Genomic DNA, 54,099 nt, shown 5'->3' with positions numbered 1-54,099 from the left:
ATTATAAATTGATAATCAATTATCTTGAGTATAAAATGAGGTTTTCTGATTCAAAATAAATTTTAACGCAACCTAAGGCAAACAATACATAGAATCAAATATAAACCACATCTTGTACATAAATCTACTAAATTATAAAATCTTTAATATAAAAACAAGTCTTGATGAAGACTTTCCTGCAATAAGAGCACTTGAGACTTGACTTTGAGACATCATCAAAATTTCTACTCTTTAGCTTTATGCTAACAATGTCCCCCTTTTTGATGATGATCAAAAATATTTTAAGTTAAAGCTTTTTGTAACTTGTACTGATCTGTAACTCATACATAACTTAAAGAAGAGGGATTAGTAGACAAAAGATAAATATAACTAAGCCTTTAAAAATATTTCTCTCCCTTTTTGATCATTATTAAAAAGACATTGTGTATGATATAAAAAAAATTTCTCCCCCTAAATATAAGAACTCCCCTTGAATATAAGTCATAAACAAATAAATAACAATTATCATAATTTTTATTAAAGAGAAACAAGAGGCATAATTCAAAACATAGAAAATAAAATAAATTTAGAAATCATAATAAATAAATAAAAACAAGATAAAGAAATATTCCTCTTTATTGAGTAACTTAAACAGAATTAAATTGCATTTGATTCTTTAAGGAAGAAAGAGAAGTAGTTAAAAAAAAATTATCAAAATTTTCTTTTCAAGTTAAAAACTCCCCCTTAATTTGACAAATCATACTTTACCAAGTTTTGGTGCACACCCAAAAACTTCTTCCTTAATTTTGAAATAACTTGCAAAATAGAAAAAATAATATTTTGGTACCCAAAAATACTTATTTGGGTCCTTTAAGGTTAGAGACAGATTATTTTATAATTGGAATCCATGTATATATTCCATTTGGAACACCATAATGTTTTATTCTACATTTATTTGATGTATGACCATTTTTCATGCAATAAAAACAAGTAACATCATTTGGGTTCCTATAATTTCTATTTTTATAATTATAATCATACTAATTTTGATTATGTTTTGGAACATACTTGATTTTAGTTTTATAATTATAATCATTATAATTATATTTAGGAACATTTTCAATTTTATTACCATAATAATAATCGTAGCAATTATAATTATATTTAGGAACATTTTTATCAACCGATTTAACATTTGAATTATTTTTACTACTTTCGGCCTGAATTGTTTCTTGTAATTTATTCATATTTATGCTAGATATACATTCATCATTACTAACAAATTTTCTTTTTTCTAAATAGGAAATTTTATTTTTTAAATCTTTATTTTCTTCAAAAATATTTTCAAAATTTAATTTTAATTTTTTATTTTCTTCAAAAATATTTTCGAAATTTAATTTTAAATCTTTGAAATTCTTTTTCAATTTCTTATGAGCTTTATCTAATTTTTCAGATTCTACTATTAAAGCAGCATAAGTTTCATGCAATTCATCTTCACTATATTGACTATAATTATCAAAATTGCTAGATGTACCTACTTGGCTTCAAGGAGTGTCGTCGTCCACCATTAAACAGATGTTTGCTTCTTCATCAGAATTGCTTAAGTCAGAAATTGTTTCGTTGCCATCCTCCCATGCAATGTAGGCCTTTTTTTCTTGAAGAACTTTTTTTCTTTTATTTCTTCATCCTTCTTTTGATTTGGGCAGTCAGCTTTTAAGTGCCCCCTTTCTCCGCAACCATAACATCTATAGTTTGAGGAAGATCCTTGATTTTCTCTAGTATTTGAATCTTCCTTTGTCTTTTGATTTCATGAACCTGTTAAGGCTTTTTATCATGAGTCTCAAATTTTCTTCATCTTCTGAGTCTTCATCTTATATTTTGTTCTTGCTCCTTTCTACCTCAGATTTTAAGGCTAGAGTCCTTTTTTTCTTAGTTTTTGCTTCTTCTTCATCATTTTTGAGCGGTCTTACAAACAGAGATCTTGTAAAACTCGTCAACGGTTAAAGTAGAAGAAATAATGTTTCGAGCTTTCACATCATTTTGAAACCTTTTCTTTTCTTCAGCAGTCCACTGAACACGAGGCTTTGGTTCCTGCATATTGTCAGTAGGAATAGACAGACCAAACGCAATAACGTCCCAAATAATCAATAGACTCAATAAATATTTGCATTCTAACCTTCCAGAATGCAAAATTTTCACCTATGAATAAAGGTGGTCTATTGATAGAAGCACCCTCTACAAAAGTTTGATATGATCCTACCATTTGAATAACTGTCAAATCGATCTCTGATGCCAATTGTCAGAGCGACTGCAGCGGAATGGTTAGTGTGGAATAACAAACCAAGAGGGTTTTTAATACGAACGTGTGCCTTTTAATTTCTACTCAATTAAACTTACCAAGCAAATAAAAATAACAAATAAAGAGAGTAAGCTTGAGAGAAATTTGCACTGATGATTTTATCCTGGTTCGGATCTTACCAATCCTACATCTAGTCGCTTATCTCAAATCTAAGATAAACAGTTCACTACTCACAAAACAATTACAAATTACAATCACAAAGAAACAATTTGTAAAAGTTTAGAAACCACCTCTCCTCTTGTTACCCCAAGAGATGAACGTCACTTCCCCTATAACCCACAAGGGATGAACACCTCCTCTGAATGCTTCACGAAGGATGATAGGCTTTTAACTCAGCAACAACAACAACACTCAATCACACTCCCTGTGAAAGTTATCGTTCTATGCCAACACACCAAGTTCTCAAAGCCACAGCACAAGGGTTCAACAAACCCTATAACACTTATCACCACACACTGCAAATAAGATTTTTCAAAATACACTTATTTCGTATTTTGTATTTCATATTTTAGAATGAGAGTCTCAATCTAATTTATAGAGATGTCATTCAAGGATATCTCCAAAAATCCGTTGTCAACTAATTAACATGTGATAATCAATTATCCAATTATGGTAATTAATTATGCATTTAATGAATGCACAACGGTAAAAAAAAACTTGTTTAAAAATTCTCATAATTGCTCATTATAATCAATTGTGACAAGTCATAATTGATTATTGATAATCGATTATTATAAATTGAATATCAATTATCTTGAGTATAAAATGAGGTTTTCTGATTCAAAAACTTTTAACGCAACCTAAGGCAAACAATACTTAGAATCAAATATAAACCACATCCTATACATAAATCTACTAAATTATAAAAGCTTTAATATAAAAACAAGTCTTCATGAAGATCTTCCTGCAATAAGAGCACTTGAGACTTGACTTTGAGACATCATCAAAATTTATTCTCTTTAGCTTTATGCTAACAATGTTGTCTTTTGTGTAAGGAAGAAACATAATAGATCACATTGTTATGTTGTTGGTTGTGTATTCGCATTGTCTGTATATTTGTATTTTTCTTATAGAATTGAATATAGTATAGTTTTGTTAGTTTTACTTATTTTAAACTTAATTTTCTATGTAATATAGATTTAGGCAATGAAGCATGTTTTATTTGGTTAGAAGATGTTGACTAAAAGGAAAACATGTTTTTTTAAAATTCTTCAATGGGTTAATGTTAAAATTGGTGAAGTAGAAGTTCAAAATGCTTTCGTCATTAATGAAATGAGATAAAAATTGATTATATTAATTACATTTTATGTTTTTTTTTTCATTTGAATACGATGTTTGTGCTTATTTTGCTTTATAAAGGTCATTACTGAGGTGTTTGTATCAAATGAAGAGATGTGTACTGACATTGTTAAAGTAGCCTTTGATGGTCATCATAACGGTAGAGTGAAGAAGAACTTCCAAAGACAATGTTTGTTTGATCTTGTTGCAGAAAAGTAAGCTTTGGTTGCTGTGGGTGTTGAGCAAAAGGATTCCCTTGCGAAGCTTGAGAAAGTGGTAAAGAAGCTAAAAATGTTTATTGCACTGAAGAACCAACAAAAGGTTGATGATACCTATACTCCATTTCAGAAATCTAGTATGTGATGATGTTGGTAAAAGTTATGATCAAAGAGGTGCTGACAATTTAGTTGAAGAAGACATAGACTAATAGAAATCTAACTTGTACTCACCTTTAAAAGGTCAACCTAGGAAACATGTAAAAAGTGTTAGTTTTAGAACTCCTTGGACAAGATTATCAAGAAAAAATCATAGGCCCGTTAAATAATTAATAAATTTTTTTGTCTTGAAAGATATGCTTTAGTTGATATGTAATTTAGGAAGCTTGTTTCTCATTTTGAATAACCTTAAGTTGTTGAATGTTCGATGAATAAAGGTTTAATTCATGGTCCATTGATGTTTGTTAGTGACCTCTTTGAATTTATTTGGTTATATTTGGCATGTTGCTTTTGATGCACCATGATTGGTGTTCCCATGATGAAAAATTCATTCATTTTGGTTATTTAATTTTAATGAAATTCATTTTAGTTATTTAATTGACACCCAACCAAAATATATTTATAATATGATTATGTCAAATGCTTTTTTCCTCAAAGCTGATAGTCTATAAAATATTACGATTTCTTACTCTCCTTTTTGGTCATTGTGGTGCTAATAGTCCTCATATTAATATTGGCCCTATTGTCAAACGAGAGTTACTCCTTCCACTACCACATGTTGCTCCTTGTATCTTTTCATCTTTTCTTATTTTTAAAACTGACCTTATCTAAATATTTATTTTTTACTTTTACTTATTTTAATCTAAAACCCTAATCTAATCCCAGTCCTTTTCACTTTTTCACTATCACAGGCGCACATCCTCAAAAACTTTATTTTTTTCCTTTCACTCTCTTCTTCCTTTCCTCCTGTTACTTCTCTTATTTGTGATTTCTGTTTCCTCCTCCATTTCCATTGCTTCCATTGTTACTATGTTGGTTCCATTCTAAGGTGGTTGGTTCGTAAAGAAGAGTATGGTTCATGGTTGATTTTGTCCCAAGAAACACTTGGATTCAAGTTGGTTTCCTTTTCGTTTTGGTATTGCTTTCATTGTCACTTAGTTGCCTCTGTTTGGTATTGTTTATGTGCTTTGTAACATAATGTCACATGAATGATTATACTCTTGTGTTAAAATGCTAGTATCTACACATTGTTGTTTGAAAAATATAGAAGCCAGCACAAAGGCCTGAACGAATATGGAAGATCCGTTGAACCTTCAACAAATCTTGATTTCTATCAACGACATTTGGCTTCTTTTATTTTTATTTTTTTGGTTTTAGTTTATAAATTTAATTTTTGTTTAAATTTTTATTTGTGATATATACTTTTAAATTTTGGATTATTTATTAATTTAATTATAATTATTTAATTTGTTTAAAATTTGTTGTGTATAAAAGAAAATCGTTGAAAAACCAAACAAATATGAAAGATCTGTTATACCTTCAACAAATCTTGATTTCCGTTGACAGATGTCAAGATCTATTTAAGACTAAACGAATGTTAAACCTTTCAACGATTTCTTATTTTTTTAGTTTATTAATTTATTTGATTTCTAGTTTTCTTTAGGATAAAATGGAAATAGAGAGATTCTAGTTTTCTGTAGGACAAAATGGAAATAGAGAGATGCAAGGAACATGTGGTGGTTAGGGAAGTAACCCTCTTGTCAAGCTGCAAATCTGGGCTCCTCTTGCTGACACGAGCTAAAAGAAATAAATCAAATAAACTACTCACATGACGTAATAAAACCATCATGTTTGAAAAATCACTGCTCCTTTTCTCATCCTAAGAGGGAATTTCGTCGTACCTGTTTCATGTTTTAGGCAAAAGGATTAAAAATGCATGCCATTCTCCACTAGTTCTTATACAATATATCTCTGCATTTGGCATTTATAATATGCTCAAATAACACTACTTTTTTGGCAGTACGGTATACTCTTTTTTACAGAATACCAAATCCATTATAGGAAGTTCCATTTTGATAACGATGCTACATTGGAAGGTGCACCAAAAAAATTGCACCCTAGCAAGGATTTAAAAAAAATCAAATTACAAGGAAATTACAGTAGAGACAAAACCACTATATCAAGTTATCTATAAAAGCTGAAGCCTGGATAATCCTATAGAGCTCCCTCAAATTAGCAAGTACATGGCGCGGTCCCAAACTCTTTGCACCAATGAAATTCAAAAGCTGTTCTAAATCCTACAATCAAAAAAGCTCGAGGGAAGGGAGCTGTAAGTCAAGGTTAATTTGGAAGTATGTCACTACAATACGTATCGAATCTCGTTCAGACAACCACACCTCAAGAGAAATTTAACAAGAGAAAAGAAAAGGCAGTAATTAAACGCGAGACATTAAATATATTCAGCATATTTAAGATATAATCCAGATGCAAACCTACCTGCCAACACGCAGGGTTCTGCAGTTAAAAATTAAATGTAAAATGTCCTAAGGTACATTTTATGCTATTTTTCAGAGCATGTAAAGCATCTTTTTGTTTTTGGTTCGAGGAAGTTAGAGGAAAAACTCATTACTTCAGAAAGAAACGTTAAAACTAAAGCGTCTTAAGTAAAAGCATAACTCAAAAACAAAACTCTTAATCTTTCATGCCGTGAAATGAACACAGCATTTTGACTCTTCTAAAGTGAATACGCATAAAGTAATTTCAGTCACCGAAAAAAAAATGGGCTGATGTTCTAACACATTCATGATTGGTAATGAAAGTGTACGTAATATTGATAGTAGATATTCTTAGCTATAACTGAGATTGCAACATTTCTCTCTAAAATAAGAAGCTCACTTTAGAAGAACAAAACATGTGTTAACATACAGTAGACTTCACTTTCATAGTCCAAATAATTTCTTAATCAACCAGCATGTACATGTTCAAGAAAAGTTCCAAAAAACGCAATATTGGCTAGAAAGCTATTTCAGTGAAACAGATGGGAACTCCATTGCTAACCATGCAAAACACGGATGCTACAGACTAGAAATAGAATCATCAAGGAATAAGAAAAGTCAAAGACCAAAACAAATAAATCAGACAAATGATAAAGGAGCAGAAAGTCTCTTAAAAATGCACTTAACTGGACCCAGATTAAGAATTACTGCAAGCAAATAGAAATATATACCTTATTTAGTAAGAATACAGCGTAAGCTGCTCTTGTTGTGTCTTGACCTTCTAAAAAAAGGGGGAATTCCACATGCTTGGCATTTGTGTTTGCATTTGGTAAAGCTTCAGATGTTAGCTCTGTTGAAGGTGCATTGTCAATGATATACGAATGAGAAGCACACAACCGTAAAGGATATCGCAAAGGAACTTGCAAGTAAGAGGCTATAAGTGAAACAGCCTGCGAGAAAGTCAGTCTAGTAAAGTACATTTCAATAACAGAAATTATTCAAAGAGAGGAGACATTTCAATAACAGAAATTATTCAAAGAGAGGAGACATTTCAATAACTACTAGGTCAACAATCATTATTGACTTGAGCTAGCATATGAAATGTTATAACTGGAAACACATTATGTGATGGGACCCTAAGGCTATATGAAAGGAGGAAGAGAATTATAAAAAAGACATGATGGTTAGGATGAGGGAAAGTTAGTTAGGTTGTTGGGGTAGGTATGTTCGGGTTAAGGTGTTATCTATAAAAGGGGGAGAGTGTCTCAAGGGGGACACGTTTATGTTTGTAGTATTTGACAGGAATAGTACATCCTGTGTGAAGGAAGAATTGCTTCCTTGGTGGCCATTGCACATTGTCTTTTGTTCCCAGAAATCAGTTTTTGTGAGTTTTGTGAGTGTTGTGTGCTAACCAAAGGTATCTTGGGTTTCTTGCTTCCAAGAAACCTATCATTATGCAATGGAAAAACAAAATATGTATGACAATTTAGAAACTATACACGACAAATTTTGTAAATGCAGACCATGTCATGACAAAGCATACGATAGAATAGCACATTCAGTTGAGACAAAAAAGGGCAAGTAGGTTCTAATACTTACATGTGCAACATATCCTAGGGCAGTAGTAGACACCTGAATTTCCTTTTTATCAGTGAAAAAGCTCATTTTCCTAAAAGATCGCACATTCAAATGTAGGCCACGAATCGTTAAGGATCCTTCATTAACTGGTTTAAGTCCAGCAGAAGTTCCTGAGTAATGAAATAAATGAAAATATGAATAAAACCAGAAAAGGTATCACTTACAATTGCAGTTAATATTAGCAAAACAGTTGTGATAATTTAACTTAAGATAATGATAATCTCAAGTTAATATCCAATGAATAGCTAGGTATTCTAGTGCATCTATGTCACATTATAAAATATAGCATGAACCCTAACAGTATGAAGAAAAGTAATATGAAAAACCAAAAATAATTAACTGGATGGATGCTCAAAAGGTTTGTATTTCCCCCCGAGACCTGTCAATTTAATCGTTACAGATTCAATGTGAAACTTCAAAGAAAAATAAAAACACATGACAGCTAAACAGACCTAATGATTCAACCTTGCACATTAGACTTCCATATAGAACAACAATGAAGTGGTTCACAAGTTATATCACATATATCATGATAAAAGAATACTAACTGGTTCAACGAAAACAGGATGAAACTTTTTTTGCAAGGGAAGAAAAATCAGAAGATAGAAAATGAAGAGAAAAATGTTTTCTTCCTATTGTTTGATTCAAGAGAAAAAGGAAAAAATAGCATATTTTCCTTCCTCTAGTTCCATTGTTTGCAGAGAATATTAGAAAGAAAGAAAATGTATTGGTAAAAGATGTATATATCCTTTCCAACAGCAAATTTATTTCTCCGAGAAACTATTTATCCTGTATAATTCTTTTTTCTAGCTCTTTTCCTTTTGGAGTCAGGATCTTCCTCCTATGCTCCTAAGCATCCTATCTTCCCCTTCCATTGCCTTATCTTGTACCTAGCCAGTTCATCTTCCTTTCACAAATTTCCCTTAACAATTTCCTTCATTTGTGGTGTTTCTAGTGAGATTTTGAAGTGAAGTCGTCCTTAACAATTCCCTTAACTTCCCTCATATGTTTCTCATATTTATATTGATAGGATTCTGATACAATGTGTATAGGGAAGCTCAAAGATCAATCATAGATACTTAGGTACGGAGCTAGGTACGACTAATAAGTATTGGGTTTTCCCAATACAACTACTTCCTAACTATACTTAATGCGTACTCTAACAATATTCCTATTGGTTGGCATTTGCTGCATATTTCCTTATCAATTGCTTCATTTTGATCTGAGACAAACTAATATGTTAGACATTCCATATCGACTAGAGATATAACCAAATTATAGTATATAAATGGATGTGAACATCATATTTGAGATTGATTTTGTAAAGTTGAATTAGACATAAACTTCACTTTCTTAGATGATATTAGAGCCTATCCTAACACTTGAAGTTGAGAGAAAAAGAAAAATCTTATATTTTTGATTAAACAAAAGTGATACACTTAACTACTGTTTTTATAGAAGCAGTAGTTCTGAAAGATAAAAAGGCGGGAAGCCCCTAACAAAACCCTAACATAAGAATTAATAATAAAATAATGACATTATACTTCAACACTCTCCCTCAGGCTGGAGCATATAGATCATATGCACCAAGCTTGGAACATATAAATTGAATTCTAGGCCCCCTTAGAGATTTGGTCATCTGTGAGTTGTTCATTAGAGTTGACAAACTCAGTAACAAGATCCTTTGACAATAACTTCTCTCTGATAAAATGACAATCAATCTCTAGGTGTTTTGTTCTTTCATGAAACACTGGATTGGAGGCAATGTGAAGGGCGGCTTGATTGTCACAGTACAACTTCATCTGCTCCTTTTCATAAAATTTCAACTCTTGAAGGAGTTGTCTAATCCACACAAGTTCACATGTAGTTAGAGCCATAGATCGATACTCAGCTTCAGCACTAGATCGAGCAACAACATTTTGTTTCTTACTTTTCCAAGATACAAGGTTCCCTCCAAGTAAAACACAATATCCTGAGGTAGATCTTCTGTCAATTGGACAACCAGCCCAATCTGCAGCACAATATCCCTCAACACGAGTGCTTCCCTTGTCCTCATACAATAATCCGTGTCCTGGGTTCCTTTTACATATCTGAGAATGCGAATCATTGTATTCCAATGATCAACATGTGGATTTTGCATAAATTGACTCACAACTCCCACCGGATAAGAAAGATCAGGTCTTGTTATGGTAAGATAGATGAGTTTTCCAACAAGCCTTCTATATCTCTCTGGGTCTGAGAAAAGTTCACCTTGGTCTTTCATTAACTTTTGATTTGAGTCCATAGGACTATCAATGGGCTTACAATTTGTCAGGCCTGTTTCCTCCAAAATATCAAGAGCATATTTTCTTTGTGAAATGATGACACCTTCCTTTGATTGTGCCACTTCAATACCAAGGAAATATTTTAGCCAACCCAGATCTTTGGTTTGAAAGTGGTTGACCAAATGATTCTTTAATTGAGCAATTCCAGTGACGTCATTTCCTGTAATGACAATATCATCAACATAGACCATAAGATAAACACATTCATCAGGAGAAGAGTGACTATAAAATACTGAATGATCCGCCTCACATCGTTTCAATCCAAAATTCTGCACAACCCGACTAAATTTACCAAACCAAGCTCGAGGTGATTGCTTCAAACCATAAAGAGAACGATGTAATTTACAAACTAACCCAAACTCCCCTGAGCAACAAACCCAGGAGGTTGCTCCATGTATATCTCTTCTTCTAAATCACCATGAAGAAAGGCATTTTTAATGTCCAACTAGTAAAGGGACCAATGACGAATGGCAGCCATAGCAAGCAAAATACGAACAGTACTGGTTTTAGCCACAGGAGAAAAGGTATCACAATAGTCGAGGCCATAGACTTGAGTATATCCCTTAGCTACCAGACGAGCGTTGAGACGATCAATTGCACCAGTAGGACCAACCTTAATAGCATAGATCCATCTACAACCAACAGGCTTCTTACCAAGAGGAAGAGGAACAAGGTCCCAAGTGCCATTGTGTTGAAGTGCCTGCATTTCATCAATCATGGCTTGTCGCCATCCAGGATGACCAAGTGCCTCATGAACATTATTAGGAACCTTAATGGAAGATAAGGAAGAAACAAAGGAGAAATATGGAGGAGACAAATGATGATAACTTAAAAAATTATAAACAGGATAAGGATTACGAGTAGAGCGAATACCTTTTCGAAGGACAATAGGCCAATTATTATCTGAGTCAAGAAAGGGTGAAGAGGATGAAGGATCCATGGTTTGGGAATCTGATGAAGGAGGATCCGAGTCTCGAGGATCTTCAGTGTTTGGAGTTTGAGATTGTGTCCGACGTTGATATGTGAGAAGAGGTGGAGGAACAATGTCATTTGCATTTTGAGTTTGAGGTAAAGAAGCAGGAGTAACCAAGGGATCACATGATGGTAGAGGAAACATTTGTTGAACAAATGAGCGATCCTCCATGGAGGACAAGAAAAAAGGTTTATCTTCAAAGAATGTGACATCAACAGACATATAATATCTCTTGGTTGAGGGAGAATAACATTTATACCCTTTCTGAAGGCGAGAGTATCCCAAAAAGACACACTTAATAGCTTTTGCAGAGAGTTTATCAAGACCCGGAGAAACATTATGAACAAAACAAGTACACGCAAATATACGAGGAGAGACATGGTAAAGAGGGTCATTTGGAAAAATGATAGAGTGAGGGACTTTATTCTCAAGAGAGGAAGAAAGCATCCTATTGATTAGAAAATAGGCAGTAAGAGCTGCATCACCCCAATGATGAACAGGAACATTAGTATTCAACATCAAGGAGCGTGCAGTTTCAATGAGATGCCTATTCTTTCTCTCTGCAATGCCATTTTGTTGTGGAGTGTGGGGACATGTTGACTGGTGTAAAATTCCTTGGGAAGATAAGAATGAAGAAAATGTTGCAGAAAAGTATTCCTTAGCATTATCACTTCTGAGGATTTTAATTGTCTTCCCAAATTGGTTCTTAATTTCATTAAAAAAAGACACAAATATTGCCAAAAGTTCAGATCTCTCTTTCATTAAATAAACCCAAGTACATCGAGAAAATTCATCAATGAAGGTTACAAAATAATTAAAATCAAAAGAAGTAACACGACTCGGTCCCCAAATATCAGAGTGAATAGTTGAAAAGGCAAAATTACATCGCGTCTCAGACTTTCTAGGATAGGAAGATCTAGCATGTTTTCCTAACTGGCAAGACTCACAATCTAAGACTTGAATGTGTTTGAGACTTGGAACCATCATCTTCAACTTGGATAAGCTTGGGTGACCCAACCAATCATGCAAAAGTTTTGGGGATGAAGTTGCAAAACAGGAAACTGAGGAGTTAGGTTTTAAGAAATAAAGTCCTCGTGACTCATCTCCTTCTCCAATCAGGCGACCCATACCATGTTCCTGTATAACAAAGGAATTAGCAGAAAAGGTTACAGAACAATTTAAAGAACGAGTCAATCGACTTAAAGAGATTAAATTGTAAGGACAATGAGGAATATACAAAACAGAATTCAATTTTAGTGAAGGAGATAGGGAAAATTTGCCAATCCCCTGAGATGCAACTTTGGATCCATTGGCAACAGTAATGAAATGAGGAGTTTTCGAAGAGGACATGGAAGAAAATGAAGGGATGTTACCAGAGATATGATCTGAGGCACCTGAGTCAAGAATCCATGGACTATGACCTTCCACAGATTGAGAGATGCAAGAAGTAGAAACATTTGGCATTGAGGAGGATTGGCCAAAATTAGAAGATTTTTCAGACTTGTACCTCAAAAACTCTTGGTACTCTTCATCAGAAATTCTAGATTCTGAATTATCAGATTTAGACACATGAGCAGCTTTGTCTGGAAAGCCATGCAAGGAATAACATTTATCTTGGGTATGACCCATTCTCTTACAATGAGCATTGAGGACGTCCACTTCGACCACCATGTCCTCCTTGATTGCTCCTACCTCCTCCTCTTCCTCGCGGTGTCACCATTGCTGATGTTTCAATAGCATCACTTAAATTCTCTTCCTTTACCAATGTAGGTACCCAAAGGAGTCGAGTAACTAAGCCATCCATCGACGGGATTTGATTACCAGCTAAAACTTGATCACGTACATGATCAAAATTAGAGTGTAAACTTTTCAAAATTAGGACCATGTAAAACTTGTCAAGCTTTTTGTTGAGATTTTCTAATGAATCAGCCATTTTAAACTTAGAGAAGAAAAGGGACTTAGGGTTCCAAAAACGTGAGGGAGAAAACCCTAGGTATGAGCCCAAGCCAACAAAACGGAGAAACAGGAACCAAAACACACTCAAGAAGCTTCGGCGAGACGATCTGCAGTGACGCGGTGAAACTCCGACACCGGGAAGGTGGCACGTGCAGAACACGCGGCCGAGACTGGCCGAGAAGAAGCGGCACGTGACGGCTGGTGCGGAGGCTTCGGAGGACGGGACCACTAGGGTTGGGTTGCGCTTCTCAAGGCGCACCTAACCCTTGACTTTGCCGGAGCAAACGACGTTCGGCGGCGGCGGCGACGGCGACGGCGGACTGGCCAGAAAGAAGCGCTGCGTGGCGGCTGGTGCGGAGGCTTCAGAGGACGGGACCACCAGGGTTGGGTTACGCTTCTCAAGGCGCACCTAACCCTTGACTTCGCTGGAGAAAGCGATGTTGGGCGACGGACGGCGGCGAACAGCTTGACAGAGAGATGTTGTCGTCGATGATAGATGAAGAAGACAGAGAGTTGGCTCTGATACCAACTTGAAGTTGAGAGAAAAAGAAATATCTTATATTTTTTATTAAACAAAAGTGATACACTTAACTACTATTTTTATAGAAGCAGTAGTAGTTCTGAAAGATAAAAAGGCGGGAAGCCCCTAACAAAACCCTAACATAAGAATTAATAATAAAATAATGACATTATACTTCAACACTAACTAAGTTTGTTAGGCCTATCATTGCACTCACTAACAGATCACACATATAAACATTTATTCACATGCTTGAGACGTCTAGCGTGAAGGATTGTGTTAAAATCTTACATCAACCATAAATAGGACCAAATTAGAGTATATAATTGGGTGTAAATCTTGCCATGCAAACCAACTTTATAGGGTTGAGTTAAACCCAAATCCACTTACAAAGACAAACACATCAGGCAAGCAAAGTACAGAATCAGAGACATCCTTTCACATAATAACAGAACTTATGGAAGAACTTTATCTAACCAATAAGAAAATAAGGATTAGCGATTGAACCATCCAACACCTTGTGTTTCAATAGTTATTTAAATTACAAGTTTCTTACTTTTTATGAACTTAGACAGTTTTTTTTCACTCCATAAGCAGTATGTACATAGAGAAAAAAAAAAGACTATTGAGAACCCTTACCTGCCAGGTTACTCGAAGGATATGCCTCAAGCTCTTGCTTTTGTGCTGGTCCAATCAAGATCTTCACAGGATAGAGCATTGAAATTTGAGATGTCATATGTTGTTGCCTCCTCCGCAGCACCTTTTGCATTTTTCTCATATGAACATAACCATTTTCTTCAGAAAGTAATCTGCTTGATTCCTAGAATAAAAGCATCATTAGTATTCAATAATAACACCAATAAGATGTGAACACTAATAAATTCCTTTCCCTTAAAACAAGAAATAATGTTGTTTTTTAGTTCAAATAAAAAAATTCATCAATGTCATTTGTGACGAGTAATAGAAAAGAATGCTTTTATAGCACATTTGAAAGAAAACAGGGAATTAATAATTTTCAAGAACAGGTACAAAAGAAACTGAGAAAGGTATAATCTATTCAACTGAATATAAACTTAGTCAAAGGCAAACAATAATAATCCAGCAAATTTCAATTTCTAACACATGCTTCAACACCAATAAATAAATCATCTTTACAATCAAATCATTCCCGTTGAACTTAATGCCCAAAAATCTAATATTCATCAAAACAAGGGATGGGAATAAATTAAAAATTAAAAAAGATGTCCAAACATGCCACTTAGTAGAAAATTTAAAATCTAATACAAGAAAATTTACAGAAAACTTATGTATCGGATCAAGAAGAGGAAGAATAATGGAGGGGAGAGTAAATACTCTAGAGAGATGGGCCAGCAGAAAGGCTATGACAGAAGTGAGGGATATTATGCAAGAAATGAGGGAGATCTTCCAAGAAATGAAAGAAATGCTGTAGAAATCCAAGAATCACAGAAAGGGCTCAGAAGGAAGTGAGAAATCTGTTAACGGAGGGAGAAAGGGAAGGAGAGAGGATGTTCATCAAGATGTCATGAAAGGAAAGAAAGAGATAAAGACAGGTATGGATGCTGAGAAAGAAAGTCTGCAAGACATCAAGAAAGGCAAGAAGTTCTCTGAAGGAGAATACTTGGCCAATGATGAAGAGAAGAAGGAAGAAAGATATTTACATAGTAGACCTGATGAGGAGGAAGAAGAATTGTAGAGGCACGGGTTTAAAACAGTGGAGTTGCCCAAATTTAAAGGGTATGACGCCTCAAGGTTGGTGTCACAAGCAAATCAAACACTAGAAGATCAATTGTTGGGATATTGCTTTGCAGGACTGCAATCTATCATTCAAAATGGGATTCCACAACAAGATCCAAAGACTGGATTAAAGATATGGAACTTGCTCTAGATGTGGGAGAACGGTCAGTAAGGAAGAATCACACCCTCCTTAGTGAAGAAAAAACAAAAAAAAGAAGTGAGATTTGTAACAGAAACAAAAATTATGATGGAGGATGAAGGGGATGTATCAAGAAAGAGAGTGAGGATTATGGGCTGTGATGGTCAACTTCGTGATAACCCAATTATAGAGTTAACCCAGAAGCGAGTTGGAGGTGGAGATGCAGCCAAGCAACATTTTTTCCAAAAATCAGATTTACGTAATAGCAATAAGAATTTATTGTTGAACTTAATGGGTTTAGAATCTGAATAATGATAAGAACATGAATGACATCGGAATTTTGGGATTCCAACTTAATGGGTTTAGAATCTGGTATACAAAGACCACTCTCATATCGACCACCACCCAAACCTACAGACCTGAATTTGCAGGCAGTAGCCGGCAGTAGTTAGTGGGTTCCCTTCCTATGATAAGACAATATCACAATGCCATGGGTTCAAAGGATAGATAACATGTTGATGAAAATGAGCCATGGGATCAAGCTTCACTATTCCAACCTTGAGGACAAGGTTGTTATTGCAGCTACATGTAATGAAAGGATATGGAAGGTTTATGGTAGAAGGAAAAATAAAAGGAAGTGGTGGAAAAGGTTATTAGAGAATATAAGAACAAAGGAAGCAGTGAATAAAGGAAGGAATGGAAAAATAAGTGAACACACTGCTATCAGTTGGGAGTTGGTCTATATAATTGGACCAAACAGTTCCTTGGAGGGGAGGATGATAATTTTGTAGATTGAGCTTTAGCTCTTTCTGAAGGGGAAAGAAACCCTTGGAGGAGAGAGTGCTCTCCTATTTTGTGTTCTTTTCAGTCTTTTCAATAAAAAAAAATTAATGTTAGGATATTTACCCTATTTATCATCATTATATTGTGTGAAGGGTTACCCTATTTACTATGATTATATTGTGTCTAGGGTTACCCTATTTATCATATACTCTTGTATCAATTTATTCTTATAAATAGAAGATTATGAGAGAGATCAAGCCCTTAAGAATTATTTTACAGTTTCAATCTAAAGTATTACCTTTCTCTCTTATCAATTCTGGGTTCCTAACAGTGTCATATAGATATTCTACTATGAAGAGTGCAGGAATAAAAACAGAAAATGAGCAAGAACATGTTATTCCAATGATGATCACTAGGAACATGAAGAGAAGATGTTTTTGCTCACATAACTAATTCATTAGTTTCTTTATTTTTGCATTCTTTTTCCTTTGTAAGAGCATTTCATTCTTTTGTAATTAGCAAAGGAATTTAAGGATGGTTTATCCTACAAAATAAACCATGCCTAACTCTTGTAAAAACACTTTTTGATACATTGAAATCTGATAGCAAATTTTCAGCACATGTGTGGTGAAGAAGCATCAGTCTTATTTTGGTTCCTATGAGTCAAGTGGTGATTAAACAAATGGGTGACAACTCCAGTAAAAGCTCTGGCAATGGCCCCAGCACAACTCCATTGAAATTTTAGGCAGTAATTTGTCAGGCCTCGTTAAATACACCCAAACCCCACCTGTTTAATCTCATTTAATGCACCCAAAACCCTGCTCAGATGCATTAAAAATGCACTCAAACTCTGACGCACAAAATTTCCAAGTGTCAAAATGGAACATTCGGAAGTCAGTAAGTGGAGTGCAGGTGTCAACAGAAGAGCGCACGACCGTTTGACGTGGGGCAAACAAAATTGATTTCTGAAAAACCTGCCACACTCTTCTGCACGCACCGTCTTCCTCCCAAACTCTGAATATCCATTTTCTCCTCCTTCTCTCTAGAAAACTCTTCTTTCTCTCTACTGAAACTCATCCTTTCTCTTCTCCGTTCATCATTCAGAAACCATAGAAGTACTCCCCGCGTCGTGAGCTTCTTGCTGGACCGAACAGTTTCGGAGTCTGAAGCTGGTAAGTTCTCGACCTTAGCCGTTCGTTTTTGGGTTCATGCAAAACCAAGATTTGGTTGCATGCAGGGGTACAATCTAAATTCTCCTGTATTTTTATGGTTAGACTTAGTTGGAGGAATTAAGAAAATCGTTGAGGGTAGAAAGCTGTAGTTGGACGAATCAAAGTCATACTCTTAGGACGTTCACCACTGATCCAGGTAAGGGAAGCTTATTCAATTTAATTCGTATGTTCGTATTGTACTGTATGAACGTTCTGTGTGTTGCCTGAAGTATGATATGCATTATTTGATTTTTGGTATATGATTATGATTCTGAGTTGATATATGAGAAGTATGAAATGTACTATGATATGAGTATTTGAAAGTATGAAAGTTTATGCTGAGAAATGAGTTTAATGTAAATGAAACTTTGAATATGAATTTCCTATGATAATGAACGTTCGTCATTGAACGGTCCTTGACCGTTCGGTGTTGTTACTAAACTTCTTTGAAATTGAATTCTTTCATTTGGAAAGAATTCTAGTTGAGGACGAACGCCCTCTTGCATTAAGTGCTACGTTTGAGCGTTCGGCCAAAACGTAGATACCCTGAGTGTTGTGTGAGGAATTGAGAAACTTGTAAACATAACTGGATATTTAGTCATTCTGAATACTATCTTCACTATCCTATTACTCTTATTACTTTTTATATTATGAGTTCAAATCAGCGATGGGTCTCGACCCAAAGCGTACGTTATGAGCGGCGCTCGGTCTTATACCGAACGCTCGTCCTTGTCTTTAATTACCAAACGGGTGGAAATAGCGTTCGTCCAAAATTTCAGTAAATACGTATTACCGCGTTCGGTCATTGACTGGCAGTCGGTCTCTCTAATTGAATTGTTCTCGGTATAGTTATTTACTCGTCTTGTGGTGTCTTTATCCATTTGGATTCGGCCTAGAGCCTTTGTACTTAACTTATTCTGAGTATTGATCGGATCGTTCTAGAGTCAGTTCATTCAACTGATTCGAGTGGTAATGACGTTCGTCATCTGATATGTGTCGGTTTTATTCTGTTCTGAAACGAGGGTTTCTCGGTCTCAGTTTTAACGTTCGTCATCGTTATGAAGAGGGCTGAACGCTCGTTATTTTAAGTAATTGGAACGGATGATGAAAATGATATTAAAGTGAAATATTATAAAGAATGAATAGTATATGAGGTGAAATAATGGTTGTGGATTTTGAACGAGCGTTCCAAGGAGGAACGACTCTTGGATGAAAGTTGGAATTTGTAAAGTATGAATGTGGACAAAGCTTAGCTGGCGATTCATCCTGATGTTCCGTGAGTGCTCGTCCTCAAGTAGAGGGGAGTATGTCATGTGTGGGAACGGCAGGAGGTCTTAGTCCATAAATGTAATTTGGATGGAACGGACTAACCTCGGGTGGCAGCTGATGAGAATTTCAGCTACACCACCTGGGTGCACGAACGTCGTAGCTACACAGAATTCATACGGTCCGGACAGTCAGTCTAGTATCAGGAATTAATTGAGTTAAAGAATCGATTGAATTATATGTTGTGAATTATTGGATATGTTTGATGTGCCATGAAATGCATGTTGTTACTTGAATTAAATTCAATAAGCTTACCCTTCGTTTTTCCTTGTGTTGTCTCGTCCTTGTACGTCCGTCTTGTCATTGCAATGATCATCCGTGTGGATGTGAGCAGATGGAGAGGCGTTGCTTGAGGAGACGCTTGAAGAAGGAATCTTAGAGGAAGAAAATCTCGTCGATGTTGAAGTGAAGGCCGAACAGTAGTACGTTCGGTTATCTGTTTAGTTTAGTTAAATTAGAGTGCTGTATTAGAACGACCCCTCCCCCTTTTGTTTAATTTTGACCGTTCGGTATTTCTATTTTGTAAATCGTTCGGTCAGGTATGCTTAGATTGAACATCTTTATTTGTATTAGCTTAGGTAAGGCCGTTCGGCCACGAGCGTGCTTTATTTCTTTAAGTGTAAGACTGATTTGATATATTAATATATGTGAATATTCTATTTTATATGGTTTATTACTGTATTTATGGGATGTTACATAATTCCAGCAACAGATTTATGGCAACTTTGGCAACAAATTTTAGGCAGTAATTCCAGTAACAATTCTATTGGTCTATGTGGATGATATCATTGTTGTTGGAAATGATGAAAAGGAGAAACAAAGATTGAGCAATGTTTACCAAAGAGATTGAAAGCAAGTGATAGGATATAAGATAGGGGTGAAAGAACTGAACGGGGGAATAGTGGAGAAGGCGGGCAAGGGGCCTATAAATATAAACCTTTGGTAAGTCTGTGGAGTAGGGAGTGATATTCTTTCGTATATACAGGTCTTTAACCTAGTGAGGGGGGTTAGGCTCTCGTTAGATGGAGGGAGGTTATGCTCCCAGATACTGATTGTACGATACTTTTGGTGATGAGAATACAAATAATTCATTCTTTTCTATGTGTTTCCTGGCTATGATTGTGTGAGTGAGTTGCCGTCGTTAGGTTTCAAAACAGGAACCTAACAAATTGGTCCGACCTGCCGGATCAAGACGCCGCTGGAATCGTGTGGGGGTGAAGGAAATTGTGGTTGATAGAATGAAGGTGCAGACAGGAGCGCTGCGACCAGATTATGCAGCAATATGCCAAGATTATAAAGCAATACGCCAAGATTATAAAGCAATATGCCAAGATTTGCAAGAAATCATAAGGCAGTTGGGTGGTCGAGGCCACAACTAGGACGGCCAACATTGGGACTGGCAAGAGGAAGGGGAGAGAGGGGATGAACACCATGAAGTGCAACCCAGCGGGAAGAAAAGGGTAGAACTGCCCACTTTCGAAGGGTTTGATCCGTTAGGGTGGGTCTTTGAGGCAGAGCAGTTCTTCGAGTTGCAAGGTGTGGCAGAGGAGGAAAGGGTGCGCCTAGCGGACATCAGTATGGAGGGGAGCACTGGCTACTGGTTCAGAGCCTGGAAGGAGAAAGCCAACAATCGTTCTTGGGAAGGCCTGAAGGAGGCAGTGGTGGTGCGATTTGGAGAACGTAACGAGGGCACCATCTTTGAAAGGGTGGCAGCCAATAAGTAGTCGGGAACTGCGGAAGAATACGTCCCAGCATCGAATGTGGGAGAAATGCCAGAACCGAGCGGGAGAGGACTTCAGGCTGGGAACCTGAGAGGATTTCAGGAACCGAAAGGTCAAGTATTGCCAGAACCGAACGGAAGAGTACGGAAGGAACCGAACAGTGTAGGAGGGATGGATCAGTGGGAGAGAAGCATGATGAAAGAAGGAATGAAGGCCTCAAAGGGAAGAAGGGATGGAAGAATCAATGCCCGGGAGGTAGAGAATGGGAGTAGGGTAGAAGACGAGTCATTTGGGGGACGAACACGTGGTACGGTTGTCGAGCAGTTCGAGACAGAATTAGACCGGAAGCAGACGGAGTTGTCCACTCTCTCGGCTGGAGGCCCTGTTCAGCCAAAAGCGACGAAGCTGCCCGGGTCGATAGGGGACCGAACAGTTTTGACCAATATAGGACAAAACCGATCGGTATTCACCAATATAGGACAAAACCGAACGGTATTGACTAGTATAGGTCAAAACCGAACCGTATTGAGGGTGATAGGAAGGAAAGAGGAAGAATGGATGATAGTGGGGGAGGAGTTGCCACCACCTAAGCCTCCAAACCTGAAGTTGCAAGTAGTAGTCAGTGGGTTCTCTCCCTATGATAAGACCACATCACAATGCAATGGGCTCAAGTTTCATTGTTCCAACCTTGAGGACAAGGTTGTTTTGCAGCGGTGTGTAATGATAGGATATAAGATAGGGGTGAAAGAACCGAACGGGGGAATAGTGGAGAATGCGGGCAAGGGGCCTATAAATGTAAACCTTTGGTAAGTCTGTGGAGTAGGGAGTGATATTCTTTCATATATACAGGTCTTGAACCTAGTGAGGGGGTTAGGCTCTCGTTAGATGGAGGGAGGTTATGCTCCCAGATACTAATTGTACGATACTTTTGGTGATGAGAATACAAATAATTCATTCTTTTCTAAGTGTTTCCTGGCTGTGATTGTGTGAGTGAGTTGCCATCGTTAGGTTTCGAAACAGGAACCTAACAGCAAGCCTTTAGAAATGTTAAAACATTTTTGAGCAATTGAAGTAGCCAATTCCAAGAAAGGGATCGTCATATAGTAGCAAAAATACATTACTGAGCTGCTACAAGAAATGGGTAAAACAGCCTAAAAACCAACAAGTACACCTGTTAATCTAAATACAAAGATGGGAAGTGCAGAGGATGATGTTGTTGTGAATAAAGAAATGCACCAGAAACTTGTGCAAATACTTACTTATCTGTCTCACACTAGACCAGATATTGCTTTTGTTGTGAGTTTAGTAAGTCAATTTATGTATCAACCAAAAGAAGGACATTTGCATGTTGCTCTTAGAATTGTCCAATATTTAAAAGGGACACGAAGAAGAGGAATTTTGTTCAAAAGAAACAAAAATGCTAGTCTTGAGATATATCGATGCTGATTATGCAGGTTTAGTTATCGATAGAATGTCAACTACTAGATATTGCGCTTTCCCTGGTGGAAACCAGGTAACTTGGAAGAGTAAGAAACAAAGTGTGGTAGCTAGATCTAGTGTTGAAGGATAATTTTGAGCAATGACTCAAGGAATATGTGAATTGTTATTTGTTAGGTTCCTAATTTGGGAACCTAATCAAGAACTCTCTTTCTCACCAAAGGACACAAGAAAGATAGGAAAAACTGAATATTATTCACAGAAAGAATGTTTTGTACAACTGAATACAGAGGCTTAACCCTCTTCACAGGTCAATACCTGTGAACAAAGATCTCTCCAAAAGTCCCTTCTAACTATCCAAACAATCTATTTATACAGTTCCTCTACCTTCTATCCTAATCCCATTTCCCATTATATCCTTATATCCCCAAATATCCTATATCCTAACATTACACCCCGCTGCAGAACAACCTTGTCCTCAAGGTTGGAAACGAAAAACTTGATCTCCTGGCTCCTCTTTATAATCTTGTTACTCTAGGAAGGGAAACCCACTGATTATGCCCTCCAATTCAAATCAGGAGGCTTGGGTGGTGGTCGAGATGACATACAGAAATTATGGGATGCCCTCCAATTCCAGTCAGGAGGCTTGGCTGGTGGTCGAGATTAGATACAGACTTTATAGGACCCTTTTCGTGTCTGCATTATTTCCTTGAAAGCGAGGAGCTTCTTATCCTTCCCTGTAAAATAACTTCTTCTACCGTTGGGCTCTCTTCTTCCTTTCTTTATACCATTCGGCTTTCTTCTCCCCATCTTTATACCGTTCGGTTTGCTTTCCCACGTTTTTCGACCGTTCGGTTTTCTTCTCCCTGTCTTTATACCGTTCGGTTTGCTTTCCCACGCTTTTCGACCGTTCGGTTTTCTTCTCCCTGTCTTTATACCGCTCGGCCTGCTTTCCCATGCTTTTCTACCGTTGGGTTTTCTTCTTCCTATCTTTATACCGCTCGACTTCTTTCCCATGCTTCTCTACCTTTCGGTTCCTCCCCCTGACTTCAACCGTTCGGTTGTCGTTCCCTTCAACTGTTCGGCTCCAATAACCTCTTCTACCGTTCGGCTCAATTCCCACTATCTTTATACCGTTCGGCTCTCTTCCCACTATATTTATACCGTTCGGCTCTTTATCTATCGAACCGTGCAGCTTCATCGCTTTTGGCTGAATAGGGCCTCCAGCCGAGAGAGTGGACAACTCCGTCTGCTTCAGGTCTAGTTCTATCTCGGTCCGCTCGGCAACCTTACTTGGGATATTGCGCTTGACCTCGGACCACTCAACAACCCTCGATCGGCCTGTGTTATAGCGATCGGCCTCGCACTGTGTCCACTGACCGCTCGTTCGTCCCCAAGACGATGGTCTTCTATGTCCTCGGACCGCTCGGCAAATCTCGATCGGCTTGAGTTATAGCGATCGGCCTCGGACTATGTGCACTGACCGCTCGTTCGTCCCCAAGTCGACTGGTCTTCTATTTCGTCTGACCGCTCGGCAACTCTTGATCGGCCTGTGTTATAGCGATCGGCCTCGAACTGTTAGGCTAATCCCGTTCGGTCTGGTCTACAGTACTTGGCCTCGTACCGCTCAATAACCGCTTCTTGCGTTCGTCCCCCAGATGACTCGTCTTCTATCCCGCTCCCTTTCCTTACCTTTTCGCCTCCCTGCACATACTCTTCCCCCTTCGCCATTTGTTTCGATGCCGCCAAACACTCAACAATGGTTCCAAACCTTATCACCAGGGCCTCCTTCAAGCCATCCCAGGAATGATTCTTGGCTTTCTCTTTCCAGGCTCTGAACCAGTAGCCCGCGCTGCCCTCCACCGCTACTCCTTGAAGCTCAAAAACCCTCTCCGCCCTATTGATCCAATTTAACGGGTCCAGCCCTTTGAAAGCGGTTAATTCAACCCTTTTCCGCCATTGATTCTGCACCTCCTGGTGATCGCCACCGTGATTGTGGGTTTGGGTCCCACCGTAATCGCCACCCACTCTCCCTCCAACATCCTCCTCCTCGCACCGTCGCTGGTTCCCTTTGACGGAAGCTTGTCGCTGGTTCCCGTTTACGGAAGCCTGACTTCCACCTGATTGTTCGTCGTTGTTGTGAGCCCGCACCCCCATCCTCATTATTTCTTGCAAATCTTGGCGTATTGTAGCATAATTTTGGCGTATTGCAGCATAATCTTGGCGTATTGCTGCATAATCTGGTCGTAGCTCCCCTGTCTGCGCCTTCATTCTATCAACCGCAATTTCCTTCACCCGCACACGATTTCGGCGGCGTCTCAATCCGGCAGGTCGGACCAATTGTTAGGTTCCTAATTTGGGAACCTAATCAAGAACTCTCTTTCTCACCAAAAGACACAAGAAAGATAGGAAAAACTGAATATTATTTACAAAAAGAATGTTCTGTACAACTGAATTCAGAGGCTTAACCCTCTTCACAGGTCAATACCTGTCAACAAAGATCTCTCCAAAAGTCCCTTCTAACTATCCAAACAATCTATTTATACAGTTCCTCTACCTTCTATCCTAATCCCATTTCCCATTATATCCTTATATCCCCAAATACCCTATATCCTAACATTATTGCAAAAGAATATGCTGGAAGAGTTAAAGATAAAGTGGGATTAACCTGAGTTTATATTGTGACAACAAATTTGCATTCAGCATAGCTCACAACCCTATACAACATGATAGAATTAAACAGATTGAAGTGGACAGAATATTTATCAAAGAAAAGCTTGACAGTGGCTTAATTTGCTCCCCATGTGTGTCTATTCAAGGACAGCTTGCAAACATACTCACCAAGGGGCTGAAAAATAGTAACTGAGAATTATATCCAAGTTGGGAATGGAGAATACTTATTCATCAGCTTGAGGTGGAGTGTTGAGATATTTTAGAAAGTTTTAGATTTTATTCTATCAAGATATTTCAGGAAGTTTTAGAGTTTTTTTCCTATTGGTTTTAGTTTTGTATATTGGTTGTATCTTGGTTTTATTAATAGCATGTCAATCCCACAATCTCAAAGATTTGTTTCCTAAATTATCCAATCAATGTATGTGTGTGTGTGTATATATATATATATATATATATATATATATATCATATATACACAATGAGATTAGATAAGAGAAATTATTTTCTTCTAAGTGAGATATGCACATGATTTCAGCTCAACGACTCTATTTTCTTTAGTTTAACAGTTGTCACTTGCCATTACTATTTTTGTTTTCATTCATCAACGCATATTGCCTACACATTAGAATAGTATCAAATTTAATCCTTTAATAAGCATCATTCATAAAGAGGACAACTTCCACTCTTTGTTCGTTAAGAGACAACACTAGTAAATCTTACACATACTTCTATGCTCATATTTAGGCTATATTATATTAGATTTCATAATTTTTTAAAGGCTAGGGTGTTACTGAAACAAATCAGCAAATTATCAAAGCGTACCAAAATTGTATACATATCTGATACATAGGACTGATCAATTCAAAGTATTAATGTTTTATAGAATAGAAGACTTTTATGTACTCTTCTATACATCTCACTCAAAATGTCAACCATTACGATACACAATCAGAAAAGTTCAATCCATATGTACCTTCCTTTTACAGAGAGACTCATCAACATTACTAATAAAAAAAGACAGAAAAATTCATATAGACTACTGAACTTATTAATTGTAATTATTTCCAAAAGAACATTATATTGACTAGAGTAAGAAAGAATCAAACTCACTTGGAGGTTTCTCCTGCATACAGAAAGACCACCCCCTGCAACCAGAAGTGATTGCACTGCACCACTAAGCTGCTCCTCCTGCTTGCTAGCATTCTCCTTAGCAAGCCTAGAACGTATAGACATATTTTCCATCATCACTTTCTTTGATTCTAGTCTCTGATGCATCTCCTCAAGTTCATTCAACCGACCTAATGATTCACCATTGGCCTGTTCACAAAATTATTGCTCATCAATAGGAAGACTCATTAATTAGGGACATTTAAAAAAATTATCATACCACTATATTTTGGAAACTTCGACATTTGTCAACTGTAACCAATAACTAGAGGGAAAAAGCATCCCGGATGTAAACAACAACTAAATTACTTATTACTTATCAAACTAAAAAGATGGAACTGGTGCGCTAAAAATGAAATCTAAACAGCAAAGTCACGAATATCAGATAATAGTGGAGCAACCACCCCAAAACATATGACTGCGTTATGTGTGTATTCTAAGAATATACCAATGATTAAAAGCCATAATTTTAAGCCAAACACATAAGTTAATAGTAAGAGTAAGGTAAAATAAAAGGGAAAAAAAGTAAAAGTACAACCAGGTAACATATGTTACCTACAAAGGTACAGAAGTGAAAGAAAGTGAAAACAAAAGACACACAAGCTCATGTGTGTGTATATATATACATATATATATATATATATATATGAGTACAAACCTCACCTTACAAGTCAGTTTTCAGAAAATGAAAACAAAAGACAGAAAAAGCTCATATATGTGTGTGTATATATAATATATATATATATATGCGCACGCGCACACACACATACACACACACACACACACACACACACACACACACACACACACATATATATATATATATGTTAGAAATCACACATTGACTAGAGATAAAGCCAATTTATAATATAAGTGGGTGCAAACTTCACCTTACAAGCCGGTTTTGTGGGGTTGGATTAGGTTTAAAGTTCACTTCTTAACATGATATCAGATCCAGGTTAAAGCCTATCATTGTTTGTTGGACATATTGTTCCACCCACTTATATACTATAAATTAGCCTTATTTCTAGTCGATGTGGGACTTCCAGCACCTCCCTCATGTCGAGGTATATACATCTCGAGTGAAAAAAAAATAAAAAAATAAAAAATCATTTTCTTTTCAAGTTGGTATCAGAGCTCTCGATCTTGGGAGATTCGTTTCCACTGCAACAGCAGCCACCACCGGCATTGTCCACTATCCTATCATTTATGACTCTTGATATGAAACCTTATAAGGAAGAACTCAAGCACTTGAAAGCAATGGTTGAATAAATGAGTAAGCCCTCTAGATCATGTACTTTGTCCATGAAAGGTAAGATCTATCTCAATATTGTTGGTCATGTGTCTCAAGGTATTTGAATTCTTGATTCAGGAGCAACTGATCATATGACACCTTTTCGTGTGTCCTTCGACTCATATGGTAAAACAAATAGAGAACAACTTATTACAGTTGTGAATGATCAGGGTATACCTATATACGGCTCTGGGAATAAAATTTTCGACTCATCTATTGTATTAAAGGATGTTTTACATGTTCCACAATTAGCCAATAGTCCTATCTTTATGCAAAAAGTCAAAGGATTTAAATTGTTCAGTAACATTTTTCTCAACTTATTGTATTTTTTAGGACCTTGCCACGAGGAAAACGATTTTAAGTGCTAAGAAGAAAAGTAGGTTGTATCTGTTGGATTCTGATGACCAAAGCAAAACAAAAATCACGAGTCAACAAGCTACATCTCAGACGTGGGCAAATTCCCAAATATGGTTACATCATAAAAGGCTTGGACATTTTATCCTATTAGTAATAAAAAGAGTACTTCTCCATTTGATTTAATTCATTCTGACGTTTGGGGACCTGTCGTAGAACTTATTTCCAAAGCCAAAATTTATTACCTTTATTGGCGATTGTACCCGTATCACTAGACATACCTTATAAGAAATAAATCAAAAGTTTTCCAAATCTTTGTTAATTTTTTCCATCTTGTTCAAAATCAATTTGGAAATATTATCAAAAGAATCAAGTCTGATAATGGTATTGAACATGTGAATCATGAATTTTTCAATTTTTTGTCTCATAATGGTATTGTTCATGAACTAACATGTGTAAACACCCCACAATAAAACAAGGTTGCAGAAAGAAAGTATTGTCTTCTTCTTGAAGTAACTAGAGCTTTTCTTTTTCAAATGTTTGTTCCAAAAAATTCCTGGAGAGAAGTTATGTTAACTGCCACATATCTCATCAACAGGTTACCCACTCGTATCTCAAATGGCATTAGTCCTATAGAGTCTCTATTGTCTTTTGTTCCTTCTTCCCCCTAATAACGAGTCTACCTAGTCACGTCTTTGAATATATTGTTTTTGTTCACTCTCATCATCCTAACTGTAGTAAATTAGATCTCATATCTCTTAAATGTGTCTTTATTGGGTATACTTCTAATAAAAAAGGGTACAAATGTTATCATCCTCAGAGTCGTCGCGTCTTTATCACCATGGATGTCACCTTTCATGAAACACAATCCTTTTATGTCAGTCCACCACTTCAGGAGGAGAAAGCACTTGAAATGGATGAACTCTCCTTCTTGTCATTACCATATTTGTCTTTGTAGGATGCCCAAGATCTGAGCAATGAAGCTACCATAGTTCACAATGAGGAAGAAGATAATTTTTTTTGCAAAAAATATGAAAGAAGAAAACAACCCACTTCGACTCTCGAGCAAGAAAAATTGTTTAATCCGAAGGTGAGGATCCTTGAAGATAACAATGAGGAGGTAAGTATTAATGAGGATTTACCCATTGTATTGAGAAAGGAAAGAAGATCATGTGCTAAATATCCTATTTCTCAGTATGTTTGCACTAACAATATCTCTAACAAGCACAGAAGCTTTATTGCATCTATTGATGCCACAAAAATTCCTACCTCAATTCAGAAGGCCGTGAAACTTGAACATTGGAATCAAGCCATGAAAGAAGAGATGAATGCATTAGAAAATATTTCAACTTGGAAAATTGTTGATAAGCCAAGAGACAAGAAGGCAGTAAGGTGTAGATGGATATTAACGGTGAAACATAAGTCAAATGGGACAATAGAAAGATACAAAGCTAGATTGGTGGCAAAAGTATATACCTAAATTTATGGGATTGACTATGAGGAGACGTTTGCCATAGTGGCAAAGATGAATACAATTCAAGTTGTTTTTTCTTGGGCTACTCATTTTAGATGGGACTTACACCAGTTGGTTGTGAAGAATATATTTCTTCATGGAAATCTAGAAGAGGAAGTGTATGGAAGATTTACAAAAGCCATGGTTTCCTTGGGATACAGACAAAGCCAAGAAAATCATACTCTATTCATAAAGCACTCTTCTACTGGTAAACTCACTTTATTGCTTGTTTATGTGGATGATATGATTATTGCAAGAGATGATGAAACAAAAACATTTGGCATTAAAAGAAAAATTGGCAGCCCAATTTGAAATGAAAGACCTAGGAAAACTTCAATATTTTCTTGGAATAGAGGTTGCTTACTCCAAGAATGGAATTTTCATCTCCCAAAGGAGATATGTACTTCTTGATCTCCTCAAAGAAACAGGAAAGTTGGGATGTAGAACCTCAACAATTCCTATAGAACAGAATCACAAAATTGGAAGTGAAGAAAGTGCTCCTATAGAGAAGGCCCAATATCCGAGATTGGTAGGAAAATTGATTTATCTATCACACACAAGACCATACATTGCTTATGTAGTTAGTGTAGTGAGCCAATTTATGCATGATCCAAGAGAGAGACACATGCAAGCACATAATTTTACAAAAGGGCTCCCTCCGAGTAGATTTCAAGATCTTGTAGGCAAGTTGGGTGGTAACGCATTGGTGAGCTCTAGGCCAAGAGACCATCCTCCTTTGACTTGAACAGAGTAGAGAACACAAAATGGTGAGCCAAAGTTCCACAGATTATGAGTATGCCTATACTTCAACAAAGTGCCATGGGTTGGATGGTAATGTAACTGCGAGCTTTGGGTTAGATGGTTTGTTTATGTCAAATAGAGAAGAGACTAACGAAAGTAGTGAGATAATTAACCATTGAAAGGAGTGAGAGTGGGAAATAGTATTGTGTTATGATCAAATACAAGGGGGAGAGGACGCAAAATTAGCATGAACTGCTACTATGCTTTCAAGGGCATTCTAAGTTGGAAATTGGGAATCAAGCATTTCCTTTGGTTCAAATATCATGGACTAATCATATTGAGCACGGTCATGATATGCAATACAAAAAGTCATGCACAACAACAATTGTACACCTACTCAGACCTATTCATTAATGGAAAGTCCTCCCATTCATTAATGGACTTGAGATAAATAAAATAGACTATATTTGAGAGAGTTTGATCACACCTCTCAAATTTTCATATTTATATTGATAGAATTTTGATACTAGGGAAGAGCAAATATCAAAAGCCAGAACTAGACTCCGAGTACAGATATAATACAGCCCATAGGTACAACATATAGCAATTTTTTCAATATAACTATTTACTAACTATATTTATTAGGCATTATAACCAACAGAACTAATTATTGATAGAGAAATCAAGCCAACAAAGGTTGATTTAGGAACTAAAGATTAAAGCACCATGTTTGTAAGGCTTAGGTTCAACCTCATCCAAAGAATAAAGCAATGAGCGATCTATATTCAAAATTTATCTCTCCCTCATTTCGCCAATAATTATAAATTAAACCCATAATATATAAATTAAACCAAAAATATGATTTCATTTCCCACTGGAGCTCAGATTCTTCAGGAGACAAAACACGCTTACCCTCCAGCCACAAAATTCCACCTCCGTTACCTTACCATTTTCACTTATTACAGTAAAGACCTCAGCAGCACAAGCACAACACAACTTCCAAATTTCAAGAAACTTAGGGTAACAACATGACAACCCATTAAAACCGATTTCAGAAATTAGCAATGATTAAACCGATACCAAAACCTAAACATAAAACCCTAAAGCCCTACCTGGATGAGAGACTCCAGCTTGCGGTGAAGGTCGCGCTTCTTCTCCTTGGATTCGCCCAGTGCTGAAGAGAGACTCGCCAACCTCGCGAGATCGTTCTGGAAGTCCTCCCACTGAATGACCTTCAAATGTTCGGGATCAGTTGTAGTGGTCCGCAATGACAGAATCTGGTTTGGCTCCATGAACTCATCATCGTCATCGAGTGCTTTTATCACCAAACGTAGTCCATCATTCCTCTTGGATTCTTCAGTTCCTGATTTTCTCGGAAGAGAAAAAGGAAAAGTTGGGTCGTGGTCTTCTTGGATAATGGATGTTGGTGAAAATTTTTTTATTTCTTTGGGATTAATCTTTTAATTGTGATTTTTTGGGATATTCAAAAAGAAATTACAGGAACAATAAGTTGTATGTTGAACTGAGTGTATCTAGATAATATAGGTTTAATTTCGATAAAATTTGTAATAACAAATTATGAAAAAGAAATAAAATCAACCAAAACATTCCTAATTTCTGAAAGAAAAAAAGTGATGAAAAACTTGCAAACAGTTATAGATGCATAAGTTGATTTTAATTTATGAGTTAGTTAATGAACTTATCCAAATTTATCATAATAATCTATTATTTTCTGATTAAGTTTAAGCTTAATATTTATTTGATTAATTGAGAAAAAAAAACTCTTTTATCAAAGCCGTAGAAGAGTGAAACGTGTTTGACGCGAGATGTAATGAAATCAACTAACATACGTGAAACATTATTGGTATTTATATTTTATTTTCTCTTATGTCGGGTTAATTAAAGAATTAATATTATTTATTTGGTTAACTAGGAAAAACTATTCTTTTAACTTGTATAATTCTCTTTATTAAAGTGATGAAATGCACGAGAGAAATAAATAAACATAAAATATGAAAAATTCCAAATAATAATAAAATCAAATAAACATGTTATCTATCTTCATCAATATATTATGTGATGAAAAACTACAAAAATAATCAAAACCTATTTTATGTAATGAAAATAATATAACCTTCCCTACATGGAGAAAAAAAATAAATAAATAAGATAATATAAACTTATTTTTGTGAGTTAAATATTAATAAAAAAAATAAAAAGGTTAAAATATTGGAACAAGCCACTAACATTTAAAAAATTCTACTCAAAGTATTGTATAAAAAACACAATTACTTAAATTCCAGCATTCAATTATAAATCAAGAAAAAATATCATTGATTTAATAAATCAAATTTTATACTCTCATATTTAAACTCATTACATATTGGATAGTAAGATTTTTTTTTATGTGGAGAAAATACCCAAAAGGCTCCAACAGATATTTATGTCTATAGACAGAAAATAGAGTTGTTCATTATGAGGATAGGAATCATAGAAGAGGAGGCCATTACCATAGTTAGGTTCTTAAGTGGCTTGAATGTTGAAATAAGAAATAGAGTAAAGCTTCTACATTATAGAGATTTAAATGATTTTGTTCAAATATGCATAAAGGTAGAACAATAATACTTGAGAAAATCTTTTTCAAAATGATATCAAGATCACTTTACTTCTTATGTTAAAAAGGATTTTAAAAGAGAAGAAAAGATAGAAGAGTGATGAGTCCATGACTCACCATGAAACCTTAGAGGACCTTTCAAGAAGAGTGACACCTATCATTTTTGTCTTTATTTTTCATTTATTTTTGTTGACTATTTCTTGTATTAGTTTAAGTTAGGTTGACTTGTTGACTTAAGCTGACTTATTGACCATTGAGCATGTTGTTTGTTTTGTAGGTTAAGCTAATGCTAACTTAGAGGGGAATAATACTACATGGAGAGGAGGAGAGACTCATCCTTGGAGCCAATCACACCTAGGCACATATAAAGAAGCATGAGGAGTTGACCTTTTCTTCAAGAAGGTCAAGGGTGCACATGAGAGGCTTGAAGATTAAGCTAGGGTCTTCTTATTCAAGACACCTCCTTTAGACCTAGTTTATAAAACCTTAGTTTGTCTTTTTACTTGTACAGCCTTTGTATTTGTACTTTTTCTAAGAGACCCTTCACCCTCAACTATATAAGGGGTTCTTCAAGACTTTTGAAAGAGTTGAATATTTGGAAGTTAATACACTTACATTTGACCACCTTTATGAGAGAGCTCTTCTTAGAGTGTCTTCTTCCTCCAGCCTTATTTTGAGACTAGAACTCAAGTGGCAGCATCCCCATTTACCTTATGTTTGTGAGCCTTAGCACCCCCCTAAGTGGTGTGCTACCCTAACATCCCCTCCCTTTTCATGTCTTTCTTCTTTTACTTCATCTTTTCTCCATTTTAGTCACTTATGTTTACTATTCTATGCTCCATTAGTGTCTTGTTTTTATTTTCTTATAATTGTCATTCTTTTCTTCTCTTGAACTCTTGGAAGTGCACCTTGATATTAAAATAACTTGGTTATCTTAATGTCCAATGGGAATCTTCCTAGAGTTTTCTTAATCACCATAACATCATACTTTTCCTAATTCTAAAATGAGTCTTTATCTAAGAGCCATCTAAGAATTTAGCCAAGGGAAAGGAGAATGAAGGGATTAGATCGTCCCACACTTGCATCATCACACACTCGTATCCTCAACAATAGTAAATACAGGTTCAAATCCTACTTGTAACCATAATAGGACGAATCGGTAAAACACCACGAGTACAATGATAAGCATCAGTGACCTATCACACCACAACAACTTGAGCGTGATGGAAGGAATGTGACCTACTACACCACCACTCACTGCAATGACGAACTAGCGACAATAAATACCCACCACACCAACAATGCACTACATGACCAACTAACGACGACAAAGATGAAACCAAGCTTGACCCATCATAACAAGAGCTTCATTGAACACCATGAAAACCCTACAAACTTCATTAGTTGACATGTTGGCTTTGACTATCTTGCCCTATCCAAAACCTTACAAACTTCATTAACTTAATGAATATGTGGACTTAACAATGAACCAACAAGTAAAGATAAAGTTTTCATTAAGCAAATATGAGGATAATATGTTTTGTGATGTAGTACCTTTGGAAGTTTGTCACATCTTATTTGGGGAAGCCTTAACAATTTGATAAGAAAACCATGCCTAATGGCCTCACCAACGATATCATCTTCACTCACAATAAGAAAAAGTTTCCACTTCATCCTTTAACACCATCTCAATGGTAAATGATAAAGTATAAATGGAAAACAAAAAATATGAGGAGAAAAGAAAAGAAAAAGAAGAAAAAGAAAATTTTACCTATAGACATACTAGTAAAACAACATGTTCCAAATGTTTAGGTACAAGACACAAGACTTCTGAATGCCCTAGCTAATGAGTTATAATCGTAAGGGGCAAAGACTTGTGTGTCAATCAAGGTTAATCTTAATTCTTCCTTTAAAGAAGAAAACCAAGACCAAAATAAATCTTGTGTTGAAAAAGGAAATCTCTTCAAGATTACATGGATTCAACATAAGACGAACAAGGAACTAAAAGAAAATAATCTTAAAAATAAATATCTTTATCATTTACTTGATAAGAGGTGTATGAACATTAGGAGCTACATTGTTTAGATGTTTGTTAACATAACACTTACTTTGTTTGGTGTTTCTTGTAGGATGGTCTTTGATATTGAAAGAGGAAGACACAACATAACCAATAAAAATGGTTGTTGTCATGGAGAAACAAGCAAATATGAGGATAGATCATTCTCAAGAGGGAGAAGATGGTGAGAAACGCCCAACCATGACCAAGTGTATACAAGAAGAGTGGGCTTTAACAGCTAAGTGAACTGAAGCTCTCATTTTTTGGGCTAACTTTGTTTGTAAGTATTAGAATATGTTTATTTTATTTGTATTTTGGGCCAAGTAGTATAAGGTTTTCTTTGGGCCTTGATGGGCTTTTGGGCCTAGTAGGTAGTTTTGTGCTTAAAGGTGTTTGGCCTTTTGAAAGAGACATATAGACTAGGGTTTTTACCTTATGTTGTGTGCTAGCTTGGAAAGCAAGCTAGAATTTTGCATCTTCATTTGCGCCTCGTGGCATGAGAGGTGTGACCTTGCCACTTAAGCAAGTCACACTTGTTGCACCCTAGCTTTTGGCTCCATTTTTCAAATTTTAGAGTTTGAATTTCCCTCTTACTTTGGAAATCACTTGCTCTCGTTTGCTCCTATAAATAGAGGAACACCCCTTTTGTAAAATCATTCATGATATTAGTAAAGAAACTCTATTAAGATTCCTCCATACCTTTCTTTCTTTGTGAATCAACTTAAGCTAAAGCTTACCTTTAGGTTTCCTCTAGCCACCCTTCCTTGAGAGTTGACCTAACCTATTTTGAGAGCACTTCTACACCTCTATATCACCATATTCAAACCTTCATTCCTTCCATATCTTCATCGCTTCCACACCAACCTAGCTTTTCTTAAAGTCATGTGCATAGGATGCTTGGAGGAGGAGTTATCAGTGTGTTTGTTTTCTAGTCATATTTGTTGGAGTTGTGAATGAGCCTAGTTTAGTCTTTATTATAGCATTAAATTGAAAAATATGTTTTTAAGCATTTGTGAACAATTTTTGAATTCTCCATCTCTAATTAGAATGTTTAAGCCTTATTGACATGTTCATGCATTATGCATAGCCAAACTCTCATGAAAAATTTGATTGACGGGTCAAATTTTATACTTACTAACCTTAGTGATGTTTGAGCCAAATTCCTTTTTTGTGTGTTTTACTCATGCTTGCAATGTGCTTCAAAACTTGATTTAACTTTTTTTTATACTACTTGTTTTATTGCACTCTTGAGAGGATATAAGCCATTTTTGTGAACCAGCCACTTACAAACAACTTGCCTTGCATTATTCTCCATTGCACCCTTCTTTAAGCCTTATTAACCTTCTTTGTGAATTCTCATATCATTACAAGTCATGGATCCAAAAACCATGATTAATCCAACCGTAGAGTTGTGAGGAACATTGGAACTATTTTTGAGCCCAACACAAGTTATGAAGGAAATAGAACATCTTAGAATAACTACGACTTGAATGATGGAAGACATGAATAAGAGAATGGAGCAAATGTAAGCTACTATAAATCAACTTAAAGTTAAAGGATCAATTCAATTGTCTACAAAAATTGAGATCAAACCGTGTAATATAAGTCTTATTACTTTAAAAATGGGTAAACAAGTATAAGGCCTTGAGGGTGCCTAAGAGGATGAAGATAAGAACAACGAAGTTACACCTAATGATAAAAGTAAAGGATTAGGTGAACCAACACAAGTTACACCTGAGATGCCTACACCCACTAATGACTCCAAGTTAGTATTATCTATCTCTTCTTCTAAAAATTCTTCTATACATTTGATGAATCACTATTTTGTACTATTCACTTAGCTTTTCGCACTGAATTGTGTTAGTAAATTGTGTTTAATTCTCCATTATTGTCTCATTTACACTATTTGGGCTTAAATTGACTAATAATTCTTATTTTAATTAATTTGAATTATTTGAGCCTAATTATTCCAATTATTATTTGCAAGACAATTGTGGAAACATATTTTGGGACTTTAAGAGGATTGTCACGTCATCTAATTTCGTTTTGTAATTTTAATTATTTTAGTTTTGACCAGATTTGACTTTTGGGCCTATTTTTGGTCAATATTTTGTAAGAAGCCTATATAAAGGGCATTTTTGTCTTTTGTCCTTTTAAAATCCCCAAATCAGATTTGGGAAATTTCTCCTCCCTCATTTTCATTTTCTCCTTTAGGTTTTGGAGCTTTGGTTCGTTTTCCAGCCCCCCTCCCCTTTTTGGGGTTTAGGTTCTTTCTTTCCCTTTCTTTGTAATGAATCATTTACGTTTTCAAGTGCAATTTCAATTTCGTTTCTTGCTTCCATTTACGTTTCTATATGCAGTTTCGTTTTGCCCATTTAAGTTGCGTTTTGTGCTGTAATTCCATTTCATTTTGTTGTTTCGGTTTCATTTTAATGATAACTTAAGTGTGCTCGGTTGGTCATTAACGAAATTGCATCGTTTTCTTGAGATTTTTGAGTTGGAATTGTGACTTTGCTACTCTAATTGGGCTTAACATTCAATCTGTTTGTGCTTGCGATTGGGTATACGCTTAGTTGCCTAATTGGTGTTTAATCTTCGCTTAGTTGATTGGACTGTATGGAGCAGAATTGATTGAACTTGTGCATTGCATTCGCTTAGTTTGTAATTATGAAAGCATGGTTAGTCTTCGCTTAGTTGGCTAGCTTGTGTTGGATTAGGGGTTAGGTTAGTGTTTAATTGTTTCTAATATGTGATTGGAAGCATTGTAATTGAGTTAGTGACCAATCGTTTTTAATCTGTGTTGAATTCGAGTTTTAATTTAGTTCATTTCATACTACAAAACTTTCCACAAAACCCCCCACCAAGTGTCCGATCTAATGACTGAACCAATATTTGATCCTTGAGAGACGATCTAGGAGTCACTTCCTAGTTTATATTACACTTTATTGCATAATAATTTGACTCGGGTATGACCTCGATCAACATTATTATTCTTCTTCTCCATACCCAAATCAGTTGAAACCGAAAAATAAGAAAATGGAGGAATTATATAAATAAATCTTGAATACTTTCAAGAAGGTGGAGATAAATATCCCTTTACTAGATGTTATAATAAAAAATCTCGAATACACCAAGGTTTTTAAAGAAATTTGCATAAATAAAAGTTTTGTTAGGGATAATGAGGCGGTAAACTTAGGAAGAAATATGTCAAGCTTGATTAAAAGACCCATTAAAATACCATGAAAACGCAAGGATCCATATATGTTTTATATTCCTAGTAGGATACGAAATACTTAGTTTGATATTGCCTTGTTAGATTTAGGAGTTTCTATAAATGTATGCATTTATGAATTTTTACTTCTCTTTCTCAAAGACATCTTAAGACTACAATAGTGGTTATGCAACTGGCCAACTATAGCATAGTTAACCCTAAAGGTGTGCTTGAAGACATGGTTGTCCGTGTGGACAAGTTAGTTTTACCTACAGATTTCTAGATCCTATACATGAAGGATGATGAAGGAATGAGTTTGACCTTTATTATCTTAGGAAGACTGTTCATGATGATAGCATGTACTAAGATATATGTGCATGCAAGATCATTAACTCTGAAGGTAAGAGATGGGAAGGAAGGCGCAGTTTAATATGAAGCACCCAATTGAAAATTATTCTTTGTTTTGTATTGATTCACTAAGTGATGTAGTAAAAAAAATTCTTCTAGTTTCTTAGATGTTTTTTCAACTATTTTCTTCATCTTTGATTTTTCTTTTTTGAAAATGTCGTATATGATTTTAAACGACAAAGAAAATTATAAAACAAGTGATATTGAGGACAAGGTGTCAATAGAAGATACATTTGTGGCATTTAATTATGATGTTAAGGTGGATGAGATTATCTTAAGTAGTAAAATGTTGTCATCTATTGTACAACCACTCACTTTGGAGTTAAAACATTTACCATCTCATTTAAACAGTCTAGACAATTGTCTAAGGTTGAGACAAGTAGTGGTTAGAATACTTGTAAACCAAGAGTGATTAAACTTAGACTAGTCATGTTGACTAGGTGAACCAAAAGCTAATACTTGTTGTAAACTAGGAGTGTTAAACTTAGGCTAGTCGTGTTAACTAGGTGAACCATGAGCGGTGCTAATACTCATTGTAAACTTGGAGAGGTAAAACTCGTGTAATTTTTGTAAAGATTATTGGAACCGATTAAGAGTTCTTAAGGGATAACTGGATGTATCTTAGGATTGAGTGAACTAGTATAAAATTTGTGCTTTATTTCTTTTCTCTTTGAAATGTTTTCCATATAAGCACTTCATAAAAACCAACATGTAAACATCTTATTTAAATTATCTCTTATAATACATTAGACACTATTCACGACCCCCCCCCCCTCTAGTGTTTTCTTATGATTTTAGTTGGCACCAAAGCTTACCTTAGGGGGAAGTTCTTAATAAAACTTGAGGAAAAGATCCTAGCAACCATGAAAAATGAAGGATATGTTGTCAACCAACCTTTTGTCAGATTGATATGTCGAATGTGGTTGATAATGGTAAATATATACCTCTTGATAATGAGGGAGAGCCCTTGCCAAAAAGCTCATGGTCTGATGAAAAAAAGCACATGTACCTTCTTAACTCTAGAGCTCATATCTCACTAATGTGTGTTTTATTTGAGGAAGAGTACAAGAAAGTTCATGCTTTCAAGAAAGCAAAAGAGATGTGGGATACCTTAGCTGTTGAAGTACCTTTAAAACATAACCCGTTATTGAGCTATAAGATTTTTCTTTTAATGCTTAGATGCTTGACTTAATAAATATTAGTAAATGACAGTTGTGTTTATCGTGCTATTCATAATATATAATGCAGCGTTTTGTAAGAACTTCTTTTATGAAAAGTAATCGTTTAGCTTGGAAGATTCTTGTATTTGAAAATCAAACACAACTACAGGTTTTATAAGAGGATCGTTTAGACGAGAGAAAAGATAATTGCACAAGTATTTTTATACTGGTTCACTCTAACTGAGCTACGTCCAGTCTCCTCCGCAAAGGTTTCCACTATAATCTTCACAAGATTACAATTGAGTATTCTCACCACTTTTGGTTTGAGTATTAACACTACTCTTGGTACTTAGCAAACCTTGCCCAAATTTTCGCTACGTATTCGCACCACTCCTGGTACTAGACTATCGCGCCTAGTTTCCCTTGAGTATTCGCACTACTCTTAGTATTAAACTACCACACCTAGATTTCCTTTGAGTATTCGAACCACTCCAAGTACTAGACTACCGTGCCTAGATTCCTTAACTCAAACTGAATTAAGTTGTGAGTAATTTGATTATCTTCAGAATTGCAATCAACGATTACTTACAAGTCGTTCAAACTATTACTCTCACAAAGAAAATGTAAATACAATACAAAATAGTCTAAACACTCACATGTGTTTCTCTCTTCTCTCTTACAATAGTAAGCAATATAACAATGAAGCACAAAAGTATTTTTTTCTTTTGCTCTTCTCTTCTCTCTCCTTTTCTCTTTTGTAGCTTAGATGTATTCTTTTTATTGAGCTCATTTTTCTCTTCTCTTTTGAATGCTTCTTAGGATGGATATTTCATTGTAAGCTTTTCATTTGACTATCCTCTTGATTTTTCTTTTGAAAGCTCTTCTATTTAAAGGGTTGATGGATATATGTCTGTTAGACTAAGCTTTTAACTTGATTCTTGTGCTTTCTCTTTCTTCGTACAACACCTGTTGGGTAAGTCAATTTGTGAGAGTAGGCATGCCTTTTCAGTACTTTGCTTGAGGTAGTTTGTATGTTCTTTTTAGGCATGACTTCAATGAAGAACATTATGTGAATATCTCCTTTGTCTCTAACGTCCACTTTTAATATTTGATCTGTAGCTTTGTGGATACGTATATAATAGCTTTTTCTAAAAAGAGTAGAGTAAATTATACATGCAACAGATACGTCTTTTATAATCACCTTTGTTGTTTTTGAATGTTGAGAATTTAATGTCATTTAATGCTTGCTTAGAACAAGAAAGTGTTTGTTTTCTATTTTCTACCATTAGGTAGCTTTTAACAATTAAGCTCTTCTATAAAGATACCAAGTGTTGTATAAAGACATCATTGGTTGACAAAGTATTGTTTAAGCTCATGGTATCGTTTAGCCAAGTAAACACTGCTTTCGTTTTTGTCTCATCTTAGATAGATAGCATTTAGCTTGTTTTAAACTTTCTTTTGTATTTTTATCTTTATGTCTTTTAGTTTGTTTTGTTAGAGACATCGTCTTAGTTTGTTTTGTTTTCGAGAGCTAAGCTAAATACCTTTTTCAGGTATGATAAGCATCAAGCTTTTAAATCCAACTCTCTTAGATGAAGTACCTGAAAAACACTAGAAGGAGGGTTAAATAATGTTAATGGACAACTTTTCGCAACCCTTCTAATATTGCATGTTTTCGAGCTTTTGAACTATTCTTTTTAAGTGCTTATAGATACTTGACTTGATAAATATGTATAAGCGTTTTGACGTGCTATTCAGAATAAATACTGTAGGGTTTTAGCAAGAATTTCCTATGTGATAAATAATTGTTTAACTTGAAGATTTTTATATTTGAAAAATAAAGCGCGACTGCATGATGAATATTTCGTTGTAAGCTTTTCTTCACTGTGTTTTCCTTTTATGTTATCCTCTTATGTTATCCCCTTGATTTTCTTTTCAATAGATCTTCTATTTATAGTCTTCATGGATATTTGTCTGTTACACTAAGCTTGTAGTTTTGATACTCGTGCTTTCTCTTTCTTCTTCGTATATATAATTTGTATCCCTATGGATAAGTGTATAATAGCTTATCTGCAAGATTATAGTAAATTGTGCATGCAACAAATACCTCTTTTCTTATCACTTTTATTATTTTTAAATGTTGAGCATTTATTGTCATTTAATGCTTGCTTAGAACAAAAAAGTGTTTTTTGAATTTCTACCGTTAGCTAACATTTTGCAATTAAGTGTTTTTTGAATATATTGTTACTTCATCGTTAGATGAGAAACTAGTTAAGCTTATGGTATCGTTTAGTTAAGTAAACGTTTCTCTTTTTAGACAGATATCATTTAACCTGTTTAAGCTTTCTTTTAATGTTTTGATTTTTATGTCTTTTAAGGTATTTTTTCAAAGACATTGTCTCGACCTTTTCTGTTTTCGAGAGCTACATAAATTACCTTTTTCAGTTATCATTAAGCGCTTGGTTTCAACTCTCTTAAACGCTTTAGGTATACCAACGTTTAGCCATACATACGAGTGTTTTGACCTAAATGTTTTTTTGTGTCCTAAGAACCTAAGTGTTTTCTAAGATTTTCTATGTTAAGGATTATGGTTCTAGGTTTTGTGTGTTTGGGATTTAGGCTTTAAGTTTTGTGTTTCCACCCTAAGTAATTTTCTGATTATTATTCCATTTTAATGTTATTTGATTAAACTTCAAATCATGAGAGCGTTTAGGCGTATATACAATTTTGTCTTTAACAATCTCCCCTTTTTTTATGTTTAACAAATACACATTTAAACGATATATTCTTCTTTAGTTCAACATTCAGTTTTAAGTCGTATGTGTTTTGGTTCATTGTGTATTTTACATATTTATTATTTTTATCCTTTGCATGTTGTTAGTGGTCACAGTTGAAAAACAATGTTGTGTATATAGATAAAGATGATATACAAAGATAAATTTAAACAACGGATAAAATAAACAATTAAAGCAACAACCAAAAACTTTTATTAAAACACAATGTAGATTACATGAATGAACAACATGGACTCCTAAGATGAAGTCTAAGAATATGGAGAAATTCCCCCTGATTCTATACTATTGTAACTTCTGGTGTACTCCCCCTAAGTACATACTCCTAGATGCTGACGCATCTACTCTTTCTCTAATTCTCCCCCTTATTTGATAAACATCAAAAGGGAAAGAGAGAAAGGACATCACAACCCGACACCAGGATTAGGGGGAGCGGGAAGGAAGGGGAAACAGGTGGACATCTAACCAAGATGGACAAGAAAGAAAAGGAAGGGGGACACGATAGGAGAAGAAGTGGAGGATAAGGAAAGGATGGAAGGGACAATGTTTGAGAGGTAGGGTTAGGTGAGGAGTGGTGGTGGTAAAGTGGAAGAACTACGTGTGTAAAGCAAGTAAGTTTTGAGAGTAGAAGAAAGGGATGTTGGATTATCACATGCATCATGTTCCGATGATCGAATGAGATAACAATGATGGTATGGAGGTTTGGAACAGGGTTTCTGTTAACGGTTGAAAATACCGTTATTTAGGATGTAATTTTAATACTAAATACACCCTTTTTCACTTAAAAACTTGCTTGGACTCATGCTTTTTCATTAAATTGTGTGAATAAGAGAGTTGAGGTTGAATTTGATGATTTTATGACTAATTTCCCTTGTTTTGATAGGTAATGAGAGAATGCGGAAAGCAGAGATGAAGTGCTAAGGAGTTAGAGCTTAGAAAGGTTTGGAAAAGCACCAAAAGGAGGAACTGCATGAAGCTTGGGCGCCCTATCTAGAGGCTTAAGCCTCGGAAAATCGACGTCCACCGCCCGGGCACCCTCCTAGGCCGCTTGAGCGGCGGACCCCGAAGCCTAGGCGACAAATTGAAGGCTCAAGCCCTACATGAGAACCCTCCACCGCTCGGGCGCCCTAAATGAGGCGCCCGAGCGTCGTGCGTCGTAGATCCGGCCTAGTTTTTGCTCTATTTTGACTCTTTTGGACCGGGCGCTGTTTCCGACTTTATTTAAAGGACCCAGGCGCTCTAGGTTTTGTATCTCTGGCTGGAGCAACACAACAACACACTCTTCTACTCTCTAAAGGCGGATCTGGAGGTGGGAGCTTCCTCTTCTACTTTTAGGGTTTCACTATCTCATGCTTTTTCATTATTCATATAGTTTCTCCATGTCTATGGGGAACTAAACTCTATTTTTTGTTAGGGGATGATGTAACCTTGTGAACTCTTATTTATTTGAATTGATTCTTAATCATATATGCTTTTTCATTAATTGTTAGGGAATTCATCTGTTTTAATGCTTGCTCTATTTAACTCATTTAGTAGCATGATTTATGAATTGCATGAGTGCCGGGAGGTTCCTTACAATTCAGGTTCTTGTTGAATTCTTCCAAGGGTAATATTTCTCAAGGATGAGGGTATGAGTACTTGTTTGTCTTAAGCTCTTGATCTTCAAACTTAATTTTCTAGGAATGCTAGGAATTGCACGAACTAGGAATTAAGGCAGACTTATTGTGCCGAGGGATCGGGTTCTAAGTAATTTAGCGAGTGACGTTAACATTAATGTAAAAAGAAGAATTTTTATATACATGAGAGTAAACTTGGTGAAATCAAACCTTAACAACATACTCATCTCATATTAAACAACATCCGTTCATCTTTGTGTTACTCTACTATTGATCAATTTGCATTCATATTTAATTTTCTGTCTTTGCATCTTAAACCAATGATCTCGTTTTATTTAAGTCTTAATTAATCAAGTTATCACACAACTGTTTAGTGTCGAGAGTCTTCAAGGATACGATACTTGGTCTTACCATTTTATATTACTTGTGCGATTTGGTACACTTGCCAATCCATCAACAGTTTCATTGGTTTTGAATGTTGGAGAGGTGATTTCAATATTTGAACTAAATAACTCATCTAGAAGAGCAACTACAAGATTGCATGCATAAATAAGAGTTACATAGTTGTTTATTGAAATTATTCATTTGCATCACAAATCACAATTGATAACACAACCTTGAGTATAGTATCTATTTCATTCAATCTATAACAAAAGGATCCTATTTTATTCAAAAGAGGAAAAATGGCATATGGGTATGGAAAAGTAAGGAGGAACGTGTCCTTCTGGTTAGTTATAATACAATCCAATTGGGCAAAATAATAGTATGTTTAATGCTTATTGGAATGTGAAAGCTCTCTCAAATGCAAAACACATTTGTTGGAAAGTGTTGTTGGACAAGGTCCCAACAAAAGAGAACTTGGAAAAGATGGGGTAAATATAGGCTATAAATTAAGCATTTTTTGTAGAGAAAAAGAAGAGAATGCGTCACAATTATTCTTCTAAAACAAAATTGTTAAAACTTTATGGGAGATGTGTGACAAGTGGGTCAGAATGACATGAGTGATCCATAACCAAGCCTAAGTACATTTCTAACACTTCTATATATTAGTATTAAGTGGATAACAAAGTACAATTTGGAAGGGAGTATGGATATCTATTATTTGGGAAATATAGAATCATAAAAATAGGGTTATATTTAGCTAAGGATTTTTAGATGCAAAAGAAATATTTTGTATATGATATAATTGCATACATGGTTATGGATGAAACATAAATGGGTTAAATATGTTTTTCGTCCGTTAAGTATCACAAGTTTTTGGTTTTAGTCCCTACTCAAAACTTTGATGGTTTTTAGTCCTTATAGTTTTGAAACTCTGAGTTTTAGTCCTTCAAATTGAACGGTGTTAAGTTTTAGTAGAGGTGGAAAACGGCGTTGCCACGTGAAATACCAGCTGCCCTCTTCTCTTTCTGCCACGTTCTTGATTGAAATCAAATTAACAATTAGGGTTCTTAATTGGGGCAAAGTTAATTAGGGTTCTTACGAAACAGTGGGTGTGATGAAACGGTGCATCCACCACGCAAACAAACTAGCCTCTAAACACCAGCGTTTCTCTCTTCTTCGACCCAGACAACACCCTATCTGCAATGTTTGTCAGGTTAGTAACTGATTAAACGAACAAAACAGAAATGAAAAAGGAAACTGTTTTTTCAGATGTTTGAAATTGTTGAAGATTGATTCTTTTCTGCATTGTCGTAGGAGAGAAGAGCCTTCACGTTCTGGGTAGAGAGTGCGACGTGTCGATTCAATCTGCGAATGAACACACCCTTAAGCATGATAGGTTCCTTCTCGCTGGTGTTAAACTTTCTGCTTCTTCTTCATCGCAAGAAACCCCTTCTCCTTCAAACTCCGCCCCTGATTCTCTTTTTGACGTTTCTCATAAAAAAAAAACATTACCTTTATCTTCCACTGTCAGTAAAGTTGGTGTTGAAGCAGCGGCTTCCACCGACGCTAGTAGCATATCGGAGTATTTGATAGAGACTCTTCCTGGGTGGCAGGTTGAAGACTTTCTCGATTCATATTCTTTTCCCTTTGGTTTCTGCAAGGTATGCACTTTCCTCCTTTCTCTCCTCTCGAAATCAATTGATTCAACTATCCAGGTGTTCCTTGCGGTGGTCGTTCCGGTGCTCGTGAAATTTTCTCCAATTGAAAAAATTTACTTTGCCCCAATTAAGAACCCTAATTGCCCAATTAAGAACCCTAATTTTCCAATTAAGAACCTTATTTGTTAATTTGATTTCAATCAAGAACGTGGTAGAAAGAGAAGAGGGCAGTTGGTATTTCACGTGGCAACGTCGTTTGCCACCTCTACTAAAACTTAACACCGTTCAATTTGTAGGACTAAAACTCAGAGTTTCAAAACTATAAGGACTAAAAACCATCAAAGTTTTGAGTAGGGACTAAAACCAAAAACGTGTGATACTTAAGGGACGAAAAACATATTTAGCCCAACATAAATTAATAAATGTAATGATTTCATACTCATCCAGACATCTTTAACAAATTCAAAGCTTAAAAATACTATGAAAAGTACGGTTAGATATGTTATATTTATCTTTTATCTTTAGTTATTTTGTTATTATTTCTTATTCATTCGAGTTAAACTAGGCTCATATTGAGTCAAATTCAATAAAGTTCAACTTGAGCAAGCCCATGCTAGGTTGAGTGCAGGTGGAATTGAGGCTAATTGAGTTAGCTTTGGTCAAAAGGAGTTGAGCTTGTATTGAAATCGATTTGGAACCATGTCAAACTAAGTGGGTTGATCCCACATCAAGTTGAACCACTCTTTCCAAACCTAGATTAGCCGAATCAACTTAGACCTAAATTGATCCAAACTAAAACAAAAAACAAAATATAAATTTAAGAATGTCAAAAATTTTAAATTCTTACTTTTTGATAAATTTTAAAATTCTTTAATTTTAATTTTAAGCAAACCAATTATTTTAATAAAATTCTAAAATTTCAATTCCTTCCAAACTTCTTTATCCAAAGAATGCATATTATCATAAAAGATTTCAAATTCCAAAAAAATAATAATTACCTTTTGGAAATGGCTTGTCAAACACATAAATATTATCCTATAAAAGAATATCATCCAAGGATATAAGTAATAAACCCTAAATAAAACAACAATAATCAATAATAAAAAAGAGGACGAAAAATTAAAAAATAGGATGGTCAGTGCGAATTATATTTATCCCTCTTCATTATTTTGATAAGTGATCTAACCTTTCAAAACAAAAAAATCACCTTTACAAATTTGTTGTTCCAAAATTAGTCGAATAGGACGAGAAACGAATTCCCGAATACAATCTATCATGAGCTTCACAGAAATTCCTAAATACAATTTAAAAATCTGAAATATTATAATAATTTTCTCCCCTGTATCTTTGTTTCAGTTGTTTCCACAAATGAATCTCTCATACCCATCTGCATTTCCATAAATAAAGGAGATAAAACTTTAGACATTTAAGTCTACTTTTCAAATAAGAAACGAAACCCAAAACACCCAACAATCACTTTTCAAGAATAAACTCAAACGAAATCACATGGATAAGTCTCTAACCAATCTATATATTTAAAAAAATTAAAGTTCCAAAGAAACCCTAACCCAGGAAGAATTAATGATATCTGGGAATAGGGCAATGCAACCAGTGGCAAAAATAATACATTTTTTTTCCTTTTGCTGTCTTCACATTGCGGAGGTATTTCTGAGGAGAGCTACAGAATTCAGAATTCAGAACGAATGAACTATGAATACGGCTGAATAAGGCTGAATAAGAATTGAATTTATGAATAACTTTTCTAATTTGGACACATTGATCAGTGATGAGAAGGGTCTGGACCACCTGGACTGAGTCGATTAGGCTCATAATAATCTTTATCTAGCAATTGCTTCCTTAGCAAAAGTTCCTTCAAAAGCTGTTTGGTTTTGGAGGTCTTTGCTGGAAATGCATTATTATGGCTTTGATTTGTGCTTGAGAATGTGGAAGGTGGTAGAAGACGAGCTTCTTGGCAGATGAGAATTGACGTGAAGAGAAGGACAAGGTATAATGTTCTCAAACATGCCATACTGATAAAAGTAAACAAAGCCAGCCAAAGTTTTATGGGAAGAAACTAAAGAAGTGATAGTGAATATATAAAGAGGCCCCAAACAAAGGTCATGCTCACCTTGTCACGTATCAACTGATGTGATGTGAAAGAAATGCCATCATTCAATGGACAACAATATAAATACCAGATATGATAAACACGAAAGAGTACACCAGAAAAGAAAGAAAGTAATATATGTATTCAGCTTTCTATATTTGATACAAATTATTTTTTATTCAAATCATTTACTTGCATTGATAATTTTGAATTTCTATTTTAAGGAACTACGTGATTTGATGAAATCGGGAATTTTGTGTATTTTTTATAAATATGGGTTAAATATATTTTTCATTTTTAAGTTATTATGAAAAATATATTTTATTTTTAAATTAAATTATAAAATATATTATCTTCATATTTTTATAAAAATCATCAAATATATCTTTTTCCACAATTAATATATAAATATTATATTATAATCAATAGTCAATTATAGAATTTTGTTTGTCACAAGAAAATATTCTATATATTGCTCGATAAAAATGATAAGTACTTGATTATATATTTTATAATTTAATTTAAAGATAAATATAACTTTTTATAATAATTTACAGCAATAAATATAAATTTATAATATATATGTATATATATTGTTTTTCTTTTCCATAAAGAAAATCTCGATCATATTTGTGAGATTGATCAGTTGGAAACATCTTTTGTCGGAGTCAAATTAATGAGTCAGCACATGACTAATCAAACTTTGATTTTCCATCTACCTAATTGTGAGATGAACATGAATGACCGACGTACATCACTCATTTCAGTTTTAGTTAAAGTAAAACACCAATGTGATCGATCTTTTAAAATATTAATGTCGATCAATTTGATTATTGATGATATAGGAAATTTGTTAATTCAACTGATGAAATTTTATGGTTATATGTAATTTTTTCATTACTAATTACTAATTAATTTATGTTTTGAATTATTATACTAGTTAACTAATTTAATTTATAAATTTGTGGAATAAACAAAATTTGACCTTTATATTTAACAACTTCAATTAAAAATTCATAACATTTGTCTTGGAGTCAACTTAATTGAAAATAAAAAAATGAAACTACAAGACTTAAACAATTAAAGTTTAATTTTTTAATCAGAAATAATATAGTTATTAATAATTTCTAAAATTAAAATATGAAATTTTTTTCCATATAATTTTATTTAATTTAATTAAATAATTTTTATTTATCTATTTCAATATGTTTTTTAGTTTCCATCTCAACCTTTTTCTAAAATATTATTTTTCTAGTTCTTATTGTAATTTTCTGTGAAAATTTGAAAATAACAATGTCAATACTAACATGATGTTCTCATTAAGTTTCACATCATGAAAGAGCGCATTATCTGTAAACAATTTATAACATAAGGTAGCAAAATGGCTGATATTTGATCATGTGGTGACAGACTTCGTTACTTAGATTTTATTTGGATCTGAGGATGAGTTTCAGAAAGTTGATAAGGATAGATTTGAAGGGGGAAAGAAAACTGAAAAATTAGGTTTTTGGATTAATGAAAAAGGGTGAAAAGTAAAGAAAAATGAGATAAAAGTTTCTGAAAAATTGTGAGTATTTTGATGGGTTTTTCAAGATAAAAAAAATTGTTTCAATTGATAAAATTATAATATTGTATATTTAAAATTAATTTAAAATAAAATCTAACTATTTTAATAATTTTATTTTAATTATTAGAGTTATTATAAAAATAAATTTTATTTATATTTAGTTATTATATATTACATATTAATTTAAAAATATAGAATAAATTTAAGTAATTAAATATATTTTTAATATTAAATTAGTTTATTTTATAAGATATTAAAATTCAAATTATTTATTTATGATTATAATATTACATATTATAATTATTTATTATATTATAAATTTGAAATAATTATATATTTTATTATATTTCAATTATTTGAAGAGAGGGAAAAACCAAGTGAGAGAGAAAGAAAGAGAAGAAGTAATTCCCGCATAACATAAAACCTGCACTCGTGTTTTCGTCGTTATGAAGTCATTCACTATTGGATTGGGTTGATTTTTGGACACTGAGTTCTAGACGCATGGTTCTTCATTATGATGGTTCAGATTGTCAATCAAGGTCTAGTTTGAAAAAAAACAACCTCGCATCAACAACTCTATTTTGGAGAATTTCATAAAATCTATATTGTGGTTTCGTCGTTGTGAAGTCATTCACCGTGGGATTGGGTTGATTTTTGGACAGTGGGTTCCAGACATATGGTTCTTCATTTTTATCGTTCGGATCGACAATCAAAAGTCTATTTTGGGAGAAAATATCCTCACATCAACAACTCTATTTTGGAGAATTTTTATCTTCTTAGTTCTCATTTGTAAGGATTATGCTTAATTAGTTTGGCTGATTGAAAACCCTATTTGGTGATTTTATCGGAGACTCTTTTGCACCTTATTATTTGGGGTATAACATGTCAATGAATTTATCTAGATGATTCAAGTGATGTATTATATGTGTTTGAGCATGTTTACATGGGTTTGTGATGCTTGAATGCATGTATGATGTGTTAACCATGTTTCTACGTGATCTATGGTTGACATATGTATGTTTGACTACTTGAATCAAGTCCAGGATGCGTTTTGATTCAGAAATAATCAATTATCATTAGTTATAATCGATTATATACGTGTTTGTTTTGAGTGTGGTTTCGGGAATAATAGATTATCTGGGATGATAATCGATTATCCCTTCCTGTGTGATGTTTCTAGGTAAATTTCACTAAGATAATCAATTATCTTAAGTGATAATCGATTATCACAATTCATTTTGGTGAAAAATGGTGAATTTGATTAAGAATGGACATGAACAAATCCTAAGCCGTGAAACATGACGATAATAAGAGATTGAGGTTAGTGGTTATGCTTAGGGTAAATTTGACTTGTGGTTGAGAGTGGAGCATGAGTGAGTGTTGGGATGTACCTGAGTATGTGATTGATGGGCATGAGAGCGGAGGATAAGTCTACTTGTTATAACTCGTAAATCTTTGTTCTATCTGCTGATAGGTGCTTTCTTTTGTATTGGAAGGAGATTATCTCTAGGGGAGGCTACAAATGTCCAAATGTCCTGCTAGGGAGGCTACAAGTGAGCTCTAAGAGCGACTACAGTCGATGAGGTAGGGTACAAAAGGGAGATGAACTCTTTCCATTATGGTATTATGGTATGATGATGCTCATGATGTTGTTCATGACTAGGATAATCATGATGGTGGTGTATCTATGATAATGATCATGGTACTTGAGATGCTTCAAGTTATGTTATGTTGATAGTGGTGTTACTATAATGGTTATAGTAAGTAGTTAGCATAGGTTCTAATGAGTGGATAAACCAAGGGTCTATGTGTGAGATGTTAGTGATGACATCAAGGGTTAGAGATCAAGGATCGATGATCGAAGTTCAAGGATCGAGAATCAATGATCGAGTAATTCAGTATGATTAAATTGTTTATGTTAGAGGATTAGGAATCCTATTATTATTACTACTATGTATGAGGTGTTTGATTATGGTTGATATAATCAGAAGGTATGTATCTTGTTGTGTGTTTGATTATGGTTGGTATAATCAGAAGATATGTATCTTGTTGTGTGTTTGATTATGGTTGATATAATCGATATGTATGTAACTCGTTGTTATGATTATTTTATCGGTAGCTTACCCTATACATGTTTGTGTGTTTATGAATGAAATTATCGGCGATGATCGTATAATGTGTTATACGTAAGCAAATAATGTTACAAATGTTCTAGAGGATGGGGAATAACCTTGAGATTCATTTAAAGCTATTTTTTTATTACTCGAAGTAATGTAATTGGATAATGTTTTCTTTAAGTACGTTTCCGTGCTATGATAAATTTTGAATTTTACCGATTTTTAATAACCCGTGACATCTTAAAAATTGGGGTGTTACGATTTATGTTGAGTTGTGAAACATTTTCGCTATTTTGTGTTGAATGATGTGAAAAGTTCATAAAAATTACTCTTTACTTTTTCATATTATTCTTATTGATTTCTATGTTTTGTTCGCTACTTAATGATAAATCAAAATTTGGATCTTCTATTGATGCTTTTGTGTTGTTCCTCCTGTCTTATCCTAATTGAATTCTACTACAGAGATATACCTAAAATAATTAGTTGGCTTTTAGGAGCATACATTGATTGTAAATATTTTACATCTTATTTTACGTTTTTTGTTGTTCTGTTAGTTTTTAAATAAGTTGTTTTTATGTTTTAGTTGATGAAAATGTATTTTTATCTTTTCCTATCCTGTTTCTTTCATAAGTCTTGTATCTGTATAAATAATCCAAAAAGAAGAGAAATATTATCAATTTAAGTTTGCATTTAAAATGTGTCATATGACAGGGGATAATTAAAATAAACCAAAAAATTGTTGCATATTATTTCCTTTGTTTACTTGGTATTATGATTGTTATTTTAGAATTAATGTGCAAAGAATGTTGGCTTCATCAAATCAGGGGGGAAATGTTGGCATAAACAATCTTAAAGAATGAAGATCTGATGAAACTTGAAGATCTATGCTTAAATCTGACTTAGAATAAAAGTTTTAATATGCGTCTTACAATTATTTAATTTGTTAAAAAGGTGTTTAACTGACTAATTTAGTTATGTGAATTTAATTTACTATATAGCCTTTCTTTTTCTGTGAGATGAGTAGAGATTTATGAATACATGAAAACACTTTGGAAAAATGAAAATCTCACTTTCTCGGAGAAAGTCAGTGTTGTTGTGCTCATGAATCACTCTATAAGGTGTTTGAGCTGTGATTGACTCCTTATTGATGAGTTGAAGGAGGTTTTTTACTAGTTAGGGAGAGTTAATCTTGAGGTTTGATCTTTCTTATGATTTCGTTGTGTTTGTGTGGTGTGAATCCATGCTTGTAAGAGAGGTTCTTGTTATGCTATGATTGTTTCTTGTGTGATTCAAAAACTTGTGTTCGTTGTATTTCTCTTTCAAGTATTCAATTGTAGGAAAATTGTAATATCTCGAATTAGTGATAAGTTAAGCTAAGGTTGTCTTGACTAACTACATGAAGCTCCCTTAGAGTGAACCATATAAAATTAATGTGCATTAATATTTTTTTATATTTCTCTAGTTTATTGTTCTAAGTTGATTTCATCAAGAAAACTAATTAGTTGTATCTTTCAAAGAATATTTGGTACAAATTATATAATGAATTAACAAATATGTGTAGTGGTTAAATTAAAGATTGTTCTTTAATATCAAATCAACCAAAATTAACATATAGTTCTATGAAAAATAATAAGGTTTAGTGTCAGAATTTTAATATGTTGATCTCGTATTTCAATAAGTTAAAATGCTTGGTATAGGAATGGTGCATGATTAAATCTCGTGGTCAATTTGGTTTAAGAAAGAGTTTTCACTAATTTCCAACTAAACAAACTCTTTTTAAAAGGCATACATCCTTACTTATGATCAAGCATCTACAAGTAGAGTTGAAGTCATCGATGAAGACGGTATAAACTCTACCTTTTGGACCACCTTTGGAGCCATCATTAAGCATAGCTTGGAGTAGTATAGGTTTCTTTATGCCATGAATTTTGGCCAAGTAGTGAAGGTTTGTTTAGACCTTGTATTTCGGCCAAGTATATAGGTTTATTTAAGGCTTGTATTAATGCCTAATTAGCATAGGGGTGTCTCCTCTCTTGTAATCATCTTTGATGTTGAGTAATGTTATGTTTTCCATTTTTAGCCATACTACTCATCTTAGATCAAGACTAGAGCAATCCATGAGGCCTCTCTAGTCACATTTCTCTTAGAGTTGGCTTAACCTCTCTATGAGCCTTCAAACACCATACCACCACCACACCACCACCATATGGTCGTGAGCCTCTAGCCTCACAAACACTATAACTTTCGCATTTTCATCACATTTCCACACCATATATCTTCAAAGGACCATCTCCATTGCATCCTTCTAGCTTTGGCCCAACCTAGCCAAAGAGATTACTATCATTTGGTATCAAGAGATTTGGTTCTTCAAGAGCTAAGTCTTTTGATCCTTATCTATCCTTTATTGTTTTGTGTTGTTAATGTTATTTCCTTACTTGTCTTGTTGTATTTTTCCATCTATCATTTGTTCTGACAGTAAATTGTGATGATTTTCAAAGTTAATCTACATCCAGCTCAGAGGTTCGAAAAATACATATTTATATACAAATTAAAGCTCT

At 34.7% G+C, this 54,099-nt stretch overlaps 1 protein-coding gene across 3 annotated transcripts; it reads right to left on the bottom strand.

The window, feature by feature from the left end:
- Positions 1–5,742: 5,742 nt before the first annotated feature.
- Positions 5,743–31,329, bottom strand: LOC108338826 (vacuolar protein sorting 38). 3 transcript variants are annotated; one of them, XM_017575861.2, is made up of 6 exons: positions 30,964–31,327; positions 25,893–26,099; positions 14,377–14,557; positions 7,926–8,074; positions 7,058–7,276; positions 5,743–6,128 (listed from the first exon to the last, which is right to left on the bottom strand). In XM_017575861.2, exons 1-6 carry the CDS (start codon positions 31,141–31,143, stop codon positions 6,006–6,008), a joined length of 1,059 nt encoding a protein of 352 aa, XP_017431350.1. In that variant the 5' UTR covers positions 31,144–31,327; the 3' UTR covers positions 5,743–6,005. The 3 variants fall into 3 exon arrangements, with proteins under 3 accessions (XP_017431350.1, XP_017431352.1, XP_017431351.1); XM_017575863.2 differs by having other exon boundaries at positions 6,019–6,143; positions 30,964–31,329; XM_017575862.2 differs by having other exon boundaries at positions 6,035–6,158; positions 30,964–31,329.
- Between the last annotated feature and the right edge of the window lie 22,770 nt (positions 31,330–54,099).

This window comes from Vigna angularis, chromosome 5 (assembly GCF_016808095.1).
Source record: "Vigna angularis cultivar LongXiaoDou No.4 chromosome 5, ASM1680809v1, whole genome shotgun sequence".
Lineage (NCBI taxonomy): Eukaryota > Viridiplantae > Streptophyta > Magnoliopsida > Fabales > Fabaceae > Vigna > Vigna angularis.
This window is presented reverse-complemented; position numbering and strand designations above follow the sequence as displayed.

Coding starts and splice junctions, on each gene's coding strand:
- LOC108338826 (XM_017575861.2), bottom strand. CDS start 31,143: ATGGAGCCAAACCAGATTCTGTCATTGCGGACCACTACAACTGATCCC. Junction 7,277..7,925: donor CCCTAGGATATGTTGCACAT/GTAAGTATTAGA, acceptor ACTTTCTCGCAG/GCTGTTTCACTTATAGCCTC. Junction 6,129..7,057: donor CTGTATTCTTACTAAATAAG/GTATATATTTCT, acceptor TTTTGATTGTAG/GATTTAGAACAGCTTTTGAA.